Source organism: Schistosoma mansoni, chromosome 4 (genome assembly GCF_000237925.1).
Source record: "Schistosoma mansoni strain Puerto Rico chromosome 4, complete genome".
Classification (NCBI taxonomy): domain Eukaryota; kingdom Metazoa; phylum Platyhelminthes; class Trematoda; order Strigeidida; family Schistosomatidae; genus Schistosoma; species Schistosoma mansoni.
The window spans coordinates 21,410,411-21,482,499 of NC_031498.1; the positions used below are offsets into that span (position 1 = coordinate 21,410,411).

Genomic DNA, 72,089 nt, shown 5'->3' on the forward strand with positions numbered 1-72,089 from the left:
CAGAAAAGATCATAACAACAGTGTTGATATTTTTGTCTGCTGTTATAATGCCAATTTTCCTGTCTTTACTCAGCTCTTCTACAGCATCTATTTCTTCTCTAGGTAACGAGCATTAGGTTTTTGATTTAGTAATGCAGTTGAGATTTTAATCCTCACTACATTCTCTTGATCCTCCGGATTTACTTGAAATTCAACGTCTGAGATTTTACAAATATATTCTTCCTCCTTAATATCTTGAAATTTAGTTTGAATTATCCAACTGTGCAGTATCACTTGACTACATATATCACATATATCAGACTTGAGTTACCATAAGTTTCATCTCAGAGTGATGTTCTGTAGTTACTTACTTACGTCTGTTACCACTCGTGAAGAAGCATAGGCCGCCCACCAGCATTCCACATCCAACTCTGTCCTAGACAGTCCTTCACAGTTACTATTCATTTGTCGATATCTGCATCCAGTTCTCGACGTAGTGTTTTCTCTAGCCTCCCTCTTTTCTGTTTCCCTTCAAGATACCAAGTTAGCGCTTGCTTCGTGTTGCAGTTTGATGATTTTCACAATGTATGTACTATCCATTTTCATAGTTTTTCCTAATTTCCTCTTCAGCTAGAACATGGTTTGTCCGCTCCCATGGTAGGCTGTTGTGATGGTATCCGGCCAACGAATATTGAGTATCTTGTGTAGACAATCGTTTATAAATACCTGTTCATTTTTGATGATGGTTGTGGTAGTACTGAAAGTTTCAGCTCCGTACAGTGAGACTGTCTTGACGTTTCATATTGGAGATCCTGACTTTGATGTTGGCTTTCAGACAGTTGATTTGAGCTCCATATGTTCTTCAACAGTAGGAACGCGATCCTCCTTTTTAATTCTAAATTCTGAGTGAATGTTTCCACCTCTTTCAGAGTTTCGCCATCAAGTGTGATTGGGTTGGTGCACTCCGCATTGCATTTCTGTATCTCCCCTTATGTATGTTGAGGCCTACTGTTGCTGCGATGATTGTCTTGATCTACAATTGTTGGTATTCATGGGATAGAAGGTCTAGGTCATCTACGAAGTCCAAATCGCCCATTGCATACAAGCTGTTCATTGTATTCCGTGCTTCCCCTCAAATTTCAAGGTCTTCATAACCCAGTCAACCAACAGAAGAAAGAGCAAGAGAGGGAGTAAGCAGCCTTGTCTGACTCTGGTCATCACTTGGAGTGCATCTGTCAGTTGTCCTCCATACACGACTTTTTAGTGTAGTCCATCGTATGAATTCCTTATGATGTTGACGATTTTATCGGCTACTCACTCCATAGTGTCGAAGAAGGTTCCATAAGGTCCTCACATCCACACTGTCAAACGCCTCATAGTCTAGGAAGTTGATGTATAGTGACGAGTGGCATTCAACCAATTGTTCAACGATGACTCGTAGTGTCGCTCTTTGGTCTGTGCATGACCGATCGTTATGGAATCCAGTCTGTTGATCTTGAAACTGGACAACTACCGAATCTTTCATCCGGTTCATCAACATAGTTGAAAACCTTTGCTGATACCGGAAGTAGTGTGATGTCTCTATAGTTAACACACTTGTTCAGATCTCGTTTCTTTGGCATCTTGATTAAGTGTTCTTTCCAGTCTGTCAGCACTTGTTCTTCCTCCCAAACCTACCTGAACAAAACGTGAAACATGTTTTCAGTTGCTCCTATGTGTGACATGAGTGCTTCAATTGGTATATTGTCAGGTCCTACTGTTTTCCCACTTTTGATTTGTCTGATGACCATGCTGATTTCTTCGATTGTCGATGGAGTGACACCAATAGGAAGGTCTGTGTGTTCTGCTTCTATGTGCGGTAGATTAAATCGAGCTGGCCTATCGAAGAGTTCTTCAAAGTGTTCTACCCATCTGTTCCTCTGTTTTTGAATTTCAATGATTGTCTTGCCTTGTTTGTCCTTGACCGATCTCTCTGGTTTACTATATTTCCCTTCCAGTTTGTTTGTTGTGTCACACGGTTGTTTGATATTTCGTTCTGTTGCAGTCTTTTCCATTGTCGTTGTTAGCTGTCGCTCGTATTTCTGTTTGTCGGCTGTAATGCTCTTCTTCACTTGCTTGTTCGCTTCTGTGTATTACTTTTGTCTGTATATAAATATTGAGCTGCAATACGAGTTGGTCCACTCGCCTCCTTCGTTGCGCGCCACATTCTAAATTTATTCTCATATTTGGCTTATTTTACTCTATTATTTTCTAACGCGAATTAAGAATATAGAAATATACGAGTGCTGGCTGCACATATATTTCGATAACAATCAGCATGCGGCCTAACTGGAGTCGGAAACGCAGATACTAAAGTGATGAGCCTGTCGATAATCTCATACATAATATCATCACACCACCACTAAATTTTAAATTATGTATAAAATTCAACGTCCACAAATATACACTAGTCACTAATTTGTAGTTCTATTGAGTCGTGACATATAGTCTTCAACTCCTCTGAGAGTGAGACACTTAACTATAGATGACATTGAAAAATAATTAAGCAATATTATGAATGAATTGGAGCTAGAAATGTAGGCAATTTGATGCTGTCTCAGTGGTCTATGGGTTAGTAGTTTGTGTACGAGACTAAGAGGTCTTGGATTCGATCACCGATTGGTTTTCCGAAGCTTACGACTGAGAGATTTAGTGCCAAGGTGAAATAACTATCCGGTTCTTTCTCTTTTACAAGAGCTAACTGATATCAACGTGATGTAAACTACAAAATTCAACAGTCTCCACAAGTCTCATGCAGAAACTATATTTTGGAAAAAAATCGAGAAATTCACTTTAATTCACATATATTAGTTGTCTGGATCTTTTCATTGATGTTTAGGGCTACAATTTGTCAGTTACTTTTGGCATCCTGTGTGGATCGCCAAGATATTGCCAATAAGTCACAAGTCCCAGAGTGAACAACTCTAGGATGTAGGTACATTCAACCGACGAGTGACAAATTGGACGAATCACTTATCACCGATTCGGCTGCTAACCACCATCCATCTCTACTTAAATTGAAGATATTGTTGGAGTTATTTATTCATTCCAGTTGTACACAAATTGTATATTTTGTGAATGGTATATTGGGGATTAACAATCAGTAGAAGTAAACTGATGATTGTCTCAAATTCGTCATTTTACAATTTTAAATATATAAATTATTAAAGCGTTTGACTGGAAGCAAACTACAATAGATCTTTTGTTTCAATTCTCTATAATTAATATTACTACTTAATCTTTTATAATTTATCAAAAATTGTTTTCGCGCGTGCATTTCAGATTGAAATAAAATTCACTGTATCTTGTTTTCTACGTGATAATTGATTACAATACTATACATTTAATTATCACACTTTACTCACATGACTACGACAGTAACTTGATGCAGAAAATCTATTCTGTTATACTCTTAGTGATAATTAGTCAATGTCATTAGAAACACTTCCAGGATGGTGAGAACAATTTGAAAATCTAGTATACCTCTGGTATATAGTTTGACTGGGTGATGTGGTCCATGCAGACACACTCCTCGTCTACCATTAGAGCATGAGTTTAAGATGATCTCAATATTAGCTATTTAATAAAACCGTCCTTCTTGGGCCATATTGTCGGTGCTTAGTGTTTCCTACTGCCACTGATACTGTTAACATATATCCTGACAACCTCATCTTGCTGTGCGAATGTTATAGCAACTTGAATTAACGTGCTATATTCTATTTCGCTCATAACTCTATCTGTTATGAAATCATAATGTAATGAGATATTTTCACTAGCTCAAGGAGTGGAAAATTACATACGAAGTAGTCAGGATTCATGTAGCATAACGCTATAGAAAAAATAGCAGAAATTTGTACCGGTACTTGTGGTTCGTAAAATTGAGATATTTATTCACCTGACGGTTGGTAAGACAACCAATACCACCAGATGTACGTGATCAACACTAAATTGTTGTATATGATATACAAGTTGAATAAGGAATATACTTCGAAAAGTTTTAAATAAATTATGATTGCTTGAAATGAAGCTTTCCGGTTGTATCGTGTTATATCAAACTTAGTTGAGTTTCAGTATCTAGTAAATTGATAAGACATTAAAAATTAGAACCAGAATACAGTTGGACAGCGTGTCTATACTGGGTTTCCAGATCAATCTGAGAATTTAACCATTATATTCATGCCTATTGTATTACAATTTACTGCTCACCTTGTTATGTAACTACTTCAAAAACCAATTCGAAGGTTTTACTCTGCTTTAAACACTTTGATCTAGATTGCCGGATAACATAAATACTTCTAACTGTTAAGGATGTTTCAGTTTTCTCACGGAAACCATTATTATCATGGTCAAACACCCTTGCCTCTTTCGTTATTATAATTGTTCGCTGTATTTTCAAAGATATTTTGAATGTATGAACAGGTGATTAATTGCTGTCTGTATCGACTATACTTAATTTATCCCGATAAAACTTTAAAGTTGCGCCGATTCTGTTACTCGGAGCTAGAATTAGAAGAAGTGTAGTACGCGAATCGTAGTTAAGGGTTTCTTATTGGATAGACGGAAAGGGATGAGAAGCGACCAAATAAAAGAACAAATGAGACTACAATTGGCGGATAGGCTTTGAGAGATGGTTTAGGTACCCTGAGAATGTCTACAAACAAGTGCTAAAAATTGGTGTGAAGAACTAAGATTTGGATTCACAGTTGTTCGTTTGAGTTGGGATTAGGGTTTTCATCACGAACTGACATTAGCTATGATGCCAAAATGCTACTTAGTCATATGGATTTCGAGCCGAAACACAATATGTTATCTGACATCCGAATGATTCGTCGATAAATTATGGTCTCGCCAAAGAACACTGTAAACCACTTATGTTCAGCAAATCTTAATTTTGCATATCGACTTTAAGTGATTTTCATCCAGACAATTTTAACAGACTTTTTTAATTTCTACTTGTTAACTCCCAGTGTATGTCAGTTGTATTTAGTCATTTAATTAACCATGAATTTTTCTTGTACTGATTTCACTATAATTTTGTATTTGGTGACAATTACTCAATAACGAAACTCTGTAATTAATAACTACCGAATAAACTCGATCTCTGTCGGTTTCGTCTAATAAATCTAAATATGAAAGTTCCTCTGTAGTAGCTGAAGCGAGTAGAGTTGTTGTATATCGTATCGCAGTTGTGGAAGTCATCGAAAGATTTGGCATATTTGTAACAATATAACAAATCTGTAGATTGATCCAATTACATTGTTATCGACTAGAGAACAGTTTCAAAGCCGTAAAATAAACTCGTCTTGGAGATCGTTTTGTATGACATGCAAGATAAGAAATCCAGATTTCCCAGTGATCAAATCATAACACAACTAATTTCGTAACTATTGTTTACACGTGTCCATAAGGGAATAATTCTAAAAATTTGTCGGATCTACTTCAAAGATGTTTTCTCACTTCGATATGAAGCAAAAAATACTTTCGAGAAAAACCCAAGAGTAGAAATTATCATCATGAATAAACAATGTATGTGTTGTCGAAAAGAATGGTGAGTCAATTAGTCTTACTAATCACTGGAAAAAGTTGTTGACTGATAACATACATATCACCAAGAAGACTGAATATAGATAGCATCCACGATATTATTCAGGCAATAATTAAAGAAATAAAACTGGAGCACACTTGGACAGGAAAATAACCACAACTTCAAGTTGTATATAACTCCAAATATAGCTGAATTCCACTGTAATCATACGTCATATTTATAATTTCGCATTGGAACAACTATGTAAAATAAAAGTATATTGGTCACACTGCAATTAACCTTTAAAAAGTACATTCTTGAATTCGTTCAACAATACAATGGCTTGCCATGCTTAATAATTCATTGCCGAAGCGAATTTGTAAGTAAATAAGATTGTTTTCAGTCGATAAATATATAAAAAAATCGAGTGGATTTTGATCACGCTCAATCTCACATGAAGTTCAGAATACCAAATTGGTGAAGACCACGCAAAATGTCAATTAACGTCTTCTTCAAAACTAATAGTCGTTATAATTGTACTTCAGTAAATGTGTTGATGAAGCGTTAATTAATTATAATAGTCATTTCGGTTATGCCGTTTTCTTCTGAGATAGTTAAAATGTGGAATTTTGATTGCCATTCTGTAGGACATCTTCAGTGCTTACTTCATGCATTAGTCATTAAAATACTGTATGTGCTTACAGTAAGATACACCTCAAAACTAGGTTAACAATGAAGAACACAATCATAATAGGAAACTCAGGATGAAGTGATATGGAATAAAACAAATCTATGTTTTTTAAACGAATATTCTTATGAACCTATCAATTCGACTTACAAGACATCACTTTTTAACCGTGATTTTTAGTTATCTAAAGGAAAATCTGAAATTTTCGTTAAAAAATAAGTTACGGGCCTGTACACAAGACTTTAAGCTATGATTTATCTTATCAAGACTAACAATTCCTGTTGACCAGCTGAATTAAATTAGGCGGGATGAAGTCGAACTATGTAATCCGATAATTGCGAATTAGGTGTACTACCTACGATCTTATCATTCCACCACAAAAGTGGTTGCCAAAAAGAATCCTTCATTATACAAAAACACATGTATAGCGATGGATATCAAAGAAATTCTTCAACAAGAGACAAGTGGAAAAGGTACATTACTCACCGAGACGAGGTCTTAGCATGATCGAATATGTAAAAATAAACACCACTGTTAATAGGACTTAAGTAGCTGTTTATCGAAACGACTGCAACTCAACAGTTTCCACCAGTTGTCTTCATTTCAGCCACAAGTGTACACTATCATACACAAAGATTTTCTGGAACCAATGGTTAGACTAGTAAAACTAAAACTGACGTTTAATTACGAAGCTAATAGAAATAATCATTACATCTTGAATGTCCGACTAATTCAAGTTCACGACTACTGACTGACAGTATTTACCTAACTATTATTATTTTATTCCAATTATTGTTTCTGATGTGAACAGACAAACAAGAAGCTTTGACAAACCACGAAAGCTATTTTTGGGGACGTCATTTCATTTAATTCAAAGCTTGTATGACAGCAATATTTGCTTTTGTCCCTAGTCTATTCTACAGATCATAAGCTTTCGTTTGATGTATGATTCAATATCATTAGCCTTTTTTGTTCCAAAGGTATTGTAATTTAGAGGTAACCTTTTGTACTCTATTTTCTACTCTAATCTCCTAGTCTTGGACATAATTGTATTTTCCTAATTATTGTACGTTGTGGTCGGGTTAGCCATCTATTTATTCATGTATCTTTTCACACAATCTGAAATCGGATACCAGATCGGAATCGGGAATAAATCAAGTAATGTTTCCGTTGTCTTATCTACTCTCTCGCACGTGCCTGTCAGCCAATCAGATGATAGAATAGTTTTCGTCTTTCTACCCCACTTCGAACTCACGCATACTAGTCTTAGGGTTAAGCCAGTCAGCCTATCGCGTCAAGGTCTTATTCTGTATTAGACAAGTTATCCTTGGCACGAAAGTGGGTAGACAGATCAAGGACGTAACAGTTTCCACTAGTTGGCTACTTTCAATGTATAAGAAATTGAATAGATGCACCTGTATATCTCTTACATAGTTTACCGTAGTATTAATAAAATAGTAAATAATCGTATAAAAATTCAACAAATCATCATACACCTATTCTCTAATCGAGACAGAGGACGCACGAAAGAAAAGACAAATATACGTACAATAACAGCAGTGTCAACCACCATAACTCAACGTGTGAAACGCGAAAATTATTTGAGATTAAACACAAAGTTAAAAAAACAAAAACAAATAGAAGGAAGACAGTATTTTAAATAAACTCATGAATCCTAAGGGGTTTGCACACACACACACACGCCCAGAACCTTAAGCAAAGAAGTTAATAATTTACAATGATTTTAGAAAATAACGATAACAGGAGATAATTTAAAGCAATGTTAACTATTGAATAAATATGTATATATGTACACATGGTGTTCAGAAACATCACAAATCACAAGCGAGGGAGAAAGAACGGAAGAGAGGTGTTGAGATAAATATATGTAAAAAAAATATACAAAAGAATAAACAAGAGGTATTATATCATCATTTCACAGATACTTTTGTTAAATGTTATCTAAACGAAAATCTAATCATGGTTTTCATTTATTGTCCCAAAGAAATAATAGTAAGCAAAAAAAAAATCAATGTTAAACGCCAGGATCATCATCACAGGGAGGGATTAATTAAATCCAAATATTTAAAAAAGAAAATAATTAACTCGTACTGAAAAGTTGTTGAAAGAGAGATATACAATAAGAAGGAAATAATATTTGGAAATACTAGTTTAGCACATAAATCTATGTAGGATAAGATGATGAAAATTACAACCATATTTTTACAATGATTTGTACGAATCATTTCGAGTAACAGCTAGAAGTGAATCGTAGATTCCAATTTAATTTTTGGGTGGTATCACTTGACGAGATGTATCTAAAATAGTGAAAAAAAGCATAAAGATTGTTAAACAATAGTCCCAATTACTAGTCAGAGATTTAACCGTTGGATAATAGGAGGTTTGTGGCTTAATTAGAAACTCAATTCTATACATGAAATGGTTTTCTGATAACAACTAGTGTTATATATTTTCGCTCTTAGTGTCGTCGGAATCCCACCAAACACAGTATTAAGTATAGAGATGGACACCATAATTGGATAGATTGTCCGTGTGATCACTTCACATTTCGTGATTAACTTGGAAGTTGACAGTATAAAATTACTGACAGATTTCAGAAAAGTTACAAACAAAGAATTGGAAAGGTAGCTCAAGGGACAAGAGTACAAGATTGAATACGCACGTGAATACTTTCAATCATACCAATTTATATTACATGGTATTTTAAATGGACAACAAAAGCCTGATCAAAAATAAACACGGATCATACCGAATAAAGGAGATTCTACAATTTAGAGCTCTTTTTGGGCACCACAAATAGAAGATTGAAATAACAGCATCTGACTTTTATCTACAAATAACATTCACTTTTCAAAACTATTAAAACATTACAAAACGAAGAAAATTTTGTTTTTGATGAAATTATTTACTTAAGCTGTACAAGATTTGCTACTATATATGGTTGGTTAATCAAAATCGACTCATCTAGTCCAAATTTGTATTGACCAATTCTTTAATAAAACACCAGCAAAGATAGTAGAAACTGGCCAGAGTTGATTTATAATGATAATCTACAAATATTCTCTACTTTCGATAACTGCGTTTTACGGTCCATAAAGTATAATAAACAGAACTGTTACACAGCATACTTGTCCTTTAATAAGTATACAAACATCTCGTGTACGCCATAATTGGTGAAAGTTTACAAAGTCAAAGCCAGCTATCTGGGTTCACGCGAACATATCATCAAACACCAATCCACAAGACTTCCAAGATAAGTGAAGCAATCAACAGACTTAACTACATGATTCTTACCACTGATTCAGGTGTTACCGCAGATAGTCATGAAGGTATGTTTTGCCTTTTAAGAGGGAGAAATACGTCAGAAAAGTGCATGGTGATCAGAAATCTCTGCAACTTGACAATCTTAAGCAAATCACTTGACAGGAGGTCAATCCCTGAAATGTAAGACGAGAGTGTTATCCTTGAAAGAATGATCAGAACAAGGTTAAGTAGAAATGGGTAAAGTTGGAAACCCTAACGAAAGACACTTGATGTTCCCAAATCTGATGACAATCTCCACAAGCTTAGACCCGAGCAACAGCGTTCGAGCAAAAAGCCTTCACAATGCTTGTGTACTTCTTTGGTACAGATTGTAAAAACAAAGACTTTCACAAAGCCTATCAGTCAATCTAATCGAATATCGCCTTGAAGTCAGTAATAATCTCAAAGGTCTCAGGTTATTTAGAAATAAAAAATAAGTATAGTGATGTTGATAAGCACGGAAATACGAAAATAAGGAGTCAGTGGAATAGTGCCGAGCAAGTAAGCATATAGTTAACTTACAGTTATAATGTTGAGTATTCAGTAGTAACATAGGACACGTTATGCGTTGTAGTTGATGGAACCTTGACATGGCTAGGTTGAAAATAAGCACTTCTACTGGGTACTGATAGGTTTGATACAGTTGATGACGCTAAAAGAGGTGGAGTTGTTAAACTAGGCAGAACAGTCTGGATTAATGATTGATTATGTGTTGGATAAACTGAAACTGGTTGAGATATTAAACACTCCGTCGAATATGTTGAGGAATTAAATGAATGTGTAAATGAATCGGATGAGTAAACTGGATTACCAAAACTAGACATCGATGACTGTGGGAGAGTAGTTGAAGACGTTCGAGAGTATGGATGAATACTATCAAATGCTTGAGATGATAGTTCATGATTGTAGGACATATTATCGGAAGAAAGACTGTACAAATCTTCTCGAAGAACATCTGGATCCTGTTTTAAAGTCTCAGTAATGTAATGATGATTTCCAGTTGATAAGGGAACGTTGACTGAAGCCATTACATCAGGATCAATAATCAGACGACCAGCATCTTCCTCTTCAGATTCATCTTCAGAAAATGTAGGTATTTCGACTGTGTCGGACAGAATACCTGAAACTTTGAGATCCGGAAATACATGTGGGAATTGAGTTAGGAGTTCTGAATGTGTAGCACTAAATGTTTTATCAAAGTCTTGTGAATCGGTAGTTGATATATTTGATTCTGGAATAATTTCTGAAGTAAACGGACTTTCTGTGTCTTTTGATGAATTTTCAACAATTTGATGTATTTTGTTATCAGTATTTGGGACATCTAAATTTGGTAATGAAGAAATGTTAACTTCATTTTCAAAAGAATTTTGTGTATTGTTGCTCAAAACTTTAGCACACTTGAGCTTACTTTTTGATTTCGGTTTCGAAAGAATGATTTTTAAACGGACATTAGATTTAGTATTTGTTAAAGAATCGTACTCTCCTACCAATATCTTTTTATCTTCAGAAGTATTAGGATAAACCTTATTTTTAGTCTGTTGCTTTGATCTACGTTTAGATATCACATGTAATTTTGACTCTATAGACGCAGTGACTTCCCCGTCCATGTTATTAAGGTTAGTTTGACCTAAGGACGTATTCGAAGAATCAACAACTGATGGACATAACACTGAAGCTCCTTGTTCCTTACGACAGACTTTGGTTTTGCTTTTCCTTACTTTGTTATTAGGATATTTACTTTGTTTCGTGGTTGCGTTCACTTCTTTATCAGGGTTTATGTCAGGAATGGATAATGATGATGCAGTTTGTGAAACCTCCGACTCTTTGGAACCATCAAGAACAGGTATTTCAGATGACTGAGATAAAGATTGTTGGTGTACTATACCGCCCGAAAGTTCATGGTCCCAGTCACTTTCACTATCAGTAGAGTGAGTTTCTTGCCTTTTTTCTGCCGCTTGTTTTGCTTCATTAACTGCCTGGCGAAAAACTCCACGTTTCTTTTTGTTATCAAATCGTTTACAGTGTTCTAAGAAATGAAACAATTTATCACATGGCATGTATGACACCTGGTGCCAAGCAAACCAATGAAGACAGGCAGTATAACAAACCTGCTCTGATGTTAAAAGTGGAGATGACTTTTCTTGGGAATCCACGACGGTGCGTACTTGTTCAGAATTCGGCAAATCATTTTCATTGGCAACCACACGTTGTATGCTAGTAATCTGTGCAGGCCAGTAAGGCCATCCTGAAAGTTTGCTCCAAACTAGGTCACCTACACGAAAAACAATGCCATCATGTAACTTACAGCGTCTTACTAAAGGACCTGACATTATTAAACTCTCGCATGTAGATCCCTTCTTTGAAGAACCGGCGGATGGTGACGGTGATGGTGAACGTAAACCATTGCACTGAATGTCTAACTTCAAAGCAGATGGATTCGCATTCGCTATTAAACTATTTTGTTCACTCACAACTTTAGAAGCCGAAGTAGCCAATTGTTGATTTGAGCCAGTCTGTAACTTAACAACTTCATAATGTGTCGGTACAGTTTTCGAACACCCAGAAGGTTGTCTATTTCGATTAATTTTAATTTTGATTACAGGAAGGGCAAGACCAGAACTATCACTTGTCGGGGTTAAGCATGGAGACACATGAGATGTAGATGCAGACTTTTGGTCAGTTATGTCCAAATATTTTTCAGACTGTGAAGCGTCTCCTGACTCACTGTTACGATTATTTAACGATCCATTAGGCAACTTTACCTTAGAAGATACATTGTTATTACTTTTTAAAGCACTTTCGCTTGGACTAACACTAGATCCATCACCCGACCGAATTCGCAGTCGGTTTAAACTAGGAGATTGTGGATTACATGAGGTAGAGTTATCCGTATCTGTATTATTGGATGAAGATGAAATATGACTTGTGGCAGTGGAACTAGGAATACTGTTTCGCTCATCTTGACACCTTCTAGCTCGCGCCTCACGCATCCATCTGTTTTTTGGTTTTTCGTAATCAAAAGCTTTACGTCGACTTTGTGGAGAGAAATTAGTCTCACCCATAGGGACCCCAAAATTGTTTGAGGCAGAATTGTGTCCATACGTAGATGTTTTGCAAGTTAACTGTACAGAAGTAGAATACTTTTCCTTAGATGGACTCGACAAACGTGGGCTTATACTATTTGGGATATTTTCTTTTTGTGGAAAATCACCATCAAGAGAATCACTAGGTAGAATTTCATCTACCTCTGAACGATCTTCTAGATCTTTTACAGAACAAGAAGGACCCAGTGAGTCCGAAGTGACAGAAAGTGGGTTCAGCTGAGTACGAGTACGGTATCGAGAATTTTTTCGCACGCCAAGATTCGTTTTTGAAGATGTTAATGAATTTATTTCTGATTTTTCAGAACCTTTGCGAATAGCGTTTGATTCAACCTTTATTCTGCTATCGCTAATCGAGCTAACATTTCCAATCTCTTGTTTGGAAGAGATTCTAGTTTTTTTCCCCAAACGGATAGCGAAATGGAGAGGTGACAGATACATATTGAGCTTTAATTCGGTTCTTACGAGTTTGTTCCTGAGACGAAAGAGAATCAACAGAATTTGTCTTACCGACTAGGCTTGGAGAAGTAGAGAAATCTTTGGTTTCCTCTGAAAAGGAGGAAGGTAATGCAGGGTCGGAAGATGAATCCGGATTAACGACAGGTGGTGTTGCGACCAGGACTGTATTACTAACATTATTCGGTTCAGTGAGTTTCTGAGAACTTAGTTTAATCCTCTTCAGCTTTTGCTTATCGGGAACATCGACTTTCCGTTTCTTCGACATGACTAGTTTTGGTTCTAATGACTCTGGAGTTTTAGTTGACTGTTCAGAAATAAAATGCTTTTTAGATTTTGATCGTATATCAGAACTAGAATCAATTTCTGATTTTGACGAATCATCCACGTTTATCTTCATTTCTTCATTTAGTTTAGGGATGATTGGTGGAGTGACGTGTCGAATAGACTGAGAATTTCCATTGAGTATCGCGGGTGTTATTTGGTCAGAAATGTTGCTTTTGGGAAGGTAATGACTTACTTCGTTGTCTGAACTTAGGGCAGATGAATCACAAGTGCGACGATCTATCAGATCGGTGAGGAAGGAAGAGGAAAGTTCCGTACCATGTTCTTCTAAATGGAATGCTTTTTTACATTTTCGACAAACAAATCGCCGAGGTCGTAATATTCGTGACAATTGTGGAGCTGGTTGGTTTCGATGACTTCGTTTTGTTGGATCAGGTTGGAAGACATTTAAATTTGAAGGTTGACCTTCCAATTTGTAGGAATAACGTTCTGTTGAACAAGGGATAGTTTTGAGATTTATCCCTGATGTTGTTGCACTTAGAGGAGGCCAAAATGGTGCACTAGTTATTCTTTCTAAATTTGTACCATATTCATTGAATTTCCTACAAAAAAAAAAACAAAACTCCGGATTTCAACTTCAGTCAAATTATTTAAATTTTGAGAATTTCATCCACTAGATTTCACTATGAAAACAATAACGTGTATGATAATAAGAATATACTACATTTTGAAGCCTCACTGAATAAAATATGGTTAATCACTAATATCTATAACGAGTCTTAGTATTGTGGAATTAAAACTTAACACACTACGCACTTAATTGTTACAGTGATTCATGTTTACAGCGTGCAATAATTTCTCGACTTTTCCTACTAGTAAGAGCAACCCAGTCAATGACATTAGATTACTGTCATAATTCCCAACATCTACAAGATAGTACATATTCATGTGTATTTTTTAAACTTACTTTTAATATTTAGGAATCTTTTTCATTTGAGACATCGTTTGTCCCGTGGGCTTGGAGTGTGACTAATCAATCCCAGTGGTTATTTATTCTAATCTTATCTATGAAGTTCATTTTACATTTCTAACAAGAAACTCATTTTACTGTTCACATAAAAATACTTGTGAAAAATTCTGTGAATGATTTTCCCTAAAGTGAGACCTTATCTGCAGAATTCTTATCTTTACACATACAATTCATCGTCATTACATGTCCCAATCAAAGCACCTACCGAACACGAGTGAAATATTGATTTTATGAACTTCACTTTTGCAAAGAAACCGTTTCTTGGAATGCCGACTCCACATCAAAGAGGGCACTCAAATGTTTACGAAATAAATACTGAGCTATACCTAAAAAGTGGAAGCATGAGATAACATACACATGGTCGAATAACATAGGTTGACTGAGTCATAACTATCAACCAAAAAACTATTGTTTTACACCAGAATAAAATAGGGTCCAATTAAAAACCTTAGGCACAACAGGGAGTTTACAATGACGAAGATGAATCTACGGTGTACAATCTCCCTGGTCAATGATAGACTGTTCTATTTCCAAATGATATACCTTTAATAAATTTTCCCTTTGAGTGGTGTAATATATTAGATGAGCTTGTTTATACACAAACTTTCATGACGTTTAATCTAGCGACTCATCAGGAGTAGAGTAGTATTATTTATTAAGTTGAAACTTAATTTGTTTTATTGATAAAAAGCGTGAAACATAAAACAAAACTTAAGACACTACACTTTATCGACAGGTGCATATGAACGAAGACAGTGTAATAAATGGAGTAAAGGAGACGAAACGTAGTACTACTTAGTTCACTTATATCAATTATAGTGTAGGTGACACGTTCTACTGAACATCAAATTTGGATGTAGTGCTGCTCAATAGTGCTAATTCATGGCTATAAAATGTTACAAAAATTGTAGTATTTATGTGGGTTACGTATGTTTTAAAAGTGAGGTATAACTGATGCATGATGGGACAACCGGGTAGAAGGTAAAGAAGTTAGATGAGAAATACCAAGGAAGGTGACAAGCCCCACTGCAAACATTCACCGACTAAAGTGGTTGGAACTTGTTATAAAGGATTAGTCATTACCAATCTCCACATGCTATTTAAACTAGCGTTGGAGAAAAACTAATAACCTACCAGGCTATTAAATTGGTTCATGAAGAAGTCACTGATAATAATATCGTGTATTTAGTCAGTAGCTGAGGTAAGATCACTAGGCCAAAAGTGAACCAATAAGATAGAAAAAAACAGAAACCAACAAGAGCTGTAATTCATTAAGATCATCCTGACATCCAGCGGAAGTCCCGCAGAATTGCTAATCAGTGATTTCCAATAACGTATGTTATTCTCTTACCGTAAAATCCAAATAAGCTAGCAGAATAATTAGCGACTGAAACGTTCCTGATCCACCTTCAGTCAGATAGCGTGGAAACAACAATCGAAGTCAAATATGCATGTGGGGAAATATTAGTAAGAAGTAGTGTGAAGGCAGGATATCAGACATTCAATTGCAAAACATTGCAAGACATTTCTACAAATAATGTTAAACATCCAAATGTGCAAAAATTAAGACATCATTTATCAACGATTCTGTTGTTTGATGTTTTGGAAAGTTTATAACTTAGTTGTCCGTATTAAAATATACTTTAAATGAATCCATTTGGGTAACTTTGCAGTATTTTATACATTTTCTAGTACACAAACTCACTATTGGGTACTACAACAAATGTTCGTTTGACTAACATGACACATAAACACAGCCTCGTACACCAATACCACTATAGATATAGATAAATAGAACTTGATCATTAGCTTCAGGTGACGTCCTTAACACAACACATTTATCTTTGGATTAGTAAGAGTTGATATTTAACTATATTACTATTAATAGACAAAATGATAATAAGCAAGAAAATATTAAAAGACCCACAAATCATTGTCGTACACAACGTAGAACCTGACACATGCGTGTCGATTTAAGTTGCCTTGCTACATCAGCACAGAAAGAAAATTAGTTCAAGACAAATCCCAAAGTAGTAGAAGTAGTAACAGCACCGGTAGTAAAAAAAGAAAGGTACAGGGAGGTTTCAGGACTCAGGTTCTAGAGGAAGACGAGGAGTGAATGTAACTCTACTAATGCGAACCATGTCACACAAAGTATCAAACCAATCGTTACGACAATAGCCTAGACCCCAACCAGGTACTCTACACACATTGATATGGCTTAAACCTACAAAAATTAGTTACCACGGTTTTGTCCATGCATTTAAGACAATAAACCACATCCATTTAAAGCTGGATCTCCCGAGTACTAAGTGAACATTAAATTCAACCAATATCATCATTTCCAGACACAAAACAAATCAGTATATTCATGGTATCCTCATGAAGACTAAATAGATTATTGAGGTACATGGTTTATCTAATATAGATTGGTAAATAAACTGGTCATGATAAGCACTAGTTTTTAGCAAAAATATTGGATGAAGATTCAGGAAGTCAACATCTTTTTAAATTATTGTATATGGAATACTTCCAGAAACTGTGGCAGGACTGGAGTGATAATTTTCTCCAATCTAGTAGCAGGATTAAATGAAATTTGTCTTAAAGGAAATAAATACGACCTTCAAGTAAATATATACGGTCAATACAATGAAATGAAAGGTTTATTGAATATGAATCATATTTGCTTAAGTTGGATTTGAAATCGACCAATATTTTGAAATGATTGATAGAAATAAGATTAGATCAAAATTGTAATCGATTTTTTAACACAGAATTGTCAGTTTCAAATCGAATAAGGCAGCCGGGGATGGAATGTAGAGTTAACGCCTATCAAAGGGTTCTTTGATAAAAAGTGGGACATTAACTTTAGAATTATTTTTGCTAACCAATACATATACTAATACCACATCCACGAGATAGTCGTTGATCGGATAATAAACCAAACAATGTTGATGAACAAATACGTGTGACCATCACTTTCTGAGAATCTCGGAAACATTATTGTGCTAAACTCATTGATTCTCAAGTCTTACTTTACTTTCTTGGTAACTGCTAAGTGCTTGTCGTTTATTTTTCTCGTTGATCTCTCCCACCAGCAGAATCGTTTGAAGTTTCGCAGCTACTCTAGAAAGGTACATGTTTAGATTAATTAAACTAGAAAAACACTATTGCAAGAAGTGGCGAGTTCAAAATACCTACACAAATTGAGAATAAAGTGATTTAAAGGAACCAGGTAACTAGTTGTACGTCATTGGTAAGAAGCAAAAGTACCCACCTCATATCAAAGCATAGTGCATATAACATCCCATTACTTAGAATAGTGATCGTATTGTGACTTGATCGATAAACACTAAAGACTAGACAAACATGACATCGGGTGTCATCTAATAATTACTAAAATTAATGTTATTCACCCTTCGTTTGATTACGATAAATATCATAGAATGATTGTGAACTGGTTATTTTCGTATTTCTGAGCTAAACTTTTATATTCTCACCAATTATACTCATTGGTGTCTTCAAATAACATAGGGCTTTTGAAATTATCTTGGAGAGATGGATTAATCACAAAAGTAAACTGACTTTCACCCAACGAATCCCAAGTACGGATTCTGCTCTAGTTAGTTTAATCAATCAAGAACATTCCCTAACACTCAAGAAAAATTGTGGTTCAAAACCAAGTACACAAACCTATCTTTGATACAAAAAAGTTATATAGTGAGAATATATATTACCAAAGTAGATCAACTCATCGTATCATCACATCTAAAATATAGATAATAGTAGTGATTGGATTAAAATTCTACATATCTAAGATGTCCTATGACTTTCAGAGGACATTTCTATGCAATTATGATACCTACAACATAATAACGAAAATATGAATGAGGCAAAATGATATAGACCAGAGTTAAGTACATATCCATCCTTGAAATCTAACGGTGAAAGAAGGAAAAGATACTATACCCAATATTACTTAGATAAAAGCAACGGTAGTGTTCAAGAAATTAAAATTATTCTTTCTCAGCTAACAGGAGACCAATATTTATTTAGCAGCATTCGGAAAATACGTGGTGGATGAAATGACTGATAATTAGAGTAGACGCATTTACTCTTTACCTCAGAATACCTACACTTTTAGTCCACAAACAGAAGCCAGCACTTTGCAGCTTTCTTTCATACCACAACGCCACGCCCCAAAAAGCCCTGGTACGGCCGAGAGTGGGGAGAGTCCGCTCTCCCTCTCGAAATGCTCTCACATGGCCACGCGAATATATAGCCTCTGCCAGGGAAGTCCTACTCACTGCCTTCTCGTGGCGAGGGTGTGGTTTGCGAAATTGAGAGGACGGAGAACGAATGTCCGGCGCTTTGACCGGGTTGGTGGACGCGGAAAGTTCACCTAGGGGAGTTGGAAAACCCTGATTCCAAACCAATGGTGCACATGGGCTCCAGGATACTGAGGGAGCAAATAGCGTATGAACCATTGTTGGTCACCGACTACCATGGGACTGTATCTCCTCATGATGCTCCACTGCCTTGTGGATCAGATCTCTAGGTCAAAGGCTCCGGATATGGCTACCTAAGAAAACAATCTGCCCCGGTCTGGGTACCCGGGCAGCATTCCAGCCCTCACACAATTAAAATGACTTATGTGGCACACATCTATTCGGTGCCTCCTTATACCAATATTTATGTGTTTAAATAAAATAAAATAGTGACCTGTGAGCGTGACTGCAGACCCAAGGGATAAGTGCTTGAGGTCGGTCACACACGACCTTTTTGTGGGTAATCTTTGTGTTACCTCCGTACTTGTTGGGACCTTACCGTCAGAGACGGATATCCTTGTGACAAGGCGAGGTGTGCATTTTTAGGGTCGACCTATTCTAACCCCGCCCCTCCTTGTGGGAAGGCAGCACTGCTGTTATGCTGGTTGTCTGAAGGAAACACCTTATTGTCGTGACACCTCTGTACAAACAACAGTACGACTTCGCCTTAGCTTTGTTCAATTTCACTTCGTAACAGCGTTCGTTCATGGTCAAACTCACGGTCACCCGGAGTAGAACGACGGGTTTTGATGAGTTGTAAGAAGAAACCCAGTGCTTATAAGCGGGACGTTCTGCGAAGCCGCAAGCGGCTTTACTCGCCATTTTCATGGTGTCATGGGGTTGCAACCAATCCTCATTTATACTTTTCGGTGGGATGGTAGCTAGCCTAGAAGCTAGCTCGGTTCGATTCTTACTTGCAACAGAAGTTGCAACCGATTTACTGACATCAATCCATTTAGGACGATCAATTAGTCGGCCACTGAAAAGTAAGGTAAGATTTGCGCACACCAGGGCATGATCAGAGTCCAGATAGGTACTCCAAAAGGAGTGGCAGTCTTGTACACAACCACGCCAGCGGTAGTTGATCGCGATGTGATCAATCTGAGTCCAGGCTTGTGATACAGAGGGAGGACACCAGGTAGCACATCGGTGATTATATATATATATATAGCTGGGATGGCTAAAGGTTCGTCACGATAACATTTTTCGAATTACAATCAGTTAAATTCAAGCTACTACGTACTTGAAATATGCGGTAATAAAACAGTCTTCTTATCGAAACGTTGATGGTAAGGTAGCATACTAGGTATTTCAACCACTCAACAACTGTGATGTGTACGACAGAATGTTCTTCGGTAAATTTACGTTATTTAACAACCGATTTAGAGAAAACATATAAGATATGAAAATTGTCATAAAGGTAATTTCAGTACTTTTTTGGAAAGTTGTTTGCTGTACAGTTGTTTCTTTACTGAAATAAGTTTTTCGGTTTTTTATAATGCTAACATAGTAAACTACAGGATGGAATGACCGACTAAAAATACTAAGGCAACTCGATGTCATGGTACAGCCCTCAATGAAGTCACTTAATGTGATAGCTAGACATTAATAGACTGCTAACTTAACGCCTTTAGTTTAGTTGTCAAAATCATGGACAAAATAAGTCATGGACAAAAATAAAACACTTAATGTTTGGTAAAAACTAAAACCATCCGTAACACAACGACAATCGCTAATGATAAACCTCCCTCAACAACAAACGGCTGATCGGATTTATCTCTTTATTGTCTATAAAGGCGGAAACTAACTCAGATTGACAAAAGCAACAAAACATAAAAGTAGCAATTAGCACATAGTGTGGAAGAGGAACCAACAACCAAATAACGGTAAGAGAATAGTAAATTAAAATTAACTCATTTACTAGATACTAAGGTATGAGTCACATCCTAAGTGTGAGGGCAAGTGATACTTCTCAGATGCTCAGACCGAGGTAGTTGAAGCGACACATGAACCCGGGAGTGGCTAGAAGTTGAAGATTTTAATCACTAAGTCACCGCTCCATGGTAAGCAAAAGCTAAATGAAAGAGAACAGGAAATAATACACCCAACTATTCTCCTTTATACATCTTGAAAGTATAAAGAGGAATGACAGTTGTGAACGAATTATTATTAACCTAAATGAGCTTTAACACCGGTTTATGTAGAGACTAAAGTGTGAACCAATGACTTGACAAGACGTTTCCATTTCAGATGTGGACAAGACTAAACTAGTAATTGGAAGGCTACATAACCTACCAATTGATTTGTCGTGTATCACCTTATTAAATCAGATAAATTAACGAAACTTAGCAGTCAATTACAGGCTTGTATAGCACGCTTCAAACAACAGTGAGCATCGGAGGCACTGAGTGATATGATTAGAAAAATAACAGCAGAGTTAAGACTTGAGATCTGATAGTTAATCAATCACGGACAGTGTGGACCCTGGCACACACGTGTATTGATCGCCAGACCATATCAGCACGGTGGGATGAAATTATCAAGACAAGCTAGAGTGGTAGTAATATGTGGTAGTATGGAAAATCAAGAGTAGACAATATGATTCAAGAGTAAATCTGTAGAATAAAAAGCAGAACACCTGATAGTTGGAGTTCAATGAGCTACAGTCTCACCCTAGTCCATATATTTGTGATACGCTCCGGTGAAATGTGATTTCACTTAATGATTTCAAAAGGTAAGAGATTATAACTTTTCACGTCACTCCATGCACTCAATCCGTTTTATTCATAAGAGTTGTATTAGCCACCTATGGCGCTGAACAGTCCAACAAAAATGCTATCTGGTTCTTAGTTTATCACTAAAATTCTAAGACGCGTATGCATAGCATTGAGATATAACCACAAGCTAATAATATTTAATGCGTCCCAAATACTTAAATCGATGAAAGTCGATGCTTACACCAAGCGGCTTACCACCATTCTTGATATTCAACACTTAATCAGTTAACATGGCAGATAAGTTCAATGAGCAAGTAAAAAGGGCAAAATGTATCCTAGAAATATAAGTAATACTCGGGCAACAAAGTAGCACCAAATGCCTTCTACAACGTTGTCCTGACAAATCATACAGTCCCAATAACAATAATTAAACGTAAGTAGGAAATATACAACGCCTAGGTTATGACCAGCACTTACTGCTGCGTCCAACATCAGCTTACAAGAACCTAAAGCTTGATCTATTGGCATGGCTAGAATTCAAAAGAATCAACCAACCATGGGTCTGCACCATTAGGTATACCTTTATTGAGTTCAGACGAAGAAACAGGGTAGCGCGAAGATATATCCTGTCAACGAGGATAGCTTCAGTAGGTGTAAAAAGCATCGACCGAAACAGTGGCTTTTCACATAGCCTAGTGTTTAGGAATGAGAAAAGAAATTGATAATAAAAAGATCTCAATTTTCGCAACTATCTCAACCAGCATTAGGTTAACTCTTCACAAAAGTAGGGAAATCAAGTGGAACACCTAAGAAGTTAGTTTATCTAGTCTATTTTACCTATCTAGCTATATATTCGAACACAAACATTGGTGTCAGTCAGCTACAACGTAGGACCAGGCACACATATGCATCAGTCCAAGTTGCCATACCTCGTTAGCACAATAAGATGAATACCGGATTCATAGAAATAGTTAATTTAGTGGTGGTAGTATATAAAAGATAGGTTGTATATAGGGATATAGTATGGGAAGGAAGAACGTTATGAAGCAATTTTAAACTTAAGGTTTAAGGGAAGATAGAGAGTGTATACACCTACGCCATTGTGATCGATTCTCAGTCATGTCACCTAGAGTCTCCAACCATTGGTTACGATAGTCACGCGGACCCCAACCAGGTACTCTGTATCTGCCAACATGGTTCAGACTAGAAGTTAGTGACTTCAAGCTTTGATGCCACGTTTTGGTTTGGCCGCCCCTAACTCTCTTCCAACCATCCCCAATACTGGTCAGCATAGCGCGTCGTGGTAATCGGTGTTCAGGCATAAGTAACACGTGGCCCAACCATCTCAGTCGATGAAGATTCATCACCCCATAAACTGGTTTACCATCATTCCCTAATACCCTGTGTCTAACCTCACTATTACTTACCCGGTGATCCCAGCAGATGCGAGCAATATTTGTAAGACATCTGTGATCAAATACTAGTAACTTACGAGTATCTTCTACTCTTAATGGCCATGTTTCACAGCCGTAAAGTAGAACAGAGCGAACTGCTGTGCAGTATACTCATCCCTTAATTGATAGACGGATATCCCACCTTCGCCATAGGTGACATATGTTGACTAAGGCCAAACGAGCTTTTTGAATCCGTGCTGAGATTTCGTCAGACACCAACCCATTAGGGCTGATCAGACTTCCAAGATAAGTGAAGTTGTCGAAGCGTTCGACTACTTCACTCCCTATCCTTAGTTCAGGTGTTGATGCAGACCAGTCCTGTAGTAACAATTTACATTTAGATGGGGAGAAACGCATCCCAACACATCCTGGCATTATTACTCAATTCTAACGGAAGACTCTGTATTTTGTCAGCGTCTTCACCAAACAGGACTATGTCATCTGCGTATTCTAAGTAGCTTAGTGGAGCCCCTGGTAGGAGATCAATTCCTGAAAATTCAGTCGACGAGTGTTATTTCCAGCAACAGGTCTATAATGAAGTTAAACAAAAATGGGGATAGTGGACAGCCTTGTCGAACACCACTTGAGGTTGTGAAATCAGATGACAGTTCGCCATAAGCTCTCACTCGACTGGTAGTGTTCGAGTAAAGAGCCTTCACAAGGTTTATGTACTTCTGAGGTAGACCTTTTAATGACAGACACTGCCACAGAACCTCTCGTTCTACAGAGTCAAATGCTACTTTCAAGTAAAAAAAAAAAACTATCATTGTCGGACGCCAATAAACATGTCCGTGCTCTAAAACCTGACGAGTAGTGAATATATGGTCAATGCAGCCACGACCAGGTCTGAAGCCAGCCTGATTTTCTCGTGTTTGCAGTTCACGAGTCTTAGTTAGGCGCCCGGTAATTATTGAGGCTAATATTTTTAGATGCTATGTTAGTCAGACTAATCCCTCTATGGTTATCGCAGGATGATTTGGACCCCTTCTTATATATTGGGACAATCAGTGATTGTGACCAGTCGGATGGGATTACGTCTAACTCCCAGATTTTAGTCAGAATATTAGTCAACCTAGTCGCTAAAATCGGACCACCATATTTAAAGACCTCTGGAGCCAATCCATCAGGACCAGCTGCTCTTCCTCGTTTCAGATTAGTTATAGCCTTCTGAACTTCAGCTAGAGTCGGGGGACCTACTTCAATGTTCCATTCAGGCTGTCTGGGAATAGTGGGTAGTTGTGCAGTAGCTGAAGGTCAACTGAACTGCTCCTTAAAGTGTTCTGCCCATCGTTCTAAACGTCTGGGCTGAGAAAACATTGGTGTGAGGGACACCAAATACATATGCACCACACAGTAACGATGAGGTTGTGGAGATAGAGAATGAAGGTTGAATATAACAAAAAGAGCAACAATGAAGAGAAATAAGTGTATGAGCGAAATGACAACAATAATAATGAGAGAGGCAGTTCAGTAAGCACAAATACAATCAGAAAGAATTCCTTCAGTTAAAGAGTTTACGTTCACTTTTATGAAGTAAAAGAAGTTTTCAGCAGGATCCATACTGGCTTTCATTTTAAGTCATCTTCGATAACGCCTCAGACCAGTGTGGCATCATTCCTAAGACTTCAACCAGGGAAATGTGAAGAACCAACAAAATCGAGTCCCAGCGTCGACAAATAATGCACGACGTGGAATTTGCTGGGACAACATCCGTAAGACATGCCCAAGCCACCGGAGTCGATGTTTCAAGACTATGACACCAATCGATTTGCCGCCACTGTGCCCGAACACACGTTGCCAAACTTCTGCATTGCTAACATGATGTGGCTGAATGTCAGCGGTCCTTCACAGACAACGACCAGGCACAGAGTAGTCCGACATTTCCAACGCGGAGGCCAGGTTTCACGAGCATAAAGTAAAACTGCTCTCACCAACGCGTTGCAGTTCAGACCTTTAACAGTCAGACTAACATCATAAAGGTGCCGGAGATGGCCCAGATTGGTTTGAGACGTTCTGGAAACCAGTATATATGAATTGATGTCATCACTCATGCCACCATTAGCACTCACGCAGCTACCCACGTACACGAACTTCTCGACCACTATCTGAGTGGAATTTTAGGGTCCTACCAGTCTTATTGAAGCACTTTCACCCGGAAGATGCAAAGCTCATGCTATGCCTATGAACACTAATTTCCAACTGATCAAGTGCATGACTTGACTATCATCTGCCTTGTTAACATACAAGCCAATACTCTCTATACGGGTAAAAACCATTGTCATACTTTAATACCACTTTTTTTAGGTATCCTACTATACATCACTAAGAATTTCGGGAAATGTGTATTTTAACCTACTAAGCTTGAAGCGGTTGTCTAAGCCAACGTAAAGAACTGTTACTGACTAACCGTTTCCACAGAAACGAACCTTCATCAGACCTCAAAATAGCAAAGAGAATAAACTTAACGCAGTGAGCACTTCAGCAACTACAAGTATATTGAAAATATAAACTATGTGGTGACTCGAAAACTCATTACAGACGCCTTTCTAGACAAATTTAAATGGAGGGCAGAAAAAGACGTTATATAGTGACAAGTGAGTGATTTCTCCTCTTAACGAGAATAACAAACAAGGGAACTTGAGATCTGAACCCTAGGTGACTACAAGCGTGAAGCTTATAAGCATCCTAGAGAGGAATACCACAACTCATTGTGGATAACTGTGAATGACACCAATACTGTGAAAATATGAATCTCGAGCAACTATAATCAAGTTAACTAGAAGGTATTTTGCCGAAGTCTGAGAATATGTGAAGACGGACTAACCATGTGACGCATATACAATTCAAAATCGAGCTATTAAATGTATCTAGTCAAATAACTGGAACCTTGTCTCAGGGCTTAAAAAGTAGCAGGAAATTGTGGATTACTGGATATCATTAACCTTTATTAGACCCGGTTAATCTCAAGATGGGTAATAGTGTTTCGAAAAACCGATCAAACTACCCTACCCAATAGTTTCTTGCAGTAATATTCCACGGAAGATTTTATCCCCATCTATAAGCTTGACAGAAATTAATTCTCCAGTGAGATCTTCAACTTTCACTAATATACTTCCTCCCTTAGTGATGGACATGCCCTCAGCTGCAGAGGACGACGCCATCTTCGGAGAAAGACCAAATCTCGCTCACTGGTGACTGGTACAAACAAAAACTACTAATGGATAACCTGGCGTTCGATCAGATGCAGTAGTATTTGGAAATAAAACCGGTTAGAAGTTCAGGTCTTTAAAGAGAAATAAATCAGAAATACCATTAAAAAGGTTTATAAGATGCTCAACTCTACAAAGGGATCTTCAAGTGTTGCGTATGATAGTCCGTCGTCAAAAAATGAAGCAAAGGACTCTTAATCATTTTGAGGTTTATTGAACGAATTTGAATCTTTTGTACACACTTCTTCAAAGTCACTTTCGATACGTCCTAAACGGCTCTGGAAGCTATACAAACGGATTTATTCGTATCGAAAAATATCTCACGTTTTAGGTTGTTACGGTTGATCGATCTAAGCGATCAACAATTAAACAAGATATAGGATGTTGCCCAGCAGAGTTGGTTTATGGAACTACTTCACGTCTACCAAGAGAGTTTTTCACCTCAGGTAAAAGTGTTCCAACTGATTTGGCCAACTACATACAACGTCTAAAGCAGCATATGAGTAATTTAAGAGTAACGCTTCCAAGGCAACATCAACACCGACTGTACATACCAAAAAAACTGAGCGACAGTACCCATGTGTTTATCAGAAGGGATAATGTGCAGGGTCCCTTACAACCGGCTGACGATGGTCCATTTAAAGTTATTAGAAGAAATGATAAAACTATTACGGTAGATAAAGCCGGAAAAACGGATGCAATTAGCATAGACCGAGTCAAACCAGCTTTTATCGAAGCTGACGATCAGCCAGTACACACAGATCATTCGAAAATCGTCGAACCACCGAAACATGAGTCTCAATCATCAACGACATCGACGAAGAAAAACGAAGAGAATCCAGTAACGACAAGATATGGTCGAAGAGTAAGATGGCCTGAACGATACATAGCTACGATTTCGAATTAATAATTTCTTTCGCATCTTCAGATGCTAATTTCCTTCCTCTTCCTTTTGTATGTGCACATCGAAAACTAATTTATCTATTATTATATTCGACAAAATTTTGTATATTCCGATGTCAATGCGTATAAACCTCTTAAAACATTAACATATTTTGCTCTGTTATTTAATTTGGCTCCACAGACACACACGAACTCAAGCTTGCACGTATTTGTAATAATTTACACGGTAGTTCTATCATATATCTAAATTTCATAAACTTCGATATTTACTGTCCTGTTAAGTTTAACATTTTTTTTATTCGCAAACACAAACACTGTTTTGTATCTATGTTTGCTGGAGGTGAGCTACTATAGCAGCTCACATACAACTGAGTTTGTTTACATCTAATTTGGCTAAGCCCTTTTGTTAACTTATTTAACGGACAGTCATTCGTACAACAACAACCTATCTATACCATTGTACCTTTATTATGTACGCTTGAGCACTGCTTACTGCCTACGCATGTATTCATTCCGCTAGCCTTACTATTATTCGCTTAATTGATTTGATGATTCATGCTTTTCCATTTGTATATATGTGTACATCTTAATCCTGTTCGCTGCACTGCACTACACTGTACTGTACTCGCTCATTCGACTCTCACGCTCACTCGCCTGCTTTACGACACTGCTCTTTCATGCTTGCTTAACGTGCCTGTGATTTTGGATATCTGTGTGTGGTCCAATAATAAACGCAATCAACCCTTCGTATTCGCCTTCTGATTTATACACCGTTATGACGTTATCGAGTAACGGTTATCAGGACGAACAATATACGAAGTTTAGGGATAATATCGAACATCAACCACCACACTTGTCTCATCTCAAAACAACGCCATAGACGAGCTTGTTGCATCTGCTATTGATGTTCATAGCATCTGCCCCCTGATAAGTGAAGTGACGGCCATTCTGGATTACACAGAACCAATAACTGTCAAGCAGTTACGCACGCTAAACGGTCTGGTAAGATTCTATAGACGGTTCATACCGAATTCGCGTCTCTCATGAGACACTCAACAGACCAACCTTATGGAAATACAAAATCCATCGATTTCGATGACATCGCGAAAAAAAAGAATTCTTCACATTTGAGGGACCCATCGCCAAAGTAACGTTGCTCGCACACCAGGACACTCAAGCACCCATTAGTATCACAGCAGACGCACCCGACTCGGCAATCTGACTCCTACAACAGTGGGTTAACCACTCCCGACAACCTTCGGCATTTTTCTCGAGACGGTTGCTAGACATTGATCTTCAGCATGAGTTATCATCAACAATCCTTAAACTGTGCATTAAGCAGATGGGAATAGGCAAGGAAACCTTACTATGTGACACATCTACAAGTAGTTATTGCCCAATCGTGCCGAAAAATTATAGACGTAACGTCTTCAATACGTTCCACAAACTTTTCATCTGGGTGTTCGTTCATCCATCAAGCTTATAGCAGAACGCTTTTACTCACCTGGTATGAATAAGGGCGTGAGAGAGTGAACATGCTCCTGTGTAAGCTACCAGAAATCTAAAGTAATTAGACACAACAAACGTCCCTTAGGTTCGTTCGAAACTCCTGATGCTCGTTTCAACCATGTTCATCTGGATTTGGTAGGACTGTAGGGCCAGTGAAATATCACTGAACCCTAGCCAAATTATCCGGCAGCTGGGTCACTGAATATGGAACAGATCGTCGATCCCTGTCAAGGTCAAGGACAGTCAACGAGCACCAATCAATTATACGCCATGGACTGGCCCACGCGGCGGTGGTTGTACTTTCGCTTCTGTACTTTCGTGGTTGTACCTTAACTAATATATTCTTGTAATAACGTCCTTTCTTCAGAGCATCTATGATCCCTTGATATGGCGATGGTTCGATCCATGTAAGGGCTGGTCGCGAGTTGTGACTTCGAAGTTAGCCTGTTCGTCACACCGTTCCCGTCTAACTCTAGTAAGCCCCCAATCATTTCGACATAGACCATGAACGTTGATGTTCTACAGAACCTTTACCAGATTCAAATGGACACTCTTGTCTGGAAGTAGTGTGATGCCTCTATAGTTAACACACTTGTTCAGATCTCGTTTCTTTGAGTGTCCTTTCCAGTCTGTCAGCACTTAATCTTCCTCCCAAACCTACCTGAACAAAACGTGAAACATGTTTTCAGTTGCTCCTATGTGTGACATGAGTGCTTCAATTGGTATATTGTCAGGTCCTACTGTTTTCCCACTTTTGATTTGTCTGATGACCATGCTGATTTCTTCGATTGTCGATGGAGTGACACCAATAGGAAGGTCTGTGTGTTCTGCTTCTATGTACGGTAGATTAAATCGAGCTGGCCTATCGAAGAGTTCTTCAAAGTGATCTACCCATCTGTTCCTCTGTTTTTGAATTTCAATGATTGTCTTGCCTTGTTTGTCCTTGACCGATCTCTCTGGTTTACTATATTTCCCTTCCAGTTTGTTTGTTGTGTCACACGGTTGTTTGATATTTCGTTCTGTTGCAGTCTTTTCCATTGTCGTTGTTAGCTGTCGCTCGTATTTCTGTTTGTCGGCTGTAATGCTCTTCTTCACTTGCTTGTTCGCTTCTGTGTATTACTTTTGTCTGTATATAAATATTGAGCTGCAATACGAGTTGGTCCACTTGCCTCCTCCGCTGCGCGCCACATTTTTTCGTTTTGATTCGCTCCCTTCAACTCGTTTCTCTGACTACCTTTTGACGTCAATGAGGGTATAAAATATAGGTATTCTAAATATATTCTCATATTCAGCTTATTTTACTCTATTATTTTCTAACGCGAATTAAGAATATAGAAATATACGAGTGCTGGCTGCACATATATTTCGATAACAATCAGCATGCGGCCTAACTGGAGTCGGAAACGCAGATACTAAAGTGATGAGCCTGTCGATAATCTCATACATAATATCATCACACCACCACTAAATTTTAAATTATGTATAAAATTCAACGTCCACAAATATACACTAGTCACTAATTTGTAGTTCTATTGAGTCGTGACATATAGTCTTCAACTCCTCTGAGAGTGAGACACTTAACTATAGATGACATTGAAAAATAATTGAGCAATATTATGAATGAATTGGAGCTAGAAATGTAGGCAATTTGATGCTGTCTCAGTGGTCTATGGGTTAGTAGTTTGTGTACGAGACAAAGAGGTCTTGGATTCGATCACCGATTGGTTTTCCGAAGCTTACGACTGAGAGATTTAGTGCCAAGGTGAAACAACTATCCGGTTCTTTCTCTTTTACAAGAGCTAACTGATGTAAACGTGATTTAAGCTATAACATTCAACAGTCTTCTACAACAAATATATATTCTGGGAAAAAATGGAGAAATTCACTTTAATTCACATATATTAGTTGTCTGGATCTTTTCATTGATGTTTAGGGCTACAATTTGTCAGTTACTTTTGGCATCCTATGCGGATCGCCTCGATAACTTCAATAAGTCACAAGTCCCAGTGTGGAGAACACTTGTCACGGATTCCGCTACTAACCACCATCCATCTCTACTTAAATTGAAGATATTGTTGGAGTTATTTATTCATTCCAGTTGTACACAAATTGTATATTTTGTGAATGGTATATTGGGGATTAACAATCAGTAGAAGTAAACTGATGGTCGTCTCAAACTCGTCATTTTACAATTTTGAATATATAAATTATTAAAGCGTTTGACTGGAAGCAAACTACAATAGATCTTTTGTTTCAATTCTCTATAATTAATATTACTACTTAATCTTTTATAATTTATCAAAAATTGTTTTCGTAAACGAGAAAAACTTGATAATCTTTTCTTTAGTATTTTTACAGTTTAGTTAATTAAAACGTAAAAACACTTTTTTCTTAAGATTTCATATTAAATCGATTAAAACACTACAATACAACTCAAAAACACTAACTCGATAAGTTACTAGAACCAGAATACAGTTGGACAGCGTAGCGATACTGGGCTTTCAGATCAATCTGAGAATTTAACCATTATATTCATGCCTATTGTATTACAATTTACTGCTCACCTTGTTATGTAACTACTTCAAAAACCAATTCGAAGGTTTTACTCTGCTTTAAACACTTTGATCTAGATTGCCGGATAACATAAATACTTCTAACTGTTAAGGATGTTTCAGTTTTCTCACGGAAACCATTATTATCATGGTCAAACACCCTTGCCTCTTTCGTTATTATAATTGTTCGCTGTATTTTCAAAGATATTTTGAATGTATGAACAGGTGATTAATTGCTGTCTGTATCGACTATACTTAATTTATCCCGATAAAACTTTAAAGTTGCGCCGATTCTGTTACTCGGAGCTAGAATTAGAAGAAGTGTAGTACGCGAATCGTAGTTAAGGGTTTCTTATTGGATAGACGGAAAGGGATGAGAAGCGACCAAATAAAAGAACAAATGAGACTACAATTGGCGGATAGGCTTTGAGAGATGGTTTAGGTACCCTGAGAATGTCTACAAACAAGTGCTAAAAATTGGTGTGAAGAACTAAGATTTGGATTCACAGTTGTTCGTTTGAGTTGGGATTAGGGTTTTCATCACGAACTGACATTAGCTATGATGCCAAAATGCTACTTAGTCATATGGATTTCGAGCCGAAACACAATATGTTATCTGACATCCGAATGATTCGTCGATAAATTATGGTCTCTTCAAAGAACACTGTATGCCAGTGTTTGTGTCTCGACTCTCTCTGCTCTTGTTCGACTGTTGTTAATTGGTGTCTTCTTGTTCGTTCTTTCTTGAATCTTGTCCAAGTTTTCGATAGAGATCCATTCCTTATGATGATACTTGTTACGATTCACGACCTCCTGACACGTTGAAGTTAGTACTTCTTTTATTCCTTTCCAATTGTCCTCCATAGTAGTTTCTTCTTTCAGTAGATAATGTAAGGCTTGGAACGTGTTGTTTAGAGATATCTCGAGTTAGTTGAGTTTGTGAGTATGTGGAATGAAGGCTGAACTGAACCTTTGTGATGCTGTTTCCCCAGTTGTCCATTGCTTCTTTAGCTTCAGTTTCATTTTGGCAACCATCAGTTGGTGATGATGTGAAGCTATGTCAGCTCCTCCCTTGATTCTCACGTCTTCTATCGACCTTGCGAATCGATCTGGTTCTGTTTAGTGTGATTCGGTGATGTCCATGTAGCTTTGTGTATGCGTTTGTGGGGGAAAATTGTGCCGCTTATAACGAATTTGTTGAATGCACGTAAATTTGCAAATCTATCACCATTCTCGTTCGTTGCTTCCAGTCAGTCCAAGTAATCTGATGATATCTTCATATCCGGTGTTGTCCATTCCGACTTTGGCGTTTAGGTCTCCTATCGGAATGGTCAGATCTTTTCTGAACACTTTGCTATGGTTGATTGAAACCTTTCGTAGAAGTGATCTTCATCGTCGTCATCTGTCGCTATCATTGATGAGTGCGAAACACTGGATAACATTCATTGTGATCCCCTCCTTTGTTTTCAAGGATGCTTTGATGATTCTGAGTCCATGAGATTGCTATCGTAAAAGTGCGTTTCTTGCATCTTTGGATAGTATCAGGCAACCTTCAAAGACGGGTACTTAAACAGTAGCTGGCTTTGTATCTAAGAGTATTTATCAGATAAATTTCAAATGGATTATTAAGCGCTGAATTCGGGTGACAAATTTGCACAGTTATTTAAGGTCTCTGACAAATTACAAACCTTGGTACTTTAGCAGGAGATTTTCTTACTTGAATTGGAATACGGTGGAGTGCTTATTATGGCAGATCATGGTCTTATGTCTTCTTTTTTAGATGATGAAAAGTCCTGGTCAACTAAAACAATCCCTTCTTTTACCCATCCGTTAACTCAGGCGATTGCTTTCATTGGACTAAGTTTGCGCGAAATTGGGATGCTGAACAGTCTCTGTCTTCGACCGGAAATGCTTGGTACACAACAATTGCAAACTTAATTGATTTATTATCCAAGGTAAAGGAATAAACAGCTAAAGATTTCAGCAGATTGTAATTATGATACACCGTGATCAGTAACCATATTCTTTAACAAAAGGTTGATAAAGAATGCTCATGCAACATTAATCCTCTGTTGAATCATGCAGCCCTAACTAATAATGAAGAAATTATGTCTTCAAAAGGAGTGAAATTTTGTTCGATCAAACTACGTTGTCAGTGGTGCGACTGTGATAGGTGTATTGATATCTCTTGGGATAAATTATGTTGCTTTTTATTTCCTTGCGGTGGTTTTGAGTGAATGTTTAGCGAGAAACTTGAACCTGTCATCAGGATGACTGGTGGAGTGACATCTTTTGTTTTGTCTGCTAATATGTAGAACTATGATCTAATTTGTTATTAGTACTGCCATAATAATAGACCTGATCCCGAAATTGTAGGTATGTCAAGATGTGAGAACCTAATCTTTTAGACCTTACATGCAAGTCATATTATTATCTATCTATACTCATCGTACGTGGCAACCAGCAATGTGATGTTTATTACTTCTGAAAAGCACGTTCAGACTGGGAATAGAACAATACATTTTAATGTGAATAGGGATTTGTTAGGCAGATGACCAAGCCTGTAAGGTTGTTGCTCCAGTTGTTGCTCCTGCATCCTTTGGCTGTAAGTTTGATTTCTCTTTGGGTCCTCCGTTCATGCATTGGAAATTCTAGCATAATCTCTAGTAACTTATAAGAAACTATGATTTGCTGTCCGCTTGGCCCTGCTTTGATCAGGGCTGTCACTTGGGCGTCAACGAGTTGTGTCTGAAAGTTTAGAACGCGTTCAGTGTAATGAGCGAACATCACAGGTGTGATAAACAACGTGTATGATTTACGCGGCAGCGTTCATTGGTCAGCGAACAATTATACCTTAGGTAAATGATCAAGGGGTCAAGAACATTGCATCATGATCCACCACGATTTAGACGCTAAACTGTGTCGAGTCTCCCGTTTAGTCGCATGCTCACTTTCAATTGCATGAACAAGAATTTATGGACGCTGTTAGCTTTTAGTTGCCATGAACGCGAAATCAATTTCTACGATGGAATCCACTAGATATGTCTTTTTCTATGATTATTACTCTTTTCCCTTCATTTGTATCATTTCATATATTGTTGATTGTGTATATTCATATTTTGCCTCTAGTTCAGCCTTTTTTCACTTATAGTTTATGTCATACAATTTGTAAAGAGTGGTCAACTCTTGAATATTGTTAGGATTTTGACCACTGCTTTACCATTGTTTTACTTAGCACTGCGTCCCCACAGTATCCATTCCAAAACCCTTGCGCCTAATTGATCTCATTCGACTTGAATCTTGTTTATGTCCTTTATGCAAAACCCGTATTTTCCCAATTACAGGGAAGAAGTGTTGTTTCAAACAAGTAGCTAATTACATGTTTTTCACTTTCCTAACTTGATCATTCTATTATAGAGACTGCTTGTTATTGAAAATTGTCGAACGATTTTGATAGTGACTAATTTCCATATAATAATATGTTACAGGAGGCACGCCAGTTCACAGCCAAGATCAAAATGTTACAAATCTTACACGATTTACTGTAGTAGATTACTCGGGTTGATATTTATTAAGGCTTACTGGATATAGTGGTGGGTGGGTAAATTTGCGCACACAAATATATAAATTATGTCACGGTTAATGATAACACATAATGGGTACACGTCATTGTTATGGGTATGATAGATAATTTTCAACACGTGTTTACAGATATCACATAAGTGAGGTTATTAAGTAGATGAAGTCGGGGAAAATATATGACTGCATACTCATGCAGACACACCAAGGTAGTAAATGGGTTTATATGTTCGTACTGTACTATGAGATTGCAGTTGTTATTATCTGTTTAAAAATGGCACGTCGTACAGACTGTAACCCTTGTGAACTCAAGTTTGTTCCAAATTTCACCTTCTAGTGTTCAATTAGTGGGGATGAAAAAGGTAGAGGAAAAACGCAGCAGAGCTAAAAATAAAAAGTGGTTGATAAAGCCTTTGTCGCAATGGAAATCTTCAAGGTATATTCATTAGCAGGTAGGACTCAAATTAATCAATGAAGGAACTTCATATAAACCAGATGAACTAACTACAGTGTGTGAATAACTTTGAGAGGAAACAAGCCTCAGTTAATGGAAGGTTGAAGAGAAGAAAGAGACAAATCCTTATTCCGAAAATGTAGTGGTAATGTAAATTGTTTGAATTCTCATTCGACCTTATCACCATAGCCTTTATTTTGTTACTCTTTTTATCGCTATTTATCACACGGCATCGTAAAACAGCGGAACCAACATAAAGTGGAAAACACGAGTCTAAGGAGTAGTATACACGGATTAGAAACCTCAATATTATTGAATGGTTGCCTCGTTGTCAATCATTTTGGAATAAAACCTCACTTCGGACTTGCAAGATACCTATCTTCTACCTATCAAGTAATTTTACCTTATTCCTACTATTTGACCGTCTAATTTATAAAACTACACATCATCATATAAACCACACGATTTTCGTGGAATTTCTTAGCCGGTAACGTAGCCTCCATCACATGTAGCTCTTCAGAAGCATGAATTGGAATCTGCAGTGATCAAGAACCCATGCTCCACGTGTTACGATGTTTAATTTCGACAGAAGACATCTACAGACGTTCCTCTAACTTTCTGGATTTACCAGACAATTTTCTGACTACACTCGCTTAAGCTTTGATATTGCAAGCACAAATAGAAATGTTGATGCAACTTATACGTTAGAAACAGTCCGTAATGTTGGCTGTATAATCGACGTGTTGACTAGTTACATGAATTTAACTTTTGAAAAGCGTGTATCTGATAATCAATTAAATGAATAAATGACTGACTGTCGGTCAGTTGTCTGTCAAAATGCCGGCTTCCAGATGATTCAGTGGACTGCAACTGGAGTCTATTTCTACCGACTCCAGTTCCTCGGAAATGCTAGAGTAGTCTGTGTTGTTTGATTCGAATTCCTTTGAGAATTATGTTAACCTAATGAAAACTACAAATTCACCTTTCAAGTCTTTTGGGTCGACATGGTAGCATGTCATCGAGGTCAACATTTTTTGTGTTGACATGGGAAAGACCTTCCATCGGCGATTTAAAATCGATTCAAAAGCCCATGTCTTATGTATGAATATTTAATGAAATAAAAACATACCACAATCCTGCACCAGCTTGCATTTAAGTAACGTTCTATCCTCTTCTGGGTCTGTTTAACAGTAGCAATCAATCGAGTGCTCATAACTGTGCAACTAGTAACCAATCACGCTGGATGATATGGAAAATTTTTCCTCCATGTCCCAAACGGAAGCAAATGATTCCCTTGGAGGGAAGCAGTACGCTGTGTTTGAAGAAAAGTCTAAGACGTCTCTACTAACTAAAGGTGTGCCACAAAAAGCTATTCTGTACCTTCTTCGGTCAAGCATCCACACCAGATCACGAGTGGGTACTCCGTGTTCAACTTCTCCTGCGATCACTAGCCAGCTTAGATCAGTCACTTCTCAATATATTGATAAGCTATCAAATATATCTTCCAACCTCCTCGCTTCTGTCTTTTGATTTCACTGGGTGGGTGCCATTCAATTATAGAAAGTTTTACTGTTAAAGTGTTGTCAAACTACAATACTTGTGGTATCTTCAGTATCCCTCGATTATAAAGGTGTTGCGTGTAAAGACTTTGTCAATCTCCAAATTCCTGTTGCGTATCTACTAGCAAAAGAATTACAATGTAAAATGTTAGGCGTCCTCAGACCCATGTACTAATAAGCAATTGTTAGCGAAGCGTTTCAGAACTCTAATTATCATGAGTTGATAGCAAAACAATACGGAACGGACAAGCATGATTTGTCGTCTCTTTAGTTAGTAATCCTCAAACATCTTAAACAATCATTACAGTTAATATCAAATGAATAGCAACTATGAAGTTTCAAAAACATAAACATATGAACTATTACTTGTTTCTATGCCCTGATGGGCAGTTTTGAGGCATTTATATAGTCAACATACCTTGAAATCCGTCGTTGTTGTTTTACCACGTTTTTTGCATTACGTGTTTGCTTTTTGACCAATCAGAGGCTTCGACAACGGGCAGCCATCTTGGTTTGTCTATCTCTGTTCAGCCATTGCTATCAGGTCAGTTGTGTTTATGGCTGTCTGCTGTGCGCTCGTTGCTCTGCTTTGTTGCTCAGTTTCCTCCTGTCTTCTGTGAAAATCTCGAAATGATTGTGCGTCCAGACTGGGATTTTGTAGTTTGTATCGCCCGCATTCCTAGTTTTCTTCGTAATGGTCGCTTTTTGTCATGGTATTAGGGACTTCTAAGCTATATATTATAGGAGTATTTGTGCCTTACGTATTGTTTTTTATGTAAATCTGGATGGATTTCCTAAATCTCCCTCCGTCTTTTCGTTCCAGTTATGGTGGATGAACTTCACGTTCTTAAGAAGAGGATTAGAACACTCAGTGAATCTTCCAGGTATGATTTTAACAAACGTCTGTACTCTTTTCTTCGACTCTTAAACTATGTTCTGTATTCCTGCTGTTCACACATATCTTCTTGCTTGCAGTTATTTGTTCACAATACTTTTCTGAATGTCTGCCTAGACGACTTGAGTTAGGTCAAATACAATAAGCTTTTACTTCAGATCTCATGAATTCGGACCAGTGGCAACAGACATCAACTGAACATCGGAAGTATGCCAGGAAAACAGTCTGGTAGTAAAACGTGTCTGTTATTGTTCCATCTTGAGTTATCGGGTCGACTTATGATATGGTCTTTTTATGCTAGTACATATTTTTTCATTTGTCCAGACGACACATTTCATACTGACCAAGGCATATTTAATGTATACTACTTTAAGACATCGAGGTAGTTGCGTAATTTTTCGATAGTGACTACTATGTTACTTAGCAGTATGCTTACCCATAATTCTGGAGCGTAGCCACGTTGACTGAAACGTTGCTTACCGACAGATCTAGATGCCTAGTGCAGGGCTTTGTTATCCAATTTTATCTTACGAGGCAATGACAAGGCACGCCGTACCAAGATCAACCTCTAGCCAGTTAATCATACACAAGTAATTCAGCAAGACTAAACCATTTGATCTTCGTATGCATCTTAAACGGGCGTTGTGAATGTCTGTTTCATGCTTCTGAGCGATCACTCAAATGTTGTCTGAACATGCTTTAATGGTCCTGTTAGATTTTTATCGGAATGTACCGCAAAAGTTAGCTTTGTTTTTAGGTATTTACCCCACTACTTTCCAATTAATGCAGACCCTCTGATACTGTGCAGAGTAGTAAACACGATTAAATCATAGCCACTTACTCAAATATCACGAGATGTTATTAGTCTCAATCAACTTACTAGATCTTGGAGTGGGTTGGGGGGGGGTTGTAACGTTCTAGCTAGAGTTTGTTGGTTAGTGAGTTTTCGTATCTATTGCTGCTATAACACAGTACTGAAACCGGTGCTCTCCATGTTTCTCACATTCCTCAATATATACTTAGGATTCTCTTGACTGGTCAGCGATTATTTTGTAAGTATTAAGCACCGGTGTGTAGTCTGTTTTGTAGAGCAAAATTTACGTTATTTCTTCCTTTCTATGGACTCACATCGGAAAGCTATTTTTATAGCTGACTGACATGTACATATGTCTGTCCTTGGGGATGTAGCTTTGTGTAATAGCATGCGTAACTTCCTGAATATCTAGAGATGTCCTGTGCATAAAACAATTGGCTGGTGTTATTCTATCGTTCGAGGAAGCGATTGGAATGTTAGATGGCAATCTGGCGTCACAGCCCTCACACGAATCAAACGAGATTTGTGCGGCTCATACATATCTGGTGCCCCTTTGTACCAACATTTATGTTTAAACAAATAAATAAAAGCAAGTTGGTGGGATGTTGCATGAACCTCGTGGCTACCTGTTGGTTCCTGGTCGCTGCTGCGGCACTGGATGTCATAATACCCGTCCATGTGAAACAATTAAGTCAACGAATGTGGTTGCACCAGTGTAGTCGGTACAGAAAATCCTTAGTAGCTCTTTGGTTGCGTTAGTTTTAATCCTCGGTCAAGTCACTTACTGATTCTCTAAAGTTGTCCACAATACTTCGACGAAACTAACGGCGGACCGTAACAGCAACTACTTGCCCCCAACCCCCACTCTTGCGTTTTTTCTATGAGCCCTTGCTACATGTTCAGAACTTTTACTGGTCCTCACGATGTGTGTCCGTAAGACTGTCATGGCATCTACCAAATGCTGGGAGCTTTAATATATGCTACATCAATTATGTTAGCTACATTAGGCAGTTAACGCCAGGTATGTTTAGTGACAAGTTTACACTGCATCAAATACGAGAAAATAGTTTTAATGTCGTTAGACATGTGTTTGGGCTCTAACCGGTTCTTGAAGCTGTCACTAAGTCTACGGACCAAAACTGAACTCTGTGGTCCAGATCAAGCCCTGCTATCAGGTGTGTCCGCGTAGTCAGTTATCGGCCATATTTCCTAAAGCAGCAAGTGTGGTTTCCCAACTGCTCAAATTGCCGTAGGTGGGCTACGGTCCATTGGTCTGATATAAACTGGGTTGTCCATCAAATCATCGCTCGACAACTAAGCTTAGAGTAGGCAAGTACTCCGGCAACAAGTGCTTAAAGGCGAAACTCGCGGCAATTAGTCGCTGCACTCCAACCGTTATGAGTATTCGTAGTCTCTATGTATGCCTTTCGGAGTTTGTTTAGACTTGATTTGCTATTTGTGTCAGGTGATTAAGGTCACTAAAATCAAATGGGTTAGTAGCGTCCTACCTTAATCATCACATTTCAAGTTATTAAACGACATTTGAAGTCACTATAAGTCTTCGAAATTGAGTTAACACTTTAAAGGCTTGTGTGTTGTTATATATTGATGACCAAACTGAAGGAAACTGAACACTACACTAGAGTTGCAAGCCACTCATATGACCTACTTGGTTATGCGACGTTATCTTGAAGTTCCTTATCGTCGACCATGAAATTATTCCTGTAAAAAGCTCCATCCTACTTATGCTGACTACTCTAGTATGAATCGGAATAGTAACATGGTGTTTTTTGTAAGGATATCTTTGTTCTTAGGGGTATCTTGTCTACACACACCTTAGTTTCCACCGTAGCTAGCGCACTTCAGACTCGCAGGCTTCACTCTGGGATCCTCAAAAAGTACTTCTAGTCGACAATGCTTCATTAGAAATGGAAATTATCATGTTTCGGCGTTTAAAGTCCAGGATGAATATATGGGTCGGTTGATCAATAAATCTTATTCTTCTACAACTTCCACGTTTCCGGAAATGTGGTATCTCATCTAACTTCAATGTACAAACCTCAAATTTTTAAAATTACAAACCTAATGTATTTGAAAATGCTACATTAATGTTTGTAACATTTTAATCTTCAATATAATTCCTATTGTAAATTTTCTACGCATTCTGCACTCAAGTTCAAGCAGGGATGTTAATTTTTCTTACGGTGTTAGTCTTGTCTGACTGGAGAGAAAAGTAGTAACAGTTCAGTTAAGTAGTTGCGATAATTGTTCCCGCATAATTTTGATCAATAATAAAGCCCACAAATTTATGTCAGTAACAAACAAGTGGCATTAGTTGTAATATACAGCGATGGTCTCACAAAAACAACAAACCGGTTTCCAAATCTTTATCCGATGCGATAAACAACTATCATACTATTATTCCTAATCTATCTCTGGTCCTACTACTTTTCGCTTTGATTGCGGCAGGTCTCCATGTTAAGTATAACGTGGTGCTGTTGACTACTCTGCCCCACTACGAGTGGTGACATAAGTCTGTGCCGTATGAGTTTGCTATTCTCTCCTAACCATTAAGGTTGATTGGTCGCAGTACAAGCTTTCAAATGTTACATACATACAGGCTAGCGTATTACTGTACGGTTAGCAAGTTAGATACAGACTCATTTTCTTCAGTTCTGCTTTTCGTCGGTACCTAACCGCTTGGTGTATTAACCACATTCTAGGTGGAACCAACCTACACTTAGCTCGGAAATAGATAAGTGTTTCTAAGTGAGGCTTTACTCCGACAAAATCAGGGGGTTAGCACTGTATGCTCGTTCAAAGGTGATTGCTCTCGATGCACAGACCCCCAAGCCAAGACCTCTTCTGGCTACCATATCCAAGTATGTACTAATTTGTGTACGAATAGCAGAGTGGTATATCTTCACAGTTCGTATTGACGGTCTAATGTCGGCGTTACCGTATACCGATAAGTCGCTTAATAATTAATCAGTTGCCCGTTAAGACACATCTAATCGCTCTCTATGTCTTCATGTTAGTCGTTTTAAGGTGCAAAGATACATGTCATGCTTTTTATGTGGTTCTCAGGATTCTCATCGAATAAACCACCTCTGCTAAACACAAGTGTAGCAGAGTTGTTCTAATTTAGTTAAGCGATCTGTCCGTCTACACATTCGATCGTTTCCAGGTTCAGTATAAGGTTACCTAAACAATATCGTATGGTTTTCGATGTTCACACATTGGTAGTGAAGTTTGGGTCTAAAATCCGGGTATTGCTGCATTTACACATAGTCTAATAAATACGGTCCAAGAATAGTATAAGTTAGTTCTAATTACTTCAGGATTGATTATCACCAATCTGACGTAAAGTACTCGGTACAGGTTTACAACGGATCTTCATTTGCCTAGCAGTAGATGTTAGTTCTTCAGTAAATGTAGCCGACACTAGTGTCTGATGGATAGCTTTATACCTGTAACATTGCTGCTCCCAGGTTAACTGTTCAGGTTAATCAGTGATTAGTTGGCGGAAAGAGAAGTCTGAAAGTTCTACTGACTTCAGTTTCTCGAAATGACTAGGCTTTCATATTATATTGCTCGTGTTGTGTTGCCACGCGAGTAGTTACTAAAACGGCATCTAGTGCACATTCAAGTCCCATAAGTTGCTTTAAGAACTGGAAACACAATCGCGCGGGATTTAGGTGTTTGTTGACCCCCCAATGAAGCTATTGTGGTGTGTGTATGGTGTAGCTCATACAAGTACACGTTTGTATACTAAACCACATTTGGCACATAGGTCCCGGTGATACTATCCGATTACCCAAAGCGAAACAGATGTAACGGGATCCCAACAAGCAAATTTATGATGTATACATTATCTGATTCAAGACTAGATTCCTACACAGAAGGTACCTGCGACTGACCGTTACAATTATTTTCATGAAACACCAGTCGTGAGACTCAAGATTCCTGACTAGTCATGGGATACAGTTTAAGAGCGGACAACTTAATACGTTTGGTGAGATCAAACGCGAAGATATCGAGACGATTTCTTATGTGTTAATTGTATTCAGGTAATTCCAAAAAACATTGATCGTGTCATTCGAACTTAGTGATATTCGGAACTTACGATTAAAGCATTCTGATTTAAGGATTCTTTATGTGGGTAGGAGTAAGGTATTTTTGTCAACGGTGTATACTGTTGACTGTGTCTACATGTACTAGGAAGCACACGGTACACCGCGTATCATAGGGAATAACGTGCCATCAGATGTCGTTCCTGAGTATTATTTCCGTATTGATATCACTTGCTTTGATCTAGATCAAATAAGGGTTCTGATATTCTATGATTCACATCCTTTAAGAATTGGTCTGGTCACATCAACCCGAGTAATGGTTCGTCGACATAACACGCTTGAATCCTAGACCCTTTAAATTTTCATTACATCTATGTATTTAGCAACTGATAAACATGTCTGTGTTTCCAACTTCTTTTATAAGGTAATCAGTAGGTCGATTCAGAATTCTCTATGATTTGAATGTAGTTTTGGTGGACATAAGTGTCCTCCTAGTTGACTGAATAGTCATGTCATAAAATCTCACTCACATTATGCTGATCTAAGTTTGACCTTCGCCTCTTAACCTCTACTTTATATTAAACAACTATTTACATTACCTTCCTTTACTTTCAATGTATGGTTGTCATAAGTGTGGGTCCATCATAGTTATGTGCCTTGTATTGCTGTGTTTATGATCATAAATTGTGTGACTAGCTCATAGGAAACAAGTCTGATTTTCTACAAAGGCCCACTCTAGACCATATCCTCGACTTTCATTTCAAACTGCCTAATATTAGCTTTTGCACATGGATATCGAAAAATGCTTATACAGAGAACTAGGGCTACACCTATAATAAGCCTTGCTAAGTTTTAAAAGCTCGCGATAGTGTGAGGTTCCGTGGGTCTTACATCGTCCTGTTATCGTGTAAGTGCCTGTAATCCGCGAGTGCTTATTCCCAACTCAATTTATACAAATATATATATATAATCGTGCAAAATGTACGCCAATTGCCTACCCGCGAATTCAGATTTCAATTTCGGTCTCAGGAACACGTTAATAACATTTACACGAAAAGTATATTTATTGACCTTGAGCGACCAGATAAAGTGTACCACAACATATAGTTGTTCAGTGACCGCGTCAAACTTTTATTCCTGTTCAGTGTGAACAGGCTTTCAATGGTGAATAGTCTTAACGAAGTAGGTAGATATAAATCTTCGAGTAACTCAAAGTAAAAAAAAAATACAGATTGATGTATACAAGACTGGTTCACTTCTCGAAAACTTTATTTAGTTTGCATTTGTAGTACGAGTACATGATCAGAGCTTCTGCTAAACGAATATTTTGAGATGATGCAGTGTCAACAATATTCTTGATGGTGAAAGAACTGTTCCTAGCACTTCTTTCTTAAAATACTTTGTTTCCTATAGTTACGTCAGTTGACCTACAGTGCAAACCCATGAATTACCGTCTTTGTATTTGAATACGTCATTCGACTTTTAGGGTCATTCTTGTGGATGAATATCTACGTTATTTACAGTCTATTTGTCGTTTGTGGAATTGTGATACTGTGATTTTGCGAACAGTAGGCTTTTTGTTCGCAGCTTATAGCTACTACTTATACCAGGAGTGAAATCCGCATGAGGATTAAGTGTCTGTAAACATAAAGCCGTTATGAGAAGCCAGCCCACGGGAAGTACAAGCTGACTTTTTAACATACAAGGACACCTCAGTATTCTTTTTCAGAACTCCACTCAACCATATCTCCTATGTTAGCTGTTACTTCCTACCCAACCTCATAACATCAGGACATAGTCCACGCCAGTCACTTAGGCTAAGTGATCACTTCGTGATTTGATAGATAAAATTCGGTCAGCACTAAGACGGCTAGAAAAAGGTGAGATTGGTTTCTACTGTATGACCAATCAATGTTAGCAAGAATATTACTTTTGTATGCCGTACAATTCGACTGAATGTGGGTAGAATATGCTTCTTATCGAGGTAATACACGTAATTCTCAGTTAAACCACGAGATATAATCTTAGCTAGAATTGAATTAAGAATTATAAGTTTTACTATCAAACTTCTTTAAAACAATTGGTTTTTGGTCAGAACCAGTCTCACGGGTATCATGTGAATTTTCACATATTTTCTTTCAATACTTGGGATTGTTTTATTTTACAAATTAGGATGCATAATTTCAATTGAATTGACATGATATTATCATTTACGCATAGGTCCATACTTCGTAATACACTACTTGGTATTCTCTGCGATTGATATTAATTTTTACCAAACTGTGTTTTATATCCAAATCCTTAAACAGTTAATGAATCGGTTGGGCATACAGAATCTATCTTCCTATGTTATTGTAGCCCTCTGCTGGTGTATAAATTCGATGCTGATAGATGACACGTATCTAAGACTAGAGACACCTTCGTATTACTTACTTTTAAGCTACTTATATAATTACGGTATTAATTTCTTATCAGTTTATACTGAATTATTACTTGATTTCCATGTTTGTCCAAGATAATATCTTCTAATGTGATCGATATTCTAACATTATCTGCGTAATTAGCATTATCCAAAGTACCATAATATTTTTCGCTTGTTTTTTTTTGTAGGAGTGACGGATCCATATCTCATACAGAGCAATCTGAATCTTCACCTCAGGACGACACTGTTTTATCAAATTCACCACCGCAACCAGTCAGATCTAGAAAACAAAATATAAGAGAGGTAAGCTTTTCTGTTAGCCATAGTCATTCCGAAAATGATTATAGATAATATTCACCAAAAAATCATTTTAATGTCATATTTATTACATTTTTCTAGTTGGAAATTGATATTAAAGAATAATTTGTTTTTGACTTTTTTGTTTACGTTTAGCTTCGTGAAGAATTTGAAGATTATCCTGAACTGTATGGTATACGTAGATCTGCACGAAGTCGCAAAGAGCCATTACGTTTCAAAGCATCAGAGAAAGATACAACTGATGCACTTTTTCGAGAAAAGAGAAGAAATCGTTTTCCTAGCAGTTCAGATAGTAATAATGTAACAGATAGTGAAACAGACGATTGGAATGATAATATATCAGTACGTTTTTAACTACAGTATAAACATATTTTTTGACAAGTTTTGCTATCTTGATTATCGTACTAATTTTGGTCTTTGATACCACGAATGTTTAGGAATCGAAATGAAGTAGATTTGGGTGTAAGCTAACGTAATCGACCATGAGTCACCTCATCTCTGACACTCGGTTGTCAAGCTTGACTGTTTCTTGAACTTGGATTTCTTTGTTTAGTACACGTTAACAGTAAATAGTTGGCTTCTGGATTGATTATTGTGTTGATTAGTATAGCTCACTATTAAGCATTCCCTGTTGTAACTCAGTTCATGCTTGGAGAAACATAGAAATTAGTCCAAAATTTATAGTTGGTTTGTAGTAATAAATGAAATAGCTGCATACTCTTGGTATTCGTAAACATATCGTTTATATATATTTTTCTATTTTGACGTGATATCTGTCGATGTATTCATTGACTAACGTTGAATTGAGCGGTGTTGGTATGTGCAAACCACCTGATTAGGGTCAGCAATAATAACCAAGATCAGTGGATGGAGTTGTTGGGTGGTATGGCTCAGAATTGGCTGCAATTGTTGATGAATCCACTATTTTCCCTTGGATCATCAGCTTCATAACTACCCTATGTTGTTTTTATTTCAACGAATTCATGTCTCTTTTCGAATCATCTTACTTAATCTTTCCGATTGCCTTTAATACTGTTACTACTTATACTACTCTAGGATTTGTTTTGATAATTTCATCTCCCTGTGTTGTGCTGTGGTAGTTTGAACTACTGCGCACACTTATCTCAGATCTTTCATTGCTTATAGATGGTTTATTCATTTTTCTTTCACATAAAATTTATATCAGCAATCAAGTATCGTTATATTGCTCACTACCAATTATCACTTGTTATAATTATGTATTTAAGGCAAAAAATACCGTTAGGCTTTGTGATTGCCCTCTGATAATAAATGGTTAGTTTATTTATACTACAATTGGTGTTAGCTCGGTAGGGATCGGAGAAAAAAGGCGAATAAACACTTCCCATAAAAACAAATCTATACTTAATGTTATTGTAGTTGTAGTAGATAATCACATGTAAGTTACTCTTTGAGTTCGAAAGTTCCTATCAAGTACCTCTAACCAAATGACATTAAAACAATATAGACCACAATTAGTCCTCTATATCAATGGTCACATTATTATTTGTTTGGTAGAATTCAATCCGAATTAAAGACTAGATAAAAATTATGTTGGTTATTACTCACTAACCGATCGATGTAAAATTACGTTAAATGTATAGAATATATAATTGAAGTACGGTGAGAAATAATACCGCTTTCGAAATATATCACATCAGTTTTATTTTTCATTCAGTCGTGTATCGGGAGGGCATTCCATCGATTGTCTAAAAATTCTGCTGTAGTTCTTTATTCTAGTTATTCAAATTTCAACTAACGGGTTATGGAATAGATACTATTCTACCTATCAGGGTATAGTACTAGTCGGGTACGATTCACAATGATTTGAAAACACATCTTCCAATAGTATATATTCTGTGGACTGACTCATATTAAATCTTGGAGTTTAAATTCGTCCCGCTAAATGTCTAATTTTTCCAATTGTATACCATTTGTTTACTAGCTAAATAAGATGAAATCCTTAAAGTAATGCTAATAATCAGTGAAATGGTCTTGCACATATAAATTATGCTGCCAGTTATATGATATAATTTGCATTTATACTTGAAATTCAAAACATTATTGTTATCTTCATACTTTCTCACTAGGCTTATGTTACCTAATTTTGGTGTCTTTAACTATGTTCATGATATCTATGTAACTACTGGCGTTAGTTATCTTTAAAATCCGGTCTTTATTTTTGGTTGCGATGTAAAAACCTATAAAATACATCATAATCTAGTCCTCATTGCCATCTGAATTCCATTCACTTAAGTTCGAAACATAGTTATTAGATATCGTAAATTATTTTATACTCTGTCATCTATGCTTCGTCACATCATTACAATGTAACGATCATCTTCAATAAAGTGATCCGTAAAGTCAATCTATGTACTACATCAAGCATTTCATGTTGAAGTTATACTTCTCTCCACTGGCTCTATAGTATTGTAGTTTCTGAGAAACGTTCAATTCTTAGGATCGACTCCATTTCCACCTTCCCGTAGTTCTACTGGACAGTAACTAAATAACACAATTATTCGGTTTTACTCCACTAGGTCTTAAGTCCTAACTCTGTTCCATCTTTGTTTGCACTTTTTGACATTATCACTAGTCCCTGCACAAAATCAAATGTGACTGAAATTTGACTACTAAAACCCTTGACTAGCTACTAAGTTTACAATTTCCTTACCTTTTATGTCTTATTGTCTGTCAATCTTCATAATCTACATGGTTCACAAAAAATATTTGCTATTTGTTTTTCTTTAAGACACGACATCGTACTGTAAGAACACGAGGAAATCGTGTCAATTACAAAAGTGCTTTTGTAGATGACAGTTTTGATGAATCTAACGATGAACCATCGGAACGATCTAGTTCGAGTATATTTAAACCAATCAATCAACGAACTTCATATGGCACTGTACCAATACTAAAGTAAATACGATATTTATTATTATTATTATCACCACAGATATTGACATTTTATGTTTACTGACATGTTTGCAATGGATTGACTGTGTATTTTCATATCAAACACATACACATATGTATTTTTATAATCTCGTTTTTTTTTTAATTATTAACTTACTATCGTTGTCGATGATGATGTCACTTGCCTTTTTTTCTCTGGCTGACATTTCAGTCAACAAACGTGTTTTCAAAAGCCAAGAGGTCCTTTGGTCCGAAAACCTTATGCACCAGTCTTGGCAAGCAGGTTAGCGATATGTTACTTTTGCTGTTTTATATATATTATTCATCTCCAAAAAAATTAAGTGGCTCCAACCTACTTATCTTTTTTATACAATTTGCCTTGATACTGTCATTGCTTTTTCATCCTCTGTAATCCACAATATTTTAGCCTTAAAAGATGCCGATCTTGGCTTTGGTTTCTTTGAAAAAGCGTTTTCCGTCTTTTAATAAGAAGTTTTTTTGCATCGGTTCACAGTGTTCTAATATGTGTGAGCGCGTGTATTTGTGCATGATGTAGTTGTGTGTTGTCCCCCATCTCTACCGACAAATAACACACCTCATGTTTGTATCCTGGGAGGGAGGCAAGTTTTTGGAAATTGTTGGTGGCCTCGATGATAGTCGCAGACACCGCAAATGAACTGAGGTTATATATGTATACCACTAGATGGCAACCTAGCAATCTAAAAGTGGTCGCCGTGATGTCTGAAGATTTTGTTTTTAGTCGTTCATGAAGTTTCAGAGATGCTCTTGATGAAAAATCATATGCTAGGGCGAAACAGCTGTCCTGGTACCTCCAAGTTTTTATTGGTTATTTAGCTACAGTCATTCTGTAAGTGGTTTGGATAAATAGTATTTCGTTTTTTATTTTTATTAAACTGGTAATTTTCGTCATCTTAAAATTGTTTTGTTTTCCCCCTTTTTACCGTTTTAGAAATTCGAAGTCATTCATAAAATCAGATGACAATAATGTAGACCAAATTGGCGTAAAAGAACAATATTCAGAAGAGGATGAAGATGGTGTAAGTGGTGAAGTTAACCGGGAAATTGAATGGGGAGTTGATGATGAAGAAGCGGATGTTATTGAAGAGATATTAACTCATGCTATTCGACGTAAAGGTGCCACTGGTAATCCTACCACTCTGTATAATACACAATTAGAAAAAGATTTAAATGCTGGTTTTAATCCTAAACAAGAGGATGGTGAATTACAGTTTCTTATTAAATGGCGTAATTGGAGTCATATTCATTCGACATGGGAAACTGAATCTTCATTACGTAATCCAGATCGAGGTGCACCAGTTGCTGGTATGAAAAAATTCTATGCATATCAAGCAATTATGCGAGAAAAAAGTGAACGTTTACAATATGTTGAAAGGGAAGAACTAGAAACTGTGGCTTATGAAGAAGAACGTGATGAACAATTATTACAAGATAAAATGAATGTTGAACGTATAGTAGCCCATAGCCGTGATCCAGAAACAAACACTTTTGATTATCTCATTAAATGGTTTCGTTTGGATTATCGATTTTGCACCTGGGAATCTGGAAAGGTTATACATTTACTCTATGAATCAGCAGTTCAAGCTTATGAAACTCGTTGTAATTCTACCACATTACCTAATCGAAAATGTGAAGTACTCTATACACGACCGAAATTTCTACCACTAATGGAACAACCTTCCTACCTTGGACGCTCAGAGGAGCTTCGTCTACGTGATTATCAACTTGAAGGTATTAATTGGTTGGTTCGTGCTTGGACTCGTAGGAACAGTGTGATTTTAGCAGATGAAATGGGATTAGGGAAAACTATTCAGACTATTGGATTTCTTTCATATTTGTTCAATGAGCATCAGGTATATGGACCTTTTCTTATTGTTGTTCCTTTGAGTACTATATCAAGCTGGCAAAAAGAACTGCAAACTTGGGCACCAGAAATGAATACTATAATATATACTGGTGATCATGTATCACGACAATTGATTAGAGAGCATGAATGGTCAACTGGAGCTTCTAATAACAGACGTCATCAATCATTAAAATTCAATGTTTGTGTAACTACTTACGAAATCTTATTAAAGGATAAAGGTTGGCTTAGTCAAGTAAATTGGGCTTTTTTAGGAGTTGATGAAGCTCATCGTTTAAAAAATGATTCAAGTCAATTGTATAAAACTTTGAAAACATTTGAAACAAATACCCGTCTATTGGTTACAGGAACACCTTTACAAAACACTATGAAAGAATTATGGGCATTATTACATTTTATTATGCCGGATTGTTTTCCAGATTGGGAAGAATTTGAACAGACTTACAGTGTTTCTCCTGATGATCCAGCTAATAAAATGAATAGTGAAGCATTTCATAATCTTCATAAAACATTAAAACCTTTTCTACTTAGACGAGTGAAAAAAGATGTAGAAAGTTCATTACCGGAAAAAATTGAACAAATTCTGCGAGTTGATATGACTAAAGAACAAGCAAATATATATAGATTAATTTTAGCCCGTAATTATGATGGATTATTAAAAGTAACACGTGGCCATAAAGCTTCTTTTATTAATATTGTTATGGAATTAAAAAAATGTTGTAATCATGCTCATTTAATTGCACCTCCATCTGAAGTTGATCAACAGTATTTAACTAAAGAAGATCGATTAAGATCATTTTTAAAAGGTAGCGGTAAAGGTACCTTATTAGATAAATTATTACAACGTCTTAAATCAAAGGGACATCGAGTTCTTATCTTTAGTCAAATGGTTCGTATGTTAGATCTTATAGCTGATTATTTAAGTTTACGTGGTTGGGGTTTCCAACGTCTTGATGGATCAATAAGAGGTGAAGTACGTAAACAAGCATTAGATCATTTTAATTGTGAAGGTTCAACCGATTTCTGTTTTTTATTGTCTACACGTGCGGGTGGTCTTGGTATTAATTTAGCAACAGCTGATACTGTCATCATATTTGATTCTGACTGGAATCCTCAAAATGATTTACAAGCCCAAGCACGTGCACATCGTATAGGTCAAACTAAACAAGTATCAGTGTATCGTTTTGTTACTCGTGAATCTGTGGAAGAGAAGATAATTGAAAGTGCTACACGAAAAATGGTTTTAGACCATTTAGTTATTCAAAGAATGGATTCAGCTGGTATCCGTAGTGGTCGACGTGGTGATACAGCTAAAGGTCATTTACTTACTGAAATTCTTCGTTACGGTGCAGAAGGATTATTTAAACAAGCAGACGAAGATGCTACAGAGTTGGAAGTTGATATTGATGATATTCTCAATCGAGCAGAAACACGAGATACAGAAGCTACAGTAGAGTCTAATCCAGCTAACGCTTTACTCTCTTCATTCAAAGTTGTAAACCTCGATGCATTGGAAGAAGATACTGATATTAAAAACGGGAATGATTCATTAAATTCTTCAATAAATACAGGATGTGAAAAAACATGGGATCAAATTATTCCCAGTGAGTTTCGGGGACAAGTGAAAGCAGAACAAGACAGAAAAACTCTAGTTGAACTTGAGTTGGGCCCACGACGTAGGCGTCCTGTCAAAACTTTTCAAGCAGGACTAAATGTTAACCAATCCTCTTCTGAAACATCGGAGTCTGAAGAAAATGACAAAGTTCTCCCAACTCAACTTACAGAAAAAGAAATTCGCGCTTTGGTTCGTGCGATCAGACATTTTGCGCGCCCTCTGGAACGTATTGATGCAATAGCAGCTGACGCTGAGCTTCCCGATCATTCTGAGTCTGAACTTCGTGAGGTGGTAGATGCTGTTCTAAAAGGTTGTCGAACAGCCATGGAAGCGGCCTCCATCAATTCAAATGAAGAGTCCCAGAAACAAGCGACTGGTGGTAAAGGACCTGTTTTTCAATACGGTCGCGTTAGTGTGGCTGCAAGACCTTTATTACAAAGTCTAGAATATCTAGAAACCCTTCACCTCTGTCTACCCTCCACCAGCAAAGAAGCACGTATGTCTTATGAATTGCCGTTTACTCCTAAACTAGTCGCGTGGTCATGCAATTGGGACAATACTGATGATGTTCGACTTTTAGCAGGAGTTTATGAGCACGGATATGACAATTGGGAAACAATCAAACTAGATGCTGACTTAGGTCTCGGCTCCAAACTACTTCCAGTTTCACAAACAGAACGTCCACAGGCCAATCATTTACGATCGCGTGTGGATTATCTTTTAAAAATGTTAGCTAAATGCCATTCATCAGTCAGTAAAAATACTGAACAGCAGGTGGTTACTAAAAAAAGAAGAAAAGAGGACAGAGAGTCAAACAAATCAAATCAAAAAGCTAAAACAATCACTTCAAAAGCCAATGTAAAACATACTAATAAGCAAATATATACCCCAATAAATTCGATGCCTAAATCAGCAGAATTTGTAGAAACTGACGACTCATCATCAGAATCAGACTATAATAAAGATAATGATGACAAACAAGAAGAAAATGACATTGATAATGATAACATATCAAATCAGCTGTTAAAAAATACTAAACAATCTAGAAAAAGTACAAATAAATCAAAAATTAAATCTGAGAAAAGAGATAAATATATTTCAGAATTAAAACCTCCTACACTTCAACCTTTATTATCTAATCATCAAGAGAATTTATCTAATGTATCAACAATGATATTTACAAAAAAAGAAGAAGATGAATTTCGTAATATGCAAGGTCCAATTTTTGTAAAAGTAAATTTACTCTATATATTTCGTTTTAGATTATGCCTAGTTTTTTTTCTGTTTGTATATTACAGTAGAAACCAGTATTTAAAATTAATAACTTTTAAACGATGTCTTATAAGAGAAAGTGACTGTTGGAAACTTTGATAAAACCAATACTTTGTATATAGTTGATCACTTAATGCTTTCTCTGTTAACTCGATTTTAAAGATAAGTGTTATTTACGTGAAGTTCACTACTGGATTGATATGACTTATGGTTATGCTGAAATAACACCAGTGTTGGTAATATATATATATATATATATATATATATATATATATTCCAAATAGTTTAAATCAACTTCTACATAGTTAATATTCTCTCTTTAATCTGTATGCACAATGATGAGAGATGTTCAGTATGACTTAACTTTAAAACACATTTTCTAACAAAGTTATCGATAATACTTTACTGTTTTTAACCTTAACTTGGTGGTCAGGTTAGCTTATCTTGGTGATCCAATTAATATATATTAGCTGAAACATTTATTACTTTAGATCTTTTGATATTCAAGTCAGTCGGAAAGCTATTAAACCAAAAGCCACAACTTAAAATACAAGGATGAGGTCTTACTACCAGCTCTACTGAGATGTGACAAAGGTAAAGTATTTTTCTTAAACAACCAACATATGTGCCTCTTCTGCCTTGTCACAACCGAAGTGGACGGTTGGAAAACGTTGGACCTACCAATAACACATCTCATTTTCCCCCCAGGATTTCCGTCATCAGGAATAAGGTCTAAGAAATATGAAGCTAACACAAGCGTCTACAATCGGTAAATGAAAACCGCTCTCATAAATTTATAAGTATTCTCCATCATTGAAATACAAAATAAATGGGTCTGGGTTTGGCTACCACTTTTAAACTATCATACTATTGCTCATAATTAATCAATTAAGTAAACATAATTCATTTTATTAAGACGAATCGTCTTTTTTAGGCTGTGTAAATGAATAATCTTAAAAATATGCTCACCAAGAAGAAGGAACTATATATTTATACGGGCTAAAAATACCAATTAACATCATTTTATTATCAATCTAGCTTGAGTTAAAAAAAAACTCACTTATCATACCAGTATTTTCAGCAAGTCAAATTTATCAGTAGGCATCAAATGAAATAACTTATATAAGTGTGTGGTTGTGTGTATGCGTGTTTTCGTGTAAAGACTAATATCGAGTCTTAATTAAACAATGCCAAACAATTACCGAATATGATATGAAATGTTAGTTGTCAACAATACTCACTACTCAGCAGCAATTTCTCTTCTTATTTTAGTCAAAGTTCCAGAGATCAAAGTTAAATATGATCTTTTTCGTCCTTTTGTCAAAATTTTCCAGCATTGATTATCACCACAGTAGTTATTACAATTGAACATAAACTTGACTGAATGAATATTTGACTAATGATTATTTATTTGTATTGGTAATCTAGAGGTGAAATTTTGACCTATTTTTATTAATTGAATTTCATTATTTCATTAAACCAATGATTTTACTCATCAATTATTGTGTGATTCCAGTTCAACTACGTTTTCTTAAATTGCAATGGTCATGATCCCTTTTTTATAACACAAACACAATTCAGTTATATTAAATTATTAACAAAATCTCCACGAAAATTTACCAGCCTGTTTATGTAAGAAAATTGGTTTTTACTTTTTAGTGTAAAAAGAAATTTGTACCGATTAAGAAACATTTCAAAGAGTTGGAAGATCTTGAACGAACTGATGAACAAAACCCAGTAAAACTGGCTAACGTCGTTTTACAAATTGGTGATCATATTCATTCCATTATAGATGTATATCCCGAAAAAGAGAAACGTCATGCATGGAAAAAGTATGTGTGTGTATGTCTATCGTGTTACATACGAATCTGGATTTATTTAGTGTTGTTTTGTTATTGTTTTCTTTGGTTGTCATATCGTTATGTTTTTCTACAGAGTAGTTCATTTCTTAACAGTAGTGTTTTATATTCATTTCGAAGTTATATCGAACCCCAACTAAGTGGATCCCTGGCTCGAAACCTATCTTATCTACTTTAGTCGTAAAAATGTGTAATTTCGAAGTTCAATAATAGCATTATCACACTATCTAAACAATTATTTACTAATAAGTTGTTCATTCGTTATTGTCATATATTAACATTTTTGTTTTAAACCGACGGTATATGTCGGTGAAAAAATTTAGTCGCACGTAACAATTGTATTGAATTTACATCAGTTAGATTTTATCTATGTTGATTTGCAGACCAACATAAACCGACTGTAAAGTTGAAACCTATGGTCACATAAACAAGAATGTTTTACATCCAACTACTTTTGTGTGTTTGACGCGCTGAATCGCTAACGTATTTAGTCAGTGGTATTGTTATATACTGTCTAATTCCTGGGCTATTTAAATAAATACAATAATTCATGATTTAAATTAGCAATACTATCGAGTTACCAGACGTACAAACATCAGAGGAACGGACGATAACTGCATTGTTGATTTTACTGCTAAAATAAATGGAAATGGGAGAAGTTTCAATATTTTATAACAAACTTCGGTCCGAACATAAAGGATACTAATAGGTTACTGGAAAGATGACATTCAGGGTTTCGTGGGCACTTTAAATTTGTTTGAAACCTGAATTAAAAATTCCTGTCAGTTTACTTTGACTTAAACAAACGGACAGTTAACATTTAACAGTCATCAAACAAACGTATATCGTAGGAATCCCAATGAATTCAGTGTACTTCTAGGATAATTTAATTGCAGGTTTTGAAAGAATAAATTGATTTTAAGTAGATCTGGTGAGTAATTAAAGTTAGAAACGCAAACTCTTAAATGTCGACCCAGTGGTCTAGAGTTTAAACACACTCGATCTGTAGGTGCTAGATTTGATTTTCAATGAGGTGATTGATGCATACTGCCAATGTCTCATCCTAGGACAAAACGGCTATCCAGTAGTATCTCATGGTTTTCATTGGTTGTTTATGATTAGTTTTTGATGTCAACTATGAAGTCTGTAATTGCATAACTGTTAAATTTTTTTCTTGATGTTTTTGTTCCATTCTAAAAAATCTTTATCTGATAAAAAACACCACTAACATCAATTTATTAACTATTATTTTGTAGTTATCTATGGGAGTTTGTGCATATCTTTTCAAAGAATTCCACTGAAGAACTTCGACATGTCTACAGACATGCTGTGAAACGTCGATTAAAAGAACAAAGAAAAAAAATAAACGATGCCGATTCCAATTTTCCACCAAAACATAATAATTCATTACGCAACAGCAATAATAGTATAGATTATTCTGAAACGACATCAAATCGTCATTCTTCAAATCGCGACTACTATAGTAATAGTAATAATAATGATAACAGCACTGGTAATGCTGCATTATTTCGACGATATCATACAAATAGATTATCGTCACATGACCGAAATGATCGTCATGAACAGCATGGTGGTTACAGTCATGGTGGACAGAATAAATATTATAATAATAGTAATAATGATTGGTCTTCTTCTATTACAAGTTCACATAAAGAATTCAATCGAGATAGGTAGGTTATTTCATTTTTGTAACGGTTTTAATTTTTTTGAACGTTTTGTTTGTATTTATTTTGTTTTTTTCAATCTTTATCTTTTTTTCTCAGGAACAACAATAGTTCACGTTTCAATAACGCTTTTAATCGTCCACCGGGTCAATCGAATGTAAAGCATCACAAAGATAATGGAGGTTTTACTTCACAGATGTATTCTTCACCTCGTGTTGTCTCTAGTCATTATCATCATCAGCAACAGCATAATTCCGGTAGTTATTCTTCTGGTCATTATCCTTGGACTAATTATTCATCATCAGACGATATGATAAATAGTTCCTCCCCTAAAATGGAAACATACAAATATGCCTCACATTATCCACCTGTTTTATCATCATCAACATTATCTTCTTTGCCCGAATCGATTAACTCTACTACCACCACTACTAAAACGCCATCATATTTCTCATCCATGGGACAGTGTCTTCCCCCACCACCTCCTCCTCCCCCGCCCCTTCTACAACAACAACATGCAACTAATCAACTATCACGTGATCCTCGACTTTCCTCATCAAGAAGATGATGTTAACGATGAATGAAGAGCAGACAAAAATAAAATTGAATAGTGTACAGTCAAACGATTATGTACAATGTAAATTTTATATATATATATATATATGTATATATATATATATATATATATATATATATATATATAAACCCCTTATCACTTTCCGATTTGTACTTACTATTATTTTTTTTTCTGTAAAAAAGAACTAAATCCAGAAAAGATTTAAATGCATTTCTCTTGATAATCCTATTTTTATTGATTTTAGTGACGATGGTTAGTGCAAATGATGATAAGGATAAAACCGCTGTAAAGTTGCTTGATCTGCTCTTGTTTTTAGTTATTTTATTCACAGAAAAAAATAACCTGACTTTATTTTATCATGATGGGCCTGGCGTAGTCTAACAAACTGGTATCTATAGTATAAAAAATAGTCTAAGTTTTTATTTGATAGTTAGAGTCATGGGCCGATCTTTGTTGGACAACCATTAAAAACAAAAGAGCGTTAGATAGATGTTTTATCTTAGCATGGGACTTCTCAGCTGCATTTGTCTGTGACCTCACCACAGGGGATCGAATTCACAGTTTTTAGACCCTATGGCTAAGGCTTTAACCTTTAGATCACTGAATCTGCGTCCAATGATTTACATCTCTAACTTCTATCAATTCTCTATATTGCGCAACTTCCGAAGCCAACAATCTTTACAAACCCCCTATCTGCTGAACTTGTTATTTTTGCTTACTTGACATAAGATCCGGTACTATTGGGCACCGAAAATAGTATGCGTTTCACAAATAACGATACACACTATTATTGCTTTGAAATACTGGAATTACATCCTATCAATAGAATATACGAATTAGCTTGGTAAGGTTATTTGTTATGGAAGTAACTAGACTGACATCTACTGCCTTAACTCAGTCTGACTGGTAGTTCTTTCGTGATTTAACTACTTATTTGTAATAATTGTAATTTTTCTAATAATTACATTTATCTAGCGATACAGCGCATTTGTACATTCAGCTATTATTGTGCTTATAGTTCAGTCACTCTCTACTCACCAAGCTTAGCCCACTTCGAATTGTTTCTTGTTCCTGATGATCATTTAGCGACGATACCGAATCATGAAACAACGAGGGATCCAGAGAATCTGGCTTTTTGAGAGGGATGTTTTGGCCAATGAGATTGAGGATGGGACGGGAGTATTGCCGAAAATAGGGGCTTTGGTGATGGTCATGTGATTGATTTACCCTGCCTTTTAAAATAAAGTTCTTGTGACCTTGGTCCACATATTTATTAGGCGGGTTACTTATTTATTACGACTCAATGTGAACTTACTATTGATGTGCTTGGTTTAGGTGCCAGTCTCTCTCTCTACAAAGTATTTTCTCATTCTAATTAGATACAAATAGCTTATGAAACCGTTGAATGACATCAGTTGCATTGATTACCATCATACATTCATCATTCATGACTAATTTATTGAACTGTTGTACCCATAACAATTGCCATGTTTGTAGATTAAAAGTTATAATTATTGAAGATGACAGTAATAATTATTGCATAGATTTATTTTCTTTCAATCACTAATTTTATTGATCAAGTTTCTTACTACTGGTAGATTTTGATCAGTCATCTAGAGTTTTAAAACACGAAGTTCAGCGAAGGGATCTCTTTTCAACGAATTCATTATCAAACTGTACAATCGTATGTATATGAAAATGTTTTGTTAAAGTACTAATTCTGTGAGGAAATGTGAACACTAATAACCAAGATTATAATAAGATGATTAAAATGAATAAAATGTCTTGGTTACAATAATTAAAGGTCATAGAGGTGTAAAGGTAAATAAGGTGATATGATGAGTATTCATGAATAAAATAACGAGAATATAAGTAAAGGGGAAATGGAGTAATAATAATATTAAGGCCATGGTAACGATAATGATAAGACGTACTTCTTTTGTACGCATAGTTCTGGTTTGAGCTCATGGATGGTAAGAGCTTCGGCTATTTTTAGGAGTTTGATACGAAGAAATCTAGGTAAATTTGAATGAATCATATAAACAACTTTAAAATCGGACTGTGAATCCGTAGAATGATTACAGTTGATTAGGTGTTCAAGTATAGAACTCCTAACTGCTTTCTTTCCACCCTTGTAGAACCAAACTGGTATATGTTCTCGTATCCGAGTTGAAAGTGAGCGCTGGCTACGGCTGATGTACCTTGCTCCACAAGAGCAGGTGAACTGGTAGATGCACATAGAGGCAACCAAACGCGGAAGCTTATCTTTTATGGATACAGAAAATAAGTTCTTACTCGTTAAGGTTATTCGCAGTTTAGCAGCATTAAATGTCCTTTTGATCGTTGTTGTTAAACGATTTTTAATTACGTCTGAAGTTCGGCACCCGGGCAGTATCACAGCCTACAAAAAAATAAAATGAAATGGCAATAAAAACTGAAAATACTGCTTGCTCCAGTTAAAATTCAGACAACTCACCATTTCTCTTCAACTTTGCTACCGACGACGTTCTGGAAACAGTTCTGAAGGATGTAGGTAATGGCAGTGTGGATCTGTCGCCTCGAGAAAGACTTCTCGACCTTGAGTATGCGGATGATATTGTCTTACTATTGTGCGGTGATACCCAAGCCATGCGATCCGCACTTAATCAGTTGGAAATTAGTGTCCGTAGGTATGGTATGTGCTTTGCACCTTCGAAGTGTAAAGTACTTTGACAAGACTGGTAGGATTCTCATCCTGTACCCACCCTGGGTAGTGAGCAGATAGAAGTAGTCGAGAAGTTCGTGTATCTAGGTAGCTGCATAAGTGCTGGTGATGGCGTGAGTGATGAGATCGGTTCACGTATAGTGAAAGCCAGATCGGCTTATGCCAATCTGGGCCATCTTTGGCGCCTTCATGATGTTGGTCTGGCTGTAAAAGGTCGGATCTACAACGCGTTGGTGAGAGCAGTTTTGCTCTATGCTTGTGAAACCTGGCCTCTCCGAGTTGAGGATGTTAGACGTCTCTCTGTGTTCGATCATCGTTGTCTCCGACGGATTGCTGACATCCAGTGGCAACACCATGTTAGTAATGCAGAGGTTCGGCATCGTGTGTTCGGGCGCAGAGACGATAATACAATCGGTGTCACTATCTTGAAACTTCGGTGGTTTTGACATGTTCTACAAATGTTGTCTCAGAGAACTCCTCGTCGTGTATTATTTACCGACGCTGGGACTGGTTGAAATATTTGGATAGGTGGTCAGCGTTTGACATGGGTACGTGGTATGAAGGATAGCGGTACAGGACTGGCTTCTGTCAGTCCTTCACGACTCCCTGGTTGGGGTCCGAGAGATGGTGCAACGCAGTGGCTGGAAACGTTATCAGATATGGCTCAAAATAGAAACCAGTGGCGATCCTGCTGTAACTTTATTTTACGTTCTTCATAAAAAAATGGACGTAACTTCTTTAACTGGAAGAATTCTTTCTGGTTGTACCTTTGCTAACTGAACTGCTTCTCCCATTATTATTATTTCACTAATTTCTGTTCGTTATTGTCCCTCTTTTTCTTATACACACCTTACATTCTTTATCTCTTCACTTTCTCATTGTTAGTGTGTGGCTCATATGTATCTGGTGCCCGTTTGTACCAATATTTATGTGTTCAAGTAAATAGATAAATAAGGACTTCTGTGATGAGTCTTGAGTTTTATCAACTTAGGTCTTCAACCATTGATCAGGATTGTTACTTGACCCTAACCAATTAGTCTACTCTTATCAATACGACTTATACCAACAGATTTCGGTTTAGATATCTCTAACTTTCTTTTCAATCCTCTATCATACTAGCCAGCATTAAAAAATAATCAGTTACGAGGGACTTTTTGATACCAAACTGGTAGACGATACTGGAACCAGTAATTCTTGACCGGCATTTATGATGATTATCTGAAGCTGTCTTCTGAACTTTGTTGACCGATTCGGTAATTGGTAAGTTATTCATAACGAAACAGTTATCCTGTTTCTAAAAGGTTGTCAGATATAAGTTAATTTAGTTCAGATCAAGTTAGTTGCATCCATGCTACTTTACCATTGAAGTTTCTGGTTATATTACTAAACGATTTATTTTATCTCTGAAAGTGCATCCTCATTTGAGCGAACTATAAGATCTACACTTGACCAGTGAATACCAACTCAGCTTCATTTAAGTTCACTTTTCGGTTGACATTAGCATCAAATACAACCAGGTTATCCCTAAATATCCCATTAACCATCACTAAAGATTCAATTGTTCATGGTTTATTATTTGCTACGGGAATAGGAATTCTGTACATTAATTGATTACTAAATATTGACCAATGCATTACGTGTCCATGCCTTAGTGTTAGTCGAATTCTATCGACCAAGTTACACTGTGACCACTAGTCTAAATCATAAGACATCACGCTCACTGTTTTAATAATTGATCAATGCACCAACTAGTCACTGCTCAAATAGCTTAGTATTAATGTGTCAGACTGTAAAATTGAGTAACTCAGGTCCGAATCGTCCTTAGAGTATCATTCCCTTCAAGACCGAAGAAACACCTTGTTAATGAGTCCCAGCTAACATAGAGCCAAGGCTGAACAGTGTATCCTGGTGACTATGTCTGACCACTTAATGAGAACGCTTAATTCTTGTAAATTTTTTAAACCTATCACCAGTTGAATATAATTCTCATCACCATGCATTCATTAGTTTTAAGATATATGCCTAGATCACAGTTCCAATTAAAAGTCCATAACCTATGCAGTCAACTTAAGTCAATTATAACACATTTACATAACGATTACAACCTAGGTCACCAACTAACTGAATTACTAAGTATCTCAATTATCATTAAATTGTCAATCCAGTAGTATCAAGTGACATTACATTTCTCTTGAGAGAAAAAATGTCTAGTTGATTTAGTCTGATTTGTATGATCATTGATACTTTATATCGATAAGTGTTAAGAGGCTGGAATTGAACTGATAGCTTCTCAATGTTCAATTCTATTAGTATTGGTATCTATTCTAACTTTTCATTATAAACTAATAACAGCTGAAATGCAACTATTACTAATAATGAATAATAATTGAGAAGTAATCTGAAAATAGAATATGTGTGTGCAGAAATTTGTAGCTCTTACGTTTTTCAATGTTCAACATTTGGGCAGTATCATACATTTATAAGAACTCTCATCTAAATTAGAACGAATAGTTTCACAGTATTTGAGCGCCGAGTTGATGTAAGACATTAAATAGGAATAATATATATTTGTAAAATCTCAGCGAATGAATTTGTAGTAAATCCAACGTTTCACCTGGCAATCTGGTCCAAGCTTTTTCAAGGAATTATAATCAAACATTAAAATTATCGAATATAAATAGGTAGTACATGGTTCTCCGAGTTCATTATACACTGAATAGGTCATCCAATCAACGTTAACAATAAGTCTAAACTAGGTATGTTTAAGAGATATGTGATGTGAAGTGATGAGTGTTCATATAACATAATTGTATAGAAAAACGTAAGAGGTGAGAGGAGAAAATTACATTCACATTATATATTGTCTCTTATCAGTGAATTTATAAGGAAAAACATACAATTTGTAATATATGTGATATGAATCATATCTGTCACAGTATGTATAACATAAAGATAATTAAACAAAATAAAAATAAAAATATAAAAGGTGTAATTTGAAGATCGTAATTTTTGACTGTATGTATGTGTCATTTTTAATGTTCCAATGAATTCTTTAACAAATTCCGATAAGACAACTGATTAGAATCATTGAGTGTAAATTGTTGTCATTTTAGATGATACGAATTAGATAAAAAAAACATTAAGGAGTTCAGGTTGTTACTTATTAATGATTAGCTGCCATGGCACTGCTAATTGTATTCCATCCCTCCTATTAATATTGTTTGGATTAGCCCATATGTATAAGGCTTCAGCTGTTTGTCTCTCCTTGTAAGAATTAAAAGCTTTTTGAAGGATTCTTGTGCCATCGAAATCAATTGTATGACCTGATTCTATCGAATGTAATGCTATCGCTGATTTGTTCTCCAATTTCCTTACATCATCTGAGGATTTAGGAATATGTTTCAAACATTGTTTGTGTTCCTTCACCCTCACATTCAGTTGTCTTGATGTTTCACCTACATACGTTGCATTACAGTCACTACATTTGATTTCATAGACACAATTTTGTTGTTCTTCTTTATGTATTGGATCTTTAATTCTTACCAATTTTGATCTTAGAGTATTGTTTGTTCGAAAAAATACTCTTATATTTTGATTATTTAAGATTCTTCGAATATCTTCCGAAATTCCTTTCCGATATGGGATCACCACTGTGTTAACCCATTCCTTTTTCTGTAATCTTTTTGTATTAACAATGTCGTCTTTTCTTTCATTCTTAATTATTCTTTTAATAAAATCTTTTGGATAATTGTTCATAATTAAGGTAGATGTAATTAAATTTATTTCCGTTTTCATATCATTTGGTTCAGTGACAAGTTTTTGAGCTCTTGTAATCATATTTTTGACTACTGTCACTTTGGTTGAGTGTGGATGTGCCGATTTAAAATCTAGAAATTTTCCTGAATTTGTCGGCTTTCGAAATATACTAATTTTTAAGCTATTATTAACTTTCCTTTCCACTAAACAGTCTAGGAAAGGTAATTTGTTTTCAGGAGATTCCAACTCTTTGGTGAACTTGATTTTTCTATCAAAGTTGTTGATGAGTTTAAACAGTTCATCCAAATGGTTTCGTTTTATAATGACAAAGGTGTCATCTACATATCTTAACCATACTTTTGGTGCCTGAGAACATAATGAGATGGCACTAGTTTCCAATGAATGCATAAAGAGGTTAGCAACAATTGGGGAAACTGGTGATCCCATAGCTACACCTGCAGTCTGTCTGTATAAATCCCCTCGAAAACTGAATATAGTTGAACGTAAACATAGATCTAACGCTTTAATAATATCCGAGGTAATTAAAGAACAGCGTTGTTTAAGATCATTGTCAGAATCTAATAGATTATATATAATATCTAATGTTTTCTTAATTGGAACATTAGTGAATAATGAGCAAACATCAAAACTTGCCATTATTTCATCTTCTTCTATGTGAATATTAGAGATAACATCTTTAAAAACATTAGAATTTTTTATTCCGTGTTTGATTGTGCTTTCATATGGTTTAAGAATCTTAGCTAGGTATCTAGAAAGATTGTAGGTTGGTGAATTGGTATAATCAACAACAGGTCTTATTGGGACATTTGTTTAAAAAAGGCCTCAATTTCAATTTGAGCAAAACTAAAGTTATACATATCGTTTCTAAGTGTGCTGCATCAATTACTTTCGGTTATTTTTCCATCGATTCAATGAATTAGAGCTGAGTATTGGAGTGAAAATTTGATGAAATTTCAATTCAAGCCCTTTACTTTTCCTTGAATTGATTTCTTTCTATCCGACATGATAGACTTAGATACCCTAACATATTCATAACAAACAAGTGAGGATAACTTCAAACAGTTGAAATGAAATATATAAGAACTCTCATCTAAATTAGAGCGAATAGTTTCACAGTATTTGAGCGCCGAGTTGATGTAAGACAATAAATAGGAATAATATTATTCCTTGAAAAAGCTTGGACCAGATTGCCAGGTGAAACGTTGGATTTACTACAAATTCATTCGCTGAGATTTTACAAATATATATTATTCCTATTTAATGTCTAGTATCATACATTTTCAGACATTTTTTTCGTTTATTTAATGGTTTAGTACTGTATTTAAGGTAAATTTTCATTGAGTATTTCATTTCCAGCTCTAATTCTCACTTTGTTCGCTTTCATCATCTGGAAAGTTGAGATGAGGTACAGTATGGTGTTTATAGAAGATATATTTAGACAGATTTAGGTAATTATAATAAAATTCTCAGTGAAAATTATACTTCAAAGTTGAAATCATGAGTCAATTAAAGCTAGACCACCATGGGAAACCTGGAAGCACTGGATGGCCGTTTCTTCCTATTATGAGACTTCTCAGCAGTGCGCATCCACCATCCCGCCCTCACGAGATTCGAACACAGGACCTACCAATCTCGAGCCATAGCCCTTAACCTATAGACCACTGAGCCGGCATCCAACGGTGTTAATGTCTTCGAGGTTTTCCATGATGGTCTAGCTTCAATTGACTCATGATTTCAACTTTGAAAAATACTGAAATCTCCACAAAACCCCTTCTGAAAATTATACTCTTACATTTAGTACTCAACTACTAAATGTTAATGAAAAACTGCTTAAGAATGTTTTGATTGAACATTGAAAAAAGGATGGTTAATCACATATTGAAAAGTATTTTGTGGTTAAACAAATTCGTGTTTTTCTAGCACCATCATTTATTGATTTTTATTATCAAATGATTTTTTAGATTTTTATGATTGGGAAAAAAACAACCGAATAATTAGACTCTAAATTATAAAATAGTATGAACATGGACTTTTGTAAAATCAATAGAAAGGAAAAAAAACAACTGAGTTATTCCTATCGACTTTTTTTCATGTGTTGTATATTAGGCATATAAATCAACCGGTTCAAAATAACAAGAACAATCAATATCTAATAGTTAAATTTTGTTACAACTTGCGTCATCTATGACGAAGATGAGATATCCGTCTATCAATTAAGGGACGAGTATACTGCACAGCAGTTCGTTCTGTTCTACTTTGCGGCTGTGAAACTTCGACATTGACGGTAGATGCTCGTAAGCTACCAGTATTTGACCACAGATGCCTTAGAAATATTGCTCGCATCTGCTGGGATCACCGGGTAAGTAATAGTGAGGTCAGACACAGGGTATTAGGGAATGATGGTAAATCAGTTGATGAGGTGATGAATCTTCATCAACTGAGATGGTTGAGTCATGTGTTACGTATGCCTGAACATCGATTACCACGACGCGCTATGCTGACCAGTATTGGGGATGGTTGGAAGAGAGTTAGGGGCGGCCAAACCAAAACGTGGCATCAGTGCTTGAATTTACTAACTTCTAGTCTGAGTCATGTTGGTCAATGCAGACTACTATTATCGTAACCAATTGTTGGAGATTCTGAGTGACATGGCTCAGAATCGATCACAATGGCGTAAGTGTGTACACTCTTTATCTTCCCTTAAACCTTTAGATTAAAATTGCTTCATAACTTTTTTCCTTCCTACACTATATCCTTATATACAACCTTTCTTTTTATACTACCACCACTAAATTAATTACTTCTATAAATCCGGTGTTCATGTTGTTGTGCTAACGAGGTATGGCAACTTGGACCGATGCATATATATGCCTGGTCCTACGTTGTCGCTGACTGACTGACTGAACTCAAACATAGTGCCCTTTATCCGATGGATTTGAAGTTTTATGTATGCTGAACAGGTTAGGGGCTATCTGGACCTAGTAACTCAAGATAATACTCTGTTTTTATAAACATCAACACTAAATTGTCAGTAAAACAGTTGATAAAATCCTGAGTTGGACAAGATACAACCTTCAGATTTCAGTTCAGATATTCTGATATATAATTTATTTATAGACCTCAAATTCAGTATGTATATATGACCGCACATCTTTGGAAATGAACTGGTTGATAAGGAGTCTTTCACTGAATTGCAACCTCGTTAGTTCAATAATAACAATTATTTATACAATCTTAAATACCTAATACTCGCAACTTTGCAACTTTGATAATTACTAATAATTTCTGGATGCCCATTACCTGTTCTGCCCAAGGGTTTATATATATATGGAGAACTACTACAACCATCGTCAAAAAGGTACGAGTGTTTATAAGCAGTTGTCTACACAAGATACTCAATATTCGTTGGTCGGATACCATCAGAACAGTCTACCGTGGGAGAGGACAAACCAGGTTCTAGCTGAAGAGAAAATTAGGAAAAGACAATGGAAGTGGATAGGACATACATTGTGAAAATCATCAAACTGCATCACGAAGTAAGCGCTAACTTGGTGTCCTGAAGGGAAACAGAAAAGAGGTAGGCTAAAGAACACATTACGTCGAGAATTGGATGCAGATATCGACAGAATGAATAGTAACTGTGAAGGATTGTCCAGGATAGAGTTGGATGGAAAATACTGGTGGGCAGCCTATGCTTCTCCACGAGGTGTAACAGGCGTAAGTAATATATAATATAGGGATTAACCTAGGGCTTAGATTCTTGGTATACAGCGTACTACTTGAGCACTCGAACATTAGAACCCTCCAAGTCGCAAATGAGAAGACAGAAGACAAGTGAAAGGAATTCTATTCCAAACAGTGTCAAATACGGTACAAAACTCTTAAGTATTTATAGATTTTAGTAAAAGCGAAATCACCATTATAGTCATCCAATCAGTATAAAATGGTTTTTAGCTTTTACCGATAGGGAGGTTACACGTTGAGATTCTGGAATGTTCTTCTCCAAAATGATTGAATGGGATGTCTTCTACTCTTTCTGAACTTCCAACAGCTTCGTTGAGTTCACCCATGGGCCGTCCTTACAATACACTATTGAGTTGTAGACCTTATCATTCTGTTTCGACACTAAGGCTTTCTACTCACCCATTTTCAGTGGATTTTGTTTCAAGTAAATTATTTTGGTTGGACATCATCGATAGAACTCTAGACCTAGGTTTCACTATGTTTAATACCCATCACTACGAAGGCATATTGATAATCTTGAGAAAACTAGTTTTCTATGTGGGATTAAAATCTTCGAGTTTTCCTGACAAGTTTCAACTATCGCGAAATCTAAACTGTGAGCTGGCATAAGAAAATTTTTTATCAGACCAGGCATATTTAAACCTTTATTTAAGTATACTTTTATTCATTTAAGCAACCTAGTTTGTTTTCCGTAACTGATAGGCTGAACAAGCCTAGACATATGATGTTTCTGTGTTTACAAGGTATATCAAGATCAAACGGTAAGTGAAATATCACAAACGAGACATTATTGGAAACTGGCGATGCTCGTAGTCAATGTTTCACCTTACGTGTCCTTGTCTAAGTGAGAAAGATAAATGTATATATATATATATATATATATCAATAATATGTGTGCCAAATCATGTGGTTTAACAATCACAGCTTGCTAATCACTTTTCAACCCTCGAACTTATAGTTGGTTGGAGAAACGTGTGAGAAATGTGAGTATTTAGATTGAAATTCATATATTGTTATACTTATTTTTTCACAACAATGTTATTCCTGATGATGCGAGTTGGCAGTATTAAACTTTGTGCATGCAATTACACTGAAGAAGAACTCGAAAGATGGAATTATAATACACTGACGGTCTTGAATTAAATAATCAGGATTAAGATAATTTAAAGTGCAGTGATAGACAGTTTGTATGTTATTATCAACTAGATGAAATTTCCATAGTTGAGATCATGAGTCAATTGAAGATAGACTACCATGGAAAACCTGGAAGCACTGGACGGCCGTTTCGTCCTATTATATGACTCTTCAGCAGTACGTATCCACGATCCCGCACTCGCGAGATTCGAACACAGGACCTACCAGTCTCCTGCTCGATCACTTAACCGATAGACTACTGAGCTGGATCCAACGGGGTTAATGTCTAACTTCAACCAATCCACGAGGCGGGATTTTGGATGCTCACTACTGAGGAGTCCCATAATAGGACGAAACGGCCATCCAGTGCTTCCAGGTTTTCCATGGTGGTCTATCTTCAATTGACTCATGATTTCAACTATGAAAATACTAAATTCTCCACAAAACCCCCTCTGATCTAGATGAAATTCGACAATAATTAATCCTTAAAATGCTCCAGATCAATAAAAATACCTATTGCGCAATCACAATGTGAATTTAACATGGTGCTTAACCTAAATAACAGAGCATACCTGCTCCTAAAGGAAATTGTGTGGTAAAGTGCTAAGTGTGATTCAACACGTAGTCGAGATTGTTTAGTGAAGCTATATAATATCACCTCTTCCTAACTCTTCCTCTATATCTCAGCCCTAAATTTCTTAGGTTCATAAACAGAAGTGGAAATAACAATTGTATTATCGAGTCCCAGAGTGAACATCAACTCAGCTGACGAGTCCCAAATAGGACGAAACGCGCGTCCTGGATTCCACTGCTAGCCATTATCCATCTCTGCTTACCAATTGTATTATAGTTGATCTCAGTTGGTGACGAAAACTACAACCCTAATTTTCAAGTCTAACTCAAAACTCCAGCCTTACTTTCAATATCTAGCCTTATCCTTTTTACGTCATAACTGATGTCATGTGTTAATGAAAACTTTATGGAGTGATAACTACAACTCAGAATACTATCCCAACTCTTATTATGTAAAATTATCTTTTTCCTTCATTAGAAGAAATAATTCGATATGCAAGGGTTAATTATTCAGATCAAAGCTGTTATTTCACTTTCATTTCATGACTTTTTCTTGTGACTTGCTTTGTAACTATTCAGCGTTTCCCGATAAGTCGCCCATTTGAAATAGTGAACTATCTATTAATCTGGTTATACATAGTTAATAGACATCGTAATGTCTAATTATTGGCAAGCTTGTTTACTCTACAAGTAGTTTATCGTTGTTCTTTTTTAGAGAACCTGAAGGAAAGTAGGCTTATGTTGATCAAAAACAACAAACAAAAAGCTTAAGCTGGCAATTCAATAAATACACAAAACAAACTTGCATTGAATAGTGAATACACAATTCACAACATTCATAAATACTCAGAAAATAAGGAGGATTTAAGACAATATACCAAATAAAATTACAAACAGAATATGTAATATACCATTATAGAATAAATAGATTATTGTACGAGATTTCAGACAATTGGTCCCCTTCACAAATTTGAACAAAGTAAGATCGACAATATCTGCAGAATACAATGAATTCAATGGATTTCATTGTTTTTTCTTCAATTACGAGCAAGCTAATATGTTTACTTATTCTCAACTATTAACATAATGTTCGATTTGAGAAATGAATTGTCAGTAATGAATAGGTTACTTAGAATGCAAACGAAGCTAATAATTCAACTCTTTTGACGGGTTATTTTATAATTACTTAGGGTTATAGTTTTAAAATAGTTAAGAGAATATTATTACGTAATATAGCGAAGTTTGTTCTAGGAAGTGTAAAAAGAAGAGAACATGTAACTTCAACTCACTAGATCACACATGGCACGATGTTGACCCAATGAATGCATTCGAAATGATCAATTAGCAGCCCGGTTCTATTTTATTAATATTAGCAGAGGCCATAAAAACTAGAGAGTTTAAACCTGACCTTGTGTTCAAAATAATTCAGTGGTTAACGTTCAACTGTTTTGATGATAAGAACGAATTTAATGTTTCGACTTTTTTTTCAAGTAATTGTAATCAAAATTCAGTGATTTAAACTCACATGTTCTCTTTTTCCTTCTGTACTTCCGAAAGTAAACTCCGTCATATTACATAATAATATTGCCTTAAATTGCTTACTTACTTACGCCTGTTACTCCCAATGGAGCATAGACCGACGACCAGCTTTCTCCAACTCACTCAGTCCTGGGCCTTCCTTTCTAGTTCTATCCAACTTTTGTTCATTTTTCTCATGTCTGTCTCCATTTCTCGGCGTAATGTGTTCTTTCGTCTTCCTCTTCTTCTTTGGCCTTCAGGATTCTATGTGAGGGCTTGTCTCGTGACGCAATTGGGTGATTTCCTCAATGTGTGCCTAATCCACTTCTAGCGCCTGTTCCTGATTTCTTCCTCCGCTGGAATCTGGTTTGTTGTCTCCCACAGTAGAATGTTGCTGATAGTGTCTGGCCATCGGATCCTAAGTATTTTGCGTAGACAACTGTTAGTAAACACTTGTATCTTCTGGATGATGGCTTTCGTAGTTCTCCAAGTTTCCGCCCCATACAGTAGAACCGTCTTCACATTTGTATTGAAAGTTCTGATCTTGGTATTGGTTGACAATTGTTTTGAGTTCCAGATGTTCTTCAGTTGTAGGTATGCTGCTCTTGCTTTGCCGATCCGCACCCTCACATCTGCATCAGATCCACCGTGTTCATCAATGATGTTGCCCAGATATGTAAAGGTTTCCACATCCTCCAAAGCTTCTCTGTCAAGTGCGATTAGGTTGATGTTCTTCGTGTTGTATTTGAGGATCTTGCTTTTTCCCTATGTGTATGTTGAGACCTACTGCTGCTTCACTGGTCACTTTCTCCTGTATTTGTTGTCACGTTTGTGATATAGGAGCCAGGTCATCTGCGAAGTCTAAATCGTCAAGCTGCATACTACCTGTCCACTGTATTCCGTGCTTTCCTCCAGATGTTAACGTCTTCATGATCCAGTCGATCACCAGGAGAAAGAGAAAGAGTGAGAGTAAGCAACCTTGCCTGACACCCATCTTTACCTCAAATGTGTCAGTGATCTGTCCTCCATGCACGATTTTGCAGTTTAATCCATCATAGGAATTCCGTATGATATTGACTATCTTCTCAGGCACGCCGTAGTGTCGAATAAGCCTCCATAGTGTTGTCCTGTCCACACTATCAGATGCTTTCTCGTGGTCAATGAAGTTGGTGTAGAGTGATGAATTCCATTCAATTGATTGTTCCACAATGGTTCGTAGAGTTGTGATCTGGTCTGCACACGACCGATCCTTACGGAATCCATATTGCCTTAAATACTCACAAATTATCATCCTAAATAATCTACTCATAATTGTCAATTTACTTTTCAAACTGGATATTATTTTAGTAATTATTGTACCAAACTGGTATCTTATGCAAAAACTGGTACTGACAACTGGATAGAGATTTTCTAAACGATGCAAGAAAGATAGCTGGAAGATGTAGTGTTTTTCCTACTGAAGTAGTACAAAAGAAGTACTGGGTGCTATTGATGCGAACGAATATTATTACTGAAATAAATATCACACTTCAATAGAAGGTAATCCCTCGTTCGATCTCTTCTTAACATGAAACTAATTTGA

General features: G+C 36.4%; 3 protein-coding genes across 3 annotated transcripts; 2 read left to right on the plus strand and 1 right to left on the minus strand.

Annotated features, from left to right (window-relative positions):
• Positions 1-8,326: 8,326 nt before the first annotated feature.
• On the minus strand, positions 8,327-26,086 carry Smp_041750 (hypothetical protein; the record flags this gene model as incomplete). The annotated part of the gene is given in 4 exon segments (XM_018797186.1): positions 8,327-8,548; positions 10,077-13,045; positions 13,050-13,998; positions 25,935-26,086. Coding segments are annotated over 3 exon segments (4,068 nt in total). The 3' UTR covers positions 8,327-8,548; positions 10,077-10,078.
• Positions 26,087-34,951: 8,865 nt separating this feature from the next.
• Smp_144900 (hypothetical protein) lies at positions 34,952-35,937 on the plus strand (the record flags this gene model as incomplete). Its single annotated transcript, XM_018797188.1, has 3 exons — positions 34,952-34,989; positions 35,015-35,113; positions 35,763-35,937. The coding sequence occupies 3 exons, from the start codon at positions 34,952-34,954 to the stop codon at positions 35,935-35,937; spliced, it is 312 nt and encodes a 103-aa protein (XP_018652254.1).
• A 1,578-nt stretch (positions 35,938-37,515) lies between these two features.
• Positions 37,516-57,278, plus strand: Smp_041760 (putative chromodomain helicase DNA binding protein; the record flags this gene model as incomplete). The annotated part of the gene is made up of 9 exons (XM_018797189.1): positions 37,516-37,574; positions 45,083-45,197; positions 45,348-45,554; positions 47,983-48,149; positions 48,358-48,429; positions 49,117-52,897; positions 54,596-54,768; positions 56,052-56,486; positions 56,580-57,278. 9 exons carry the CDS (start codon positions 37,516-37,518, stop codon positions 57,046-57,048), a joined length of 5,478 nt encoding a protein of 1,825 aa, XP_018652255.1. The 3' UTR covers positions 57,049-57,278.
• Positions 57,279-72,089: the final 14,811 nt, after the last annotated feature.